At 33.6% G+C, this 72,089-nt stretch overlaps 3 protein-coding genes across 4 annotated transcripts; 2 read left to right on the top strand and 1 right to left on the bottom strand.

Annotated features, from left to right (window-relative positions):
* Positions 1–13,406: 13,406 nt before the first annotated feature.
* On the bottom strand, positions 13,407–16,575 carry LOC124941169. Its single transcript, XM_047481455.1, has 9 exons — positions 16,415–16,575; positions 16,270–16,331; positions 16,078–16,168; positions 15,759–15,845; positions 15,439–15,492; positions 14,784–14,968; positions 14,060–14,142; positions 13,853–13,953; positions 13,407–13,719 (listed from the first exon to the last, which is right to left on the bottom strand). Exons 1-9 carry the CDS (start codon positions 16,460–16,462, stop codon positions 13,492–13,494), a joined length of 939 nt encoding a protein of 312 aa, XP_047337411.1. The 5' UTR covers positions 16,463–16,575; the 3' UTR covers positions 13,407–13,491.
* A 10,103-nt stretch (positions 16,576–26,678) lies between these two features.
* LOC124941161 (ubiquitin-conjugating enzyme E2 7-like) lies at positions 26,679–31,446 on the top strand. The gene is made up of 6 exons (XM_047481440.1): positions 26,679–26,845; positions 26,949–27,051; positions 28,112–28,209; positions 28,287–28,387; positions 29,780–29,857; positions 31,134–31,446. The coding sequence occupies exons 1-6, from the start codon at positions 26,800–26,802 to the stop codon at positions 31,209–31,211; spliced, it is 504 nt and encodes a 167-aa protein (XP_047337396.1). The 5' UTR covers positions 26,679–26,799; the 3' UTR covers positions 31,212–31,446.
* Positions 31,447–35,193: 3,747 nt separating this feature from the next.
* LOC124919898 (phosphatidylinositol/phosphatidylcholine transfer protein SFH4-like) lies at positions 35,194–40,476 on the top strand. 2 transcript variants are annotated; one of them, XM_047460265.1, is made up of 7 exons: positions 35,194–35,374; positions 35,701–36,077; positions 36,644–36,795; positions 37,416–37,508; positions 37,806–38,062; positions 39,629–39,849; positions 39,958–40,476. In XM_047460265.1, exons 2-7 carry the CDS (start codon positions 35,733–35,735, stop codon positions 40,324–40,326), a joined length of 1,437 nt encoding a protein of 478 aa, XP_047316221.1. In that variant the 5' UTR covers positions 35,194–35,374; positions 35,701–35,732; the 3' UTR covers positions 40,327–40,476. The 2 variants fall into 2 exon arrangements, with proteins under 2 accessions (XP_047316221.1, XP_047316220.1); XM_047460264.1 differs by having other exon boundaries at positions 35,697–36,077.
* Positions 40,477–72,089: the final 31,613 nt, after the last annotated feature.

Genomic DNA, 72,089 nt, shown 5'->3' with positions numbered 1-72,089 from the left:
ACAAGTGGTTTTAGGCACACTCGTTGCTTGATATTTTTGGGAATATCCTAAGAGTCTTCATGACAAACTGGATAACATGTCTCCGCATATAAATTCAACCACAGTTTAGTTGAGTAATACTTGAAAAAGATAACGATTAAACATATGAGTAATTAGTTAGATAGATTCAACAGGTGAGCAATTGTTACCTTGACCAGAAGTCATGGGGATCCAATTTTTTGGTATGGGCAGCAGATATGGCATGTGTATAATGAAGATCAGATACATCAAATACCCTATAATTACAATTCATTCATTTGAAGTCAACTTCAAAATCAGATTCACCGACATGCACATAAAACTCGAACTGGTTAAGTGGATTGATGTTATATAATCTGGCATTCTGGACTTGCTCACATATGAATTTTTCATAATATTGAGATAAACGTTCTGTGTGATTAGACAAATTTTCTCTTCTATTATGAAACCATTCTTGTATTGTGAATCTTAAATAGTCATTTAAGGTTGTTATGGGATACTTTCTAGCATTCCTACTCTGACTATTAAAGTTCTCGGTGTAATTTCTTATCATTTGATTGTATCATTTACTGGGGGAAATGTACAACTCCATCTCTCCATCCTAATATCTGTCAAATAGATAGCAATACGAGGTTCCTTAGTCCTGATCTTGTCAAAATGTCGATTAAGCATTGAGACGGTGTATGCGCGAGAAGCCAAATCAATTTCTACGTGGTAGTGATCAATTTTAAATTTAGTCATAATATTCATCATGATGTGGTATGTGCATGCACCATGATATGCTTCTAAAAAAAGTGTACACAAGACATTAGCAATATTTGGGTTTCTATCGAATAAAAAGACGAGATCCAGGACTGACCCAATAGCTTCTCTTAGTTTTTGAATGAAATATGTCTAGGAGTTATTATTCTCTAAATCAACGATGCCAAAACAACAGGATATAGTTATTCATTCGCATTCAATGCTATAGCTACCAATAGTTGACCTCCAACCTTGTGCTTAAAAAATGGCATCGATGCACAATACAGGACAGCAACAGCTTCTGAAATCCCTAATTGAGATGCCTATGGACATGAACATATATTTGAAATGGTCGAGCTCATCTGTCTAGATGTCTATTATGGTGCCCGAATTATTCATCTCCAACATCTTAGGTATGATGGCAATTTACCATAGGAATCATTTATAGTTCCTCGCACCACCATTAAGGCATTTTCCCTATACCTTCAAGCCTTATTATAACTCATCTTTATTCAATAACTTCTCTGCATGTCTTCCAATATTTTTGTAGGCATGGGGTCATGGTGATGGTCCATGTACTTACTCTTCATGCATTCCCCAATAACCCATGATGGTGTTTGCCTTTCATATTATTGCCTCATCACAATTGAACATGTGTGATCTTTTACAAATTTTCGAATCTCAAACATTTCCTAGGATTTTCCTTTCACAGCACGCAATCTCCACTTACGATTCTGATCCAAACATTTTACATACCAAAGTTATTTTCTTGACTTCTCCACTTTGAATTCAAAATGATTAGTCATCGCATATTTATGTAACCTCAGTTGAAGTTCTTTTTTATTCTCAAACAATATACTAACTTCCAACCAATTTCTCAAGTTAATTCCTCATGTATCGGATTTTCACTGTTTGGTATGTTACTAGCAACCCAATCACTACTTGATTTGGTACTAGCAACACAATAACTCATGCTTGGTTTGGTACTAGCAACCCAAGCACTACTTGGTTGGGTACTATCAACCCAATCACCAAATTCATCATTCATACGTAAACATGTGTTACTAGCAACCCAATCACCAACTCCCTCATTTAGACACAAACATGGGCTACTAGAAACCCAATCACCAACCCCCTCATTCAGACGCATACATGGATTTTCTTCTATGTCATTTTAAGTTTTAAAGACAACTTCCAACTACTGAATTTTTGGGAATACGTTAGGATCATCAATTTCTAGAACCATTACACTTTCTTGATTTGGGTTTCTAGGTAGTGACTTCTCTACTAAAGAGACACACAATACAATGCGATGGTGAATCGACATCGCTTCTTCTAAAAATAAATTCACTTTCATATCTTGTTTGATATCAGTTATAAAAGAAAATTTTATATCCATACTTGGAGTATTATACTTAGCTTGAAGCACTAAATCATATCTAGATTTGTCAACATTAGTAACAGAACAGATCATATCAACTAATTCGGCATATGTAGAATTTAGGGTAACTTTCAAACCTCTAGTTAACTTTGGAACAAAATGAGTAACTTCATCTGTAATTTTCCACTCTCCATCAAAGTAAACAATTACTTGAGCTGCAATTGAAAACAGCCTAACGATAATTATTTGAACTAGAAAGTTGAATGTATTAATAATACACTTGAGGAGCATTGCAATATGCATATTATAATGTTTCTCACTCGCGATTTTTACTTACTTATGTTGTTGTTCTTTGAAGATAGCGTCAACCATAGCTGATGAAGAGTTTCCTGCTAGGGTATCTTGGAAATGCAATGTAACAACTTTCCCAGAAGTTTGTTGCAATAGATCTAATAGATAAGAGCTCCCTATCCAATAGTTCTATTAAAGAAAACTTGTGGGAAATTTTTTCCACATTGTATTTCCATGAAACCTAGTAAGAAACTCATCATTAGTGAACAATACGCATGAGCAACTATAGTATTTACATATTCGCATTCAAATCAAGTCTTTTTTCATAACATAGTACGCATGAGCAATACCCGTTATCAATACGCGTGAGCAACAATACGCGTGAGCAATACACATGAGCAACAATACGCGTGAGCAATGCGTGTGAGCAACATTTGTCTTTGTTCATAACATAGTATTCGCATAATCGCATTCAGGAGTTATCAACTATAGTATATAAGTATATAACCTAGTTATATAACCTAGTGTTCATAATCACTAACTAAGAAATCATCAAAGAAAAATAACATAAAATGAACATACACATTTGAGAACGGAGAGTCGTAGGTCTTTAGCTGCTGATCTTGAACGAACTGAGAGTTGTGGCAAAGGGAGCGGGAGGGAGAGAAAGTCGTGAGTCGGAACTGTTAGATTAAGTTAAATAAAGAAAAGGGAAAATTAATTAAAAGAGAAATAATTAATTAAGGGAAAATGTCTTAATAAACTTAGGTGAATAAGTTTAAATCAATACAACATAGTTTTAATAATGTGGTCTGAACAAAACTAAGTTGTGTAAATTGTTTATGCATAGACAGCTCAAGACGCGCGAGCAGACGTCGTCTAACTTCTACAGACGTGTTAGTCTGAAGAAGTGTGCGAGCAGACGTCGTATAACTTTTACAGACGTGTTAGTCTGAAGAAGTGCGCGAGCACACGTCATCTAACTTCTACAGATGTGTTAGTCTGAACAAGTGTGCGAGATGACGTCATCTAACTTCTACAGACGTATTGGTCTGAAGAAGTGCGCGAGAAAACGTCGTCTAACTTCTACAGACGTGTTGGTCTAAAGAAGTGCGCGAGGAGACGTCGTCTAACTTTTACAGACGTGTTAGTCTGAAGAAGTGCGCGAGTAGACGACGTCTAACTTCTACAGACATATTAGTCTAAAGAAGTGCGCGAGCAGACGTCGTCTAACTTCTACAGACGTGTTAGTCTGAAGAAGTGCGCGAGCAGACGTCGTCTAACTTCTATAGACGTGTTAGTCTGAAGAAGTGCGCGAGCAGACGTCGTCTAACTTCTACAGACGTGTTAGTCTGAAGAAGTGCGCGAGCAGACGACGTCTAACTTCTACAGACATATTAGTCTGAAGAAGTGTGCGAGCAGACGTCGTCTAACTTCTATAGGCGTGATAGTCTGAAGAAGTGTGCGAGTAGACGTTCTATTAGTGCTGTCAAAATCGCGAGTCAACTCGTAAGCTCGTCCGAGTTTGCGTTTTTACCTAAAGAAATCGAGTCATGAGTCACAAAAAATCGCAAAAGTGTAAAATCGACGCTAACTCGCGTGTTGACTCGGTCAAACCGTTGAAAACGTTAAAAATGAAAAAATCGGTAAGTTTTATTATTTCTGCTTTTTCTCATTTTCAAATATCAAAATTTAAATCAATATTACCTCAACTACTTCGTATTAATGAAGACTCCTCGACTTCTTCAAAATAATTGCATCTTTTGTTTGAATCTAAGCTTGGCAAATCGTAAGCATATTTCTTTTTTTTTCATCAATGGAAGATAATGAAGAACTTAAAGGTTTCTCTCTCTAAAATACTACCACCGGACCGTGCTCTTCTTCCTTTCTTCTTCTAATACCAGGTAATATCTATCTTCTTTCATTCTTGATTGTATCTTTACTTTTTTGTTTATTTTACCGTTAGATGGTGATAAGTTCCAACTCACACTTATCACAATCAGAGTGTTATCTTTTCAACATTGTCCTAGACATTGTCCTATTATCTATATAGTATTATTTTATTAATAATAAATCCTAGTTTAGTTACTTTAACTATTCTTATCCTAATTTAGTTAGGCACTTTAGTTATAATTTCTTTAACTAAATAGTTATCCTAATTTATAAAAGTTAGTTATAAACTTATAATCTCCTTTATCATTTGAAAATGTCCACATAAACAACAATAAAAATAATATATGATTATTTACATTACATACATTCTATATAATTTATTAATTAATACTAGATCAAATATATTTGACATATCTAATTTATTACAATATTATTGTTTTATATTTTGCAAACTTAGTCTAACTTATAAAACAATGTCATTATCGGGTTATGTTACTCATAAGTTAAGTAAGAATAAATCGGGAAATAGATATGATATTGGTTGGGAATATGGAATTGATGTTGATAGCAATTCTAATAAAATTAAATGCAAATTTTGTTCTAAAATATTCTCATGTGGAATATATCGTTTCAAACACCATTTAGCTTGTACACACAAAGATGTTGAGCCTTGTATTAGTGTTCCTGATGATGTGAAATTAAAGGTTAGAGAGTTTTTATCGAAAAATGATGAGGCAAAACAAAGAAAAAGACAAAAAAATATTTTTGAGAATGAAGATGATGAAGGAGAGGATATGCAAATTGTTTCAAAACAATTTGACAAAGGTGCGAGACAATCTTTTATAAAGAGATCAAACGTACAAAAAACATTGAGTGAAATATTTAAGAAAGATTTAAGGGAAGATGCTTGTCAAATGATCTCTCGTTTTCTCTATACTAGTGTCATTCCTTTGTCAAATGTTAAGCCTGCAATGGGTTTTATTTATGAACAAATGGATGAAGCTAAAGAAAAGATTAGAATCAACTTCAAAAATATAAAGAGAAAGTAAGTAACATACTAACATTTGTATTTTTATTGATTGTTATTATATAAAATATTCATTTATCTATGTATTCATAATATATTGTTTGTCTTCATTTTAGTTATGAACTTATTTGGAAGATCATTGATGAACGATGGGAAATTCAACTCCACAAACCCTTGCATGTTGCTGGTTATTATCTAAATCCTCAATATCATTATAGTTGTGATTTTAAATCCAATTTTCAGATTAAAAAGGGTTTATATAGTTGTATTGAAAGGATGATAACCGATGAAAATATGATAAGTAAGATAGATAGCCAGCTTGAATTATTTAAAAATGCAAGAGGATTATTTGGTTCTAAATTTGCAAAAATGGCAATAAGCACAAAGTCTCCAACTGAATGGTGGGATTCTTATGGTGATGAATGTCCAGAGCTACAAATGTTTACTATTAGAATACTTAGTCTTACTTGCAGTTCATCTGGATGTGAATGGAATTGGAGTGCATTTGAAATGGTATATTTATGTTTTTACATATATTTAAATTTTTTTGTTTACCTAATTATTCAAAGTTTAAAATTATAACATTAATATTCTTCTTTGCCTATAGGTGCATACAAAGCGTAGAAATTGTCTATATCAACAAAAAAATGAATGACTTGGTATTTGTCATGTACAACATGAAGTTAAATGACAAGCAAGTATGAAGAAAATACGTTGAAGATGTTTGTTCTGATGATGAGTGGATAACTGCAGAAAAATATATGTATAATTCATCGTCATCTCAAACACTTTTATTTATAGAGAGTACTGAATGTAGAGAAAACGAAGAAGAAATATGCAAGGAAGATGGTGAAAAAGAAGGAGTATAAAGAGATGATGATGAAGTTGATGATGCTATGGATGATTTAGACAATTTTGATGTTAACAATGAGACAAATGTTGATGATTTAATTTCTTGATTTAAAAGTTGGTTATGAACAATTTATTAAGTATTTTGAATGATTTTTATTTATTAAGTTTAAAATATTTTGAATGATTTATAATTTAATAGTTAATATTATTTATAAGTAAACTCTTACGAGTTTACGATTTGAGTTTACAATACGAGTTTACAATGGTCTAACGATTTTATGTAAACACTCGATTTTGATAGTCTTGCGTCCTACCTCATCAAATGCTCTAATTTAAAGAAGCGTAAGTAGACGCTTTTCCTCAGTAATCGTTTGAAGAAGCATCCGCCTATCTGCTCAGCCCATTAGCAGTGTCTATTATTAGTCGTCTTCCCAGTTTGTTTATCAAGCTCTAACCGCTTAAGTGCCACGTACTCCAATAATCCACCAGCTCGTTTTGTACCTTCATGTACACCACATTCCAGTGAATATTCTACAGTACAATCTGGTACGCCACAATCCAACAAATATATTCTTATGTACGTTCCCGTATACCTGACGTACATCCAACGGATAGCTGACACGTATCCAAGAGGAAGATTTGACCGTTTCTATACTTCAGTATAAAAGGTGATCTAGAGCACAATGACGAATCTCTCTGTTCTCTCGCTTCCTTGAACATAATTGCACGAATTACGAATTGTTAAGTGTTGCATTAAGATCATTCTGTAATTCATCTACTGCTCTTTTTATGTGAAATTTCAGTGTTGTAAGTTGAATAAAGGTTGTCTATTCAACAGATTGTTAGCTAGAAGTTCAGAAACAGGCAGTTGTTAAGTCATGTGTGTCTAACCGAGTTTGTGTAGTGTCTATACGAATGAAAGTTTTTTTAGTGAAACACATTCTGGAAACAGAAGAATGGGTAACGTAGGAGTTTTATCTCCGAACATCCATAAAACTCCTTGTATTATTTCTTTTCTACACCTTGCAATCGTTTATCTACCGCTTCAAATCGAGAAAGCAGTTCCGCACTTGAATCTGTTCAAGAGCTTGCGAAGATTTGTGCATTATAGAAATAGATCTTAATCTCTAACATGATTAAAATCGAATTGAAAGTCAAGTTGATCACAACGATACTCTAACCCCCCCTGCTATTATTGTACCCGATCCTAATAGGAACGATTTAAAATGAGGATCAAAATGAGGTGAAGGTTATATATTACATATTTGCGTATTACATATTGCGCGTATTACACAATACGCATAATATGTAATACGCATATTACATAATACGCGCAATATGTAATGCACGTAATATATAATACGCATATTATATATTACGTGTATTTTGTAATATGCACAATATGTAATACGCTTATTACATATTACGCATATTACATAATATGTGTAATGTTGAATATGCGTATTACATATTACGTGTATTGCATATTGCCTATATTATATAATAAGCGGTAAGGGGTAGTCACGGGGGCAAGACGGACATTTCACATGCCGAAAGTGTCGTTTTTGTAAAGTTTATCAAGCGTTGGTCATTTTCGAATTTGACCTATTATCAGGGTCATTTCGTCAAATTTCCCAAAATAAAAAGGGAAGAGGGAGTAGAGAGAGAAAAAAAGCATTTTATTATTAAAAAAGTGAAGATTAAGAGTTATGGGGAAGATAAATTAAATGATGTTCGAGTGGAGTGTGGGTATGAGTAACAAATAATATATTTATTGTAAATTCGTAATGATTGTAAATGATGTGAAATTTGAAAATTCATTTTAAACTTTAATAAATAAATATATTAATATTTTGGGTGTCGGGTTTTTATTTTGCACACTCTCTATCCCTGACCTCGAACCCGATCGGGTAATCTTTTTCCCCCATCATCCCCGACCCCGAACCGAATTTAAAATAATTGAACCCGACAATTGGGTACCCATTGTCATCCCTATGTGAACTCTTGTACAAAAATATTTTCAGTTTTCATTAGAACGGGTTACTTATTGTCTAAAATTTATGAGAATATAGATTAGTAAACTATTTAGAAACAGGATATGAATTTAAGGCTAATAAAGATAAAGAATCAACCAAGAAAACACGTTAAATAACACAAGATTTATGTGGAAACTTAAGACAGGAAAAATCACGGGTAGAAGAGGAAAACTTCACTATAATTAAAGTAAAAGATTACAACTTAGAGAGAGAAGAATAATGATAAATATTATGTGTATGAATGTTGTGAATATAATCTAACTAAGATCATATATTTATAGATCACATAACTGGGTTTAGTGGTTCCAATATCAAACAGTTAGGATTTTATTTTATATTATTTTATTATATCACGAGTTTATGCTCATGCCCCAATCAAAACTCATTCGGGTCACCATAATCTAACAATCTCCACCTTGACACGGATCTAGTATGTCAAAAGAAAATTTTATCTTCAAAATATAGACAATAACCATAATCATCTTTATCTCTTCCAAAATCCCTATGGCTTCAACAATTAAGATCAACTAAGTTTGAGGAATGCTCAAACTTAGCAATGGAGAACTCCTTCGTTATCATATCAGTAGGATTATCAATAGTACTAATTTTTCTCACATCAATATCATCACGAGCAAACATCACGTACATAATGATACTGCACATTAATGTGCTTCGTCAAAAAATATCATTTTGACTATCATAAAAGACTGTCGTCATCTGTAAATCCTTCTTGAGTTCCCCGAATAGTCCTCTCAATCAAATAGCTCCTTTATAAGCTTTTTTAATGGTCATGTATTGTGCCTTTGTAGTAGACAATACGATTGTAGTTTATAGAGTAGTTATCCTACTAATCGTACTACCACCAATATAAAAAAATAAAACATGTAAGTAATCTTCTTCTCTCAAGATCGCCAGCATAATCAAAGTCGACATAACCGACAAGTCTATTTCTAATCCTCCCAAACTGTAGGTGAACGTCAATTGAACTTTTTAAATAACGTAAGATCCACCAAACTACTCTTCAATACTCTTTACCTGAATTTATTAGGTATCTGTTAGTGCTAACTGCATTTACTAAATATGTCAAATCTAATCGAGTACAAACTATTGCATACATAAGTGAACCAATTGCAATGTAATATGGAGCTCGTAACAAATACTTGATATCCTCATCAGACTGAGGTGACATAATTAAAGAGAGTTTAAAACGAGTTGATAATGGAGAACTCACATGACTATCATAAAAATTGTTGAACATATACAAATTTTTGAAGTAGATGCAACAATCAAAATTACTTCTCTTGAAGTCATGAGTGGTCATAAAAGAGTCGAAACTTTTATACTACCGCTTTGGCAATTGTTTTAAACCATAAAGGAATTTATTCAAATAATAAATACAGTCATCTTCTCTTAAGACTGTAAATCCTTTAGGTTGATGCATATAGATGTCTTCATCTAAAATTATGTGTAAAAACACGGTCTTCACATCTAACTACTCAAGCTCCAAAATATGCATCGCCACGATGCCAAGTAATACTCGAATTAAAATATATTTCACAACTGGAGAAAACACGTCATTAAAATCAATTCCTGTAATTTGATTGTAACATTTCGCAATTAGTCTCTCTTTAAACCTTGTATCTTTAATGTCATATGTACCTTCCTTTCTTTTATACACACTTACAATGAATAGCCTTCTTTCTAATGGGTAATTTTACGAGGTTCCACGTACAATTTTTATGAAGAGATTTTATCTCTTTTTGTAGGCAATCATCCCCTTATCAAAGTCATCACAAGTGACTGCATCAGAATATGAAAAAGGTTATTCATAAGAATAAATATATTATGCAGCACTCAATGCATGAATAATCAAATCAGCTTCATCGAGTCTTCGAGGAGGTATAATATCACGTCTTGGTCTGTTAGTAGAAATAGCATATTGTGGCGGTGCATGTAGTGGTGAAGTATCAGACAACTCTGTCTAGTATAGTTGACGGAAGTATTACAGGTTCAAATTATGATTTGTTCTCAAACTCCACATGTGTACTAGATTCTTGCTGAGTATTATTACCAGAAGTGCTAGATTCTTGTTGAACATTATCGTAAAAAGATATAAAGGATGTAGCATGTAACGTAGGTGTTTTATCGAATCTCGACTAATTATTATCTTTCTAGTTTCTGGACACCATATCTTGTACCCCTTTATACCAAATTTATAACCGATAAAAATACACTTCACAGATCGAGCTTCCAATTTTATTTGATCAATATGAGAATACGTCGAACAACCTAAAATTCTCAAATTAGAATAACTAGAAGAAATATCATGTCATACTTCTTGTAGAGTCTGTTTATTAATTATAGTTGTCGGAGAACGGTTGACGAGAAAGAATATTAAAGCTACATCTTCAACCCTAAAAGACTTTGATAAATCAACAATAAGAAGCATACAACACACCTTCTCCGTCAAATTTATATTCACCCTCTCTACCACATCATTCTATTGTGGATTCTTAAGCATTATGTGGTGCCTTACGATTCCTTCAGTTCTGCATAGAGCATTAAATTCTTCTAAAATACTCTAAATCATTATTGGTACGTAAACATTTTATTGGTTTCTTTGTCTATTTCTCAATCATAGTCTTCCACTCCTTAAACTTAGAGAACACGTCACTTTTTTGCTTCAAGAAGAAAACCCAAACTTTTTCTAAAGAAATCATCGATAATCGTCAGCATATAATAAGCATCTACCATAGAATGCACCCTAGATGGTCCCCATAGATCAAAGTAGATATAATCAAGTGTTCCTTCAATATTATGGATGCCTTTAGAGAATCCGACTCTTTTTTGCTTATCGAGAACACAGTGCTCACAAAACTTTAATTTGGTAATACTTTGTCCATCAAGAAGACCTCATTTTCTTAATTTGGTCATGTCATTTTCACTCATATGACCAAGTCGCATATGCCACAACTTTGTAACATCATCATCAAATAAGGAAGAGGTGGCGACAACATCGCCTAAAACGGTAGAGCCTTTCAAAACATATAACATGTTAGATTTTCTTTCACCCTTCATCACGACAAGAACACATTTACTAATATTCATCACTCCACCTATAGTAGTGTACTTGTACCCTTTTAAATCGAGAGTACTAAGAGAAATTAGATTTCTCTTCAAATTAGGAACATGTCTTACATTATCAAGTTTCCGTGTAGTTCCATCAAACATCTTAATTTTGATTGTTCCTATACCCATGACCTTACAAGATGAATTGTTTCTCATTAATACAACACCTTTTTGTATCATATGTTGAAACAAGTCACAATTTGGACACATATGACACGTACAACTAGAATCGAGTATCCATTCATCTTGCGATCTCGCGTTGTAAATAGAAGCCATGAGAAGTTCATTGTCTTCAGCTTCGGCAATACTAGATTCACCGAAATTTCTAGCCTGTTTTTCAGCCAAATTACTACCCTATTTCTTACCTTTACTTTGTAGCTTCCAACAAAAATATGGCCTCATTTCTTGTAGTAATTACAAGTCTTTCAAGATTTTCTTGACTTCGATCTATCTCTCTAATTACTTTTTGAACATTTTTCTTGGGTTCTTTCTTGAGTAGTAAGACCCTTAGTCGGACCATCGGAATGACTAACAAGTTTCATCTTCTCCTTAGAGAATAATGCATCATAAACATCAATAGTAGTGACTACATCACGATTAAATAGAATAGTATCCCGAAAAGTGATATATGATGGGGGCAACAAACACAAAAGAATCAAGGTTAAATCTTCATCGTCATGCTTGACTTCCAAGGCTTCCAAATCAACATCAGTTTCTTTAAATGTCGATATATGTTCTTATAGAAGTATATCTTCTGACATACAATGAAAATATAATCGTTGCTTCAGATGCAGCTTGCTAGTAAGACTTTTTGTCATACATAGTTGTTCTAGCTTCAACCATAATCTAGCAGCACTCGTCTCTTTCAGAACATCTTGTAGAATATATTGTTCAATAAATGTATATGTATATGAGACAATATTATGCCTTACGATCATTTCTCTTTTTCTCTTATGTTGTCTACGAATTGGGATCCTTATCAAACCCTAGTAGAGTTACGTTCAAATTCATCTGAGTGAGCAAACCTCACATCTTTATCTGCCATAAAGAAAATATGGTGTTGTGATCTAATCATGGAATGTTGTACTTCATATTTGACATCTCAAAAAATAGATAGTCTCATAATAAAAAAAAGCTCAAGGCTTTGATACCAATTATTTAAAAACAGGATATGAATCTGAGACTAATAAGATAAATAAAAGATGAATTCTCAACCAAAAAAACACGATAAATAACACAAGATTTACGTGTGTGTGAATGTTATGAATAAAACTCTAACTAAGACCATATATTTATAAGTCATATAATTGGGCCTAATAGGCCCAATATCAAACAGTTATGATTTTATTTAATTTTATATTATTTTATTATATCTAGAGTCTAGTCTCAAACCCGATCAAAACTCATCTAGAACATCATAATCTAAACAATTTGTAAAAAAGAAGTAGAATAAAATTTTAATTGAAAAAATAAATTTGCACAAGTGTAGTCTTAACTATGAAATCAGACTATTGTAGTGAGAATATTGCAACTTTAATGAATTATAATTAAATACAAAAATGCTTTGAGAATGAGTATATATATATATTGACTAATCAATTGATGAATATTATATATAAACAAAGTCAATCCTAGTAAATTTAAAATTAATCAAACACCAATAATACTATAAATATAAAAACAAACAAAAAGATAGAGCAACAAATTGGAAATCAATGTGACGTACACTATGACTGGTGAAGGAGGGAGAAATAAATAAATAAATAATTATAATAAAATAAATAATAATAAATTTAAAAAATGACAATTTTTTGGAAAATGGCCTCATAAAGATTGATGCTCTTGCAGTGTTTCTTGTAATCGAAAAAATCCTTAGGAAGCTTTTGCACTTAGTGGATTAGAGAAAAGAAAAGACAGAATAATTCTGTTTTTTCAAACCTAACAAATGATCATATTGAGATAGAAGAAATCCATGCCATCGAAAACTATGTTTTTCAAACCTAACAAAAAAGAATTGTGAACATAACTTTTTGTGGTTTAGAGAAAAGACAAGGATCATATTGAGATTGAATAAATTCATTTCTTCGAATTTTAATAGTTGTTTCAGAATACACTCGATATATCTATTCAGTTTTCAACCCCAAGCCACTGAAGCTAGTAACTTTCTTGAGAGCCTTTTCTTCCATCTCTACAAGTCGACTACAGAAGGTCTGCAAATCGTGGGCCTGCTCATCGAATGTAAACCGAAACTCTGACCACGTGTAGTCACGAGAACCGTCGTGTTTCATTGGACCTAAAATCTTCCCCAACACATTAAATCCTTTGTAATCCACTGAAAGCATGAAAGCATCCTACATCATCATAACAAGAACAGCATGAAATGATTATTCTTTTGTCAAATCTACTCAATAACAAAAATCTTCACAATTTCCATGATTTAAGAAATTTAAATGGTGGGTGGTGGTGATTCTGAAATTTGCTTACCTTGGCATTTGTATTCTGATGAGTAATACAGAAAAGTATTAGAGCTTTGCGCCTTGCTTCACTATTGTTAATCCCGTCAATTAAACTTGTGGAAAAATGTGCTACAGAAAGAGATAGAAAAACAATTCTTTAATGAAATTCTTGCATGAGAAATATGAATCACATTATTGCACAAAGAATGTGGAAGATCTTCTTTAACAGACTTACATAAGGGATCTATCTCAGCTGTTGCAATATCTTCTACGGCAACTTCATGATTGCCTCCATTGCTATCGATGTACGTGTATGAACTGCACAACGAGACAAGAAGAAAATTAGATCTTTCTACCTGTCTTGGATATTGTAAGAGCTTGTTTTGATGTAGGGTTATTTGGAAATAATCTGGGTAAAAAGTGGATAATTTGGGGTTATTCACTGAAATATCATTTGTATTTATTACTTTAAATTCTTATAAAACATAGAGTAAAGGTATTTTAGTAAAGGTATTTTAGTAGATGATTTGAATAATTTGATTGATGATTGGATGGGGTTATCTGGATTAACCCTTCATCAAACAAGGCCTAAGCTGTAAAAATGGTGGTTCCACATAATTGGGATTAAACGGGACAATAACTTAACAAAATGGGCGTTTATACTAGAGAATCAACCAAATAAAATCATAACCTACTCTCTTGACCTGAACTTTGTTCAATTATTTTGATGATAAACTTGCTTAGTGTTGATCGTCTTGTCAGGCTATATAATTTTTCAATCACACCGCTCAATTTTGTTTTGTAAACAAAGAAAGAAAGGTAAAAAGCCACATAAAAAATTGGACAGAAAACTGAATGGTTTGATTGAAGGAGACAAAGATAAACACATTGGGCAAGACAAATTTTAGGGACAGAATGAGCAATTAATAATAGCTCATGAGCAAAAATGGGACTCTCACCTTGGACTGAACTTATAAACCACATAGCTTTCGTTGCTATTAATAATTCCCATAAGGCTTTCACTTCGAGTTGTAGCTTTCATGTTTGAAGAAGACATTATGCCAGAAACCAAATGGTTGGCCTCTTTCATAGCTTTCCTTTCTGACGATATGATTCCTTCAAGAGCTTCAGATACTATTTTTGCCTGTAAATTTGGTAAAAAGAGAATGCCCAAATGTCATCATCAGGGGAATAAGAATTGAAGTATTGCAGCATGTCAACTATGCTCAAAAGCACGAGACAGTTTCTTCTTTTTTAAGAAACTGGCATAATGCAAAACCTAGGTAAGATAAGATTCAGATTTTATAGAATTGTAATTAATTTACAATCGAATTCTTAAGTTTAAAAAAAATGTTAAAATTGTAATTCTTGAAAAATTGAATTAAATTGTAATACCAATCAGTGAATAATGGAATGGAGTGGAAGAAAGTACATAGGGTTGAATTTTAATTCCAAATTCAATAAACTTTCAAACAAACATATTTCAATTCCAATTCTCGTCCTAAACAAACATTCAATTGGCTTAGACACAGCAACTTAAACGCATAATACTATTACATAAGATGGTAGAGAACTTCGCAAAATGAATAACTTTAGCAACAGAAACTGACTTACCTTCTCATTTCTAAGGGGAGCAACTTCTCCTAGCAGAGCAATCCGTGACGGAGGCTGTGAAATATACCATAATAAGATTTTAATAACTTTTGTAACATTTTCTAGGCAGACTCTATATCTTAAAATGTAAAATAGAAAAGCATAAATGATAGAAATCCTACAATATAATGGAGAACAATCTGGGCATCATTCATTTAAATCATAGATTATAAAGGTAGGCAACCAACATTATCTTTTAGTTTACCTGACCATTAACACTAGTTTTACAAACTAAGCCACCAAAAGAAGTAAACCAATTGGAAGTCAAAATTGTAACTAACCTTTTCTAAGGACCTTAGTAATTGTGTAAGTGCACCAGTCATGGGACTAGTAACGGATAAAGAACCGCGCTCATCAATAATTGTGTTCTGTCACAGAAAGAAATCAAAGAGAAGACCTTTAAACAAATGATAAGTCAGTGCATACTCTAATTAAAAACAACTACACAAAATAGAGTTTTCAATTAGATGATTTCAACACCATGTTCCCAGAATATCAAGCTCAATAGAATGACTGTTCAATATTAATCCATTTTTTTCTATGTAATCCCAACAGGTTTCAAAACACAGTCATTCAGCATTCAATGGATAATAAGCATACCATATTGTGTGCATCTTTCTCAGGTACCCAGATGTAGGGTTTCCCTTTCTTCACAATATACTTGACCTTCGAACTATAAATTTCTCCCTTGCTGAAAACAAATATGGGTCATATGGCATGAATCATGATAGACGATAAAACATCCATCTTGAGAGAAATAAGAAACGAACAAGGATGTAGAGATTCAATTACCTCCCTTTGGCGTCGACTTTTATTGTACAAAGCTTCCCTTGCCAGTTTGATTCCAAAATACTCTGCGAAATGTTCATTCTATTAACGAAATGAAAACTAACTTTAAGAAATGGAAGAAGAGACAACGAAACAAACGACATGGAACCTTGCATTTCTCGGCAAAGGATAAGATTGTAGCTTTGTTTCCCTTCATCCCCGTCGCAACAACGAGCACAGGAATGCTTAATTTGGAGAGAAGGAACTGAGAAAGAAAGAGAGTGGAGATGTGCGATTTGGAGTGAATATATATTAGGGGTTTGGCCGCCTGGTTACATGATCATGGGTTTAAGTCGGAAATTGGACGAAATGACCCTAAAAAATGTGCTAAATGCGCCGTGACCACTTGAAATTTTTTTGTACGAAAATACTCATTTCGCGTAATGCAAAGCGGAGGATCGTTACGCAAAAGGAAGGCATGTGGAAAGTCCAGAATGATCGTGTCCTTTGCGTGACGATCATGTCATTCGCGTAACGATCCTGCCCTTCGCGTGAGACGTGGTAATTTCGTTAAAATATTTTAAAGTGGTCATTTGCGTAATTTAATTTATGCGTTCGTCACCAACTTTTAAGGTTATTTCGTCAAATTTCTTGTTTAAGTATGGAATTACATATTATTTCAATATTTTTATTTTTTTATACATACATTAAAATTATGAGTGATATGAAAAGTTAATTTATATTACAAAATAATATCAATAATATCAAAGAGCTTAATAACAACTTAAACCTAACTATTTTAAAATATATTGTGTATGACTTTAAAGACGAACATTTTGAAATGAATAGAGTAAATCAAACAATCGAATCATGTCGGGAATTTTTGTTAAATAGTCTGAGCACCAATAAAAAATGGTTTGTTTTGTTCGTTGATATGCTCAAACATGTTAGGTCAAATGATAAACTAACTATCTATATATATATTGTCAAAATAATGATAAACTTGTATAAATGAATGAAGAAACTAATAAGAGGTATCCAAATTAAAAATCAATTATAATAACTTGTTATTAAATAAATGAGAAACAACTTCATATCTTGTAATTTTATTTTTATTTTTCGTTTGTACGGCCATGGATTTGAGAAAATATTATTAAAATAGGAGTGTGAACAATAAATAACCTCGCCAAAGGTTAAGAGTATTGTTCGAATAAAAAAATTGAAAACGACAAATTCAATTTAATTGAAGAAGATGTTGAACCAAATAAAATGTAACACCAACTCATATTTGATTAATGAAAAAAATAAGCAACACTCTCAAATTTTCTTGTGATCAATAAATCCTAGCAGACGATTAATTATTAAAAAAATAAAAAATAAATCTTAGAAATTATAATTAGTGAAATAAAAAAATAAAAAATGAACTTAAATGAGATTATATATAACTAAGTAGATACTCGTACGCTAGGCTAATAAATAGTAATATTGTATTTTAATCAAATTTTGTGTTAGAATTTAAAATATAATATTTTATTAATTTAGTTAATGGAAGGATTATACTTGTCTTTTTTATGTAGTGTTTTTGTTAGGTGGTATGGTTGAAACTTATATATACCATATTTAATTTAATATTTTTAATTTAATCGTTCAAATTTATGGACGGGTTAACCCGTTATCCGACTCAAGTATTCATTTACTCTCACATATATATATTCAAATCAATCATATATCTCCTCCGATAATTCGGATATTTTGAAATTAAACATTATTATTATATATATATATATATATATATATCTTATAAAAATTAGATAGCTAATATAAATTTATAATTAATTTTAAATGATTGGAATATATAAGTAATTTGATAGATAAAAAAAAAAAAATATTTACTTAAGTCCATCACATCTCTACATAGCTACATCGATGTAAGTTTCTTTAAATAAATTGATTTTCCTAATCATTCTCTCTAAAAACCGAAGAGAATTAGGTAGTTTATCAAATTAATTATTGAATAACTAATACAGTGCTATTTTTATTTTTTTATTTAGACACTTGCAAATTTGGTAGCTATTTTTAATTTAGACATTTTTGTTTGGTTAAACTTAATCCCACCCACCCATGTATACTTCCTTCCAAGTATCAAAGAATGAATGTAAATATGAGTTACTGTGATTTATATTAGTTGCATGAGGAGATTGAATTGGATGTGAGCATTGTGTCACGACCTACTTAAATTGGATGGAAAAATCAGCCCACAAAAGAGAATTATCTAGAAAGCTCTCTAGAATGTTCTAGAAGTTCCTAGATCTTTCCTTCCAATAAATTCTCTAGAATTCTCTAAGAAGTCCTTAATGTAAATAAGTTGAAAGATGTCTCTAGAATTCTCTAGGACTTGCTAAATGTAATTAAATATTAGAAGTCTCTAGAAAGACCTAGGATAAATGAGTATCTAGAATGATCTCCTCCCTTGTATATAAACAAGCCTTGGTCATTAAGCCAAGCACCAAGTAATTGAATGCAATCTTATTCTCCAAGCTCTCACTCTAAAGTTTCCTTTTTGCATTTTCAAACAGGTTGACTAGTTAGAATTGTGGCAGTACTAATTTAGGACCGCACGAGTCGAGTAAAATCAAGCGTTCGATATTTAGCCCGTGACAAGTGGTATCAGAGCAAGCGTTTCATACTTCCGCATTCACGTTGCAAGAAATGGATTCAAGATCAAACGTCACGAAGGTTCCGACCGGCGAACAAAAGGACAAGGCACCCAAGAGGGGAAGGTCCGTTGAGAGAAATGCTGTCATGGAAGCGCGGGTGACCCGGCTTGAGGAAAGCATGAGCGAGCATCAAGAAGCTCTCGAGGTGTTCAGCACGGTGGCCAACAAGGTGGCGACATTGGACGAGGCAAGTGAAAAATTGGAGAATGAAGTCATGGGCATCAATAACAACTCGAATCGTGGCATTCAGGATGAAGTGCTTGGAGTGGTTCGAGGTGATGTCAATGCTATTCAGAACAAGGTTCTCGCAACAGTCCGAGGTAAACTACAAACAGTTCGGGGTGAACTCCAAACGATGATCAACGCCTTCCGGAGGGAGATGATGGGAAGGTTAGAGGCGGTCGAAGCCCGGATTGGCTTGAATGGAGGGGAACTTCGAGGTGTGGCACCTCATCAGATGGATGTTCCCAAGCCGACTCCATTTAAGGGTTCGAGGAGTGCAAGGGAAGTTGAAGACTTCCTTTGGAACGTGGAAAGGTACTTTCGGGCGTCCAACATACTCGATGATCGAACTAAGTTGGATACAGCACCTTTCTTTCTAGTAGACATGGCGCTTCTATGGTGGAGGAGGCGTGAAACGGACATTGAACGTGGCTCATTACGAATGGAGACTTGGGAAGATTTCAAGGCCGAGTTCAAACGCCAATTTTTCCCAGAAAATGCGGATTTTGAAGCTCGGAAACGACTAAGCCAACTCGTGCACAACAAGTCCATCAAGGAGTACGTGAAGGAGTTCTAAGAACTGGTGCTCGAGTTGCCAAGTCTCACCGAACAATAGGCCCTGTTCACATTCGTCAACGGCCTTAAGACATGGGCACAACTAGAGCTCTAGAGGGCCAAAGTGCATAATGTTTCTGAAGCCATTGCGGTCGCGGAAAGACTGATCGAGCTGAAAGTGTCCACGGATAGGCCGAAGTCTAGCAAGGAGAATAAGGAGAAAGGTGGGGGAGACCGCCCATCCAAGAAGTGGCATCCAAACAGCAACTCGGGGAAGCAAGCCGAAGAATCGGGTAAGCCAAGAGCTTGTCATATTTGCGGTGCTACTAACCATTTGAAATTTATGTGCCCGTTCAAAGGAAAGAAGGTTGCAGTTGTGCAAGGGACCGAGCCAGCCGAAGAAGAAGAAGAAGGGACTCAAATGGGATCCCTAAAACTGCTTGATGCGGTCAAGACTAGTGTGGTGGAACCGGTCAAGGGAACAAAGAAGGGCTCAATGTTCGTGGAGGCCTTGATCGGAGGAAAGCGCGTCAAAGCACTAGTCGACACGGGTGCCACTCACAACTTCATGTGCGAGGGGGTGGCCAATGCGTTGGGTCTCAGCATCAACCCAACAAAGGGGACCATCAAGTCGGTCAATACAATAGCCAAACCGGTGGTCGGGGAGGCGAAGAGCGTACCAACTCAGATCGGAGACTGAAAGGGAGTGGTCTCTTTCACCGTAGTCCCTATGGATGATTACGACATAGTGTTGGGACTGCGATGGTTCGACCAGGTACGTGCTCGTATTATTCCTTACTCTGATTCTCTAATTATCTTGGACTACGAGAAGACTAGTGTCATACCAGCAAAGAGAGAATCAGAGGGGAAATGAATACTCTCGGCAATGCAATTCAGCCGAGGTCTGAAACGCTGTGAAGAGACGTTTGTGGCTTTTCCTATTGTGGATAATGAGGACGAGTCCAAAGGAAAAGGGGAGATACCCAAGGAGGTTCAAGCGGTGCTGGAGGAGTTCAAAGACGTGATGCCCAACGAACTCCCAAGGACACTACCACCAGAACGGGACGTGGACCACAAGATCGAGTTGGTGACCGATGTTATGCCACCATCGCGCACGCCCTATCGGATGGCACCGCCCGAGTTGAAGGAGTTGTAGAAGCAGTTGAAGGAGCTGCTAGACGCCGGCATGATCCAACCATCCAAATCGCCCTACGGTGCCCCGGTGCTATTTCAGAAGAAACACGATGGGTCGTTGAGGATGTGCGTGGACTATAGAGCGCTGAACAAACTCACTGTCCGGAACAAGTACCCGATACCTCTCATTGGTGAGTTGTTTGACCAACTTGGGGAAGCCAAGTGGTTCTCAAAGATAGACTTATGATCCGGTTATTGGCAAGTGCGAATAGCCAAGGGAGATGAGCCCAAGACCGCTATGGTAACCAGGTATGGATCGTATGAATTCCTTGTTATGCCTTTTGGCCTTACGAATGCACCGGTCACGTTTTTCACTCTAATGAACAAGGTTTTCCACCCTTACTTAGATAAGTTTGTGGTAGTCTATCTCGACGATATTGTTGTATACTCACCCACGTTGCATGAGCACATGGAACACTTGAGATTGGTTTTCCAGGCCTTGCGGGAGAACGAGTTATACGCAAAGCTAGAAAAGTGCTCATTCGCCCAGGATGAGGTGATGTTCCTGGGTCATCGTGTGAAGTCCAGGTGCATCATGATGGATGAGGCCAAGGTCAAGGCCATTCGAGAATGGGAGCCGCCCAAAAATGTGCCCCAACTTCGGTCTTTTCTTGGCTTGGTGAACTACTACCGGAAGTTCATAAAAGGGTACTCAAAGATTGCTGCACCCCTGACCGACCTATTGAAGAAGGACCGAGCATGGAGCTGGGACGAGCGGTACGTGGAGGCCTTCGAGGGGCTCAAGGCCGAAGTTACAAAACAACATGTGTTAGCACTGCCCGACCACACTAAGGAATACGAAGTCCAGACCAATGCATCTGACTTCGCCATTGGAGGTGTATTGATGCAAGAGGGGCACCCTATTGCATTTGAGAGCCGGAAGCTGAATGACACAGAACGTCGATACACTATTCATGAGAAAGAGATGACAGCGGTCGTGCATTACCTACGCACATGGAGGCATTACTTGCTCGGTAGTAAGTTCAAGGTCAGGACAGACAACATTGCCACTAGCTACTTCCAGGCGTAGAAGAAGCTCACACCAAAGCAAGCTAGGTGGCAAGAATTTTTAGCGGAGTTCAACTACACATTGGAGTACAGGCATGGGGTCACCAATCGTGTAGCTGATGCACTAAGCCGTAAGGCGGAGCTGGCCGCCATTAGCTAACCCGAGACCAACATAAGGGAACGCATACGAGAGGGTCTAGAGAAAGATCCCAACGCGCATGACATGATGGAATTTGCTCAAAGTGGCAAGACCCGAAGGTTTTGGGTCGAAGACGGGTTGCTCCTTACGAAAGGGAAACGGGTGTTCGTGCCCAAAAGGGGAAGCTTGCGACGTGATGTTCTAAAGGAGTGTCATGATTCAAAATGGGCTGGACACCTTGGAATGCATCGTACCATGGCCCTAATGGAGGATTCATATTACTGGCCCAGGATGCGGGAAGACGTGGAGGCCTATGTGCGAACATGTCTTGTGTGCCAACAAGACAAGGTTGAGCAGCAACAACCAGGTGGATTACTCCAACCCTTACCAGTGTCGGAATATCCATTCGAAAGTGTTTCAATGGATTATATCACAACATTGCCAAAGTCGGAGGGGTTCGGTTCAATCATAGTGGTGGTAGACCGATTCTCAAAGTATGGCACTTTCATTCCGGCACCACCTGATGTCACAGCCGTCGAAACAGCCAAGTTGTTCCTAAAGAATATCGTGAAATATTGGGGAGTCCCAAAGACGATCGTGAGCGACCGGGATCCCCGCTTCACCGGGAAGTTTTGGTCCGAGTTGTTTAAGTTATTGGGGACCAATCTAGCATTCTCGACCAGCTTCCACCCCCAAACTGATGGGTAGACCGAGAGAGTCAATGTCTTACTGGAGTTGTATTTGAGACACTACGTGAGCGCCAACCAAAGAGACTAGACAAAACTTTTGGACACGAAGCAATTCTCATACAACTTGCAGAAAAGTGAATCGACCGGAAGAAGTCCGTTCTAACTCGTGATGGGGAGACAACCATCCACTCCGCATAATTTGGCCACAAGATACGTGGGTCAAAGTCCGGCTGCCTTCACATTCGCTAAATCCTTCGAGGAGGAAGCGGATCTTACTCGGGCATCTTTAGATAAAGCAATAAAGAAGATGAAGAAATGGGTGGATCTAAAGAGGCGGGCAGTCGAGTTCAAGGAGGGAGACCGAGTAATGGTGAAATTTCTCCCGCAACAATTTAAGTCCCTCCGGTCTGTGCACAAGGGGCTAGTGAGAAGATACGAGGGACCGTTTGAAATTGTGCGGCGTGTAGGTAATGTCTCCTATCAGCTAGATCTGCCACCCAAACTAAAAATCCATCTGGTATTCCATGTGAGCAAACTCAAGCCGTTCCACAAAGATGAAGAGGATGTCAGACAAGGAGAATCAAATCGGGCAGCAACTGCCGTCACCATCTCCTTCGACAAAGACATCGAAGAAATCATATCCCATAGGGAGATAAGAAGGAGGGGCGTTCCACCTTACACCGAGTACTTCGTACGATGGAAAGGTCTACCAGATGCCGAGAGTAGCTGGGAAAGTGAAGATCACTTATGGCAATTCAGGCAGAAGATTGAAGAGTATCGGTCTAAGGTCGAGACGAGGACGTCCACGACTTAGGTGGGGGAGTATGTCACGGCCCACTTAAGTTGGATGGAAAAATCAGCCCACAAAAGGGAATTATCTAGAAAGCTCTCTAGAATGTTCTAGAATTTCCTATGTCTTTCCTTCCAAGGAATTCTCTAGAATTCTCTAGGAAGTCCTTAATGTAAATAAGTTGAAAGATGTCTTTAGAATTCTCTAGGACTTGCTAAATGTAATTAAATATTAGAAGTCTCTAGAAAGACCTAGGATAAAGGAGTATCTAGAATGATCCCATCCCTTGTATATAAATAAGCCTTGGTCATTAAGTCAAGCACCAAGTAATTGAATACAATCTTATTCTCCAAGCTCTCACTCTCACTCTAAAGTTTTCTTCTTGCATTTTCAAACAGGTTGACTAGTTAGCATTGTGGCAATACTAATCTAGGACCGCACGGGTCGAGAAAAATTAAGCGTTCGAGATTTAGCCCGTGAAAATTGGCTAACCAATTCATATTTTCTCTAATTTTCTTTAGAGCAAAGGGACATACCTAAATTCTTATGGTTTTTTTTTTCAATCTTTTTTCACCTATGAAATTCGATTTGTGAGTCTTTGTGACTATGATGAATTGTGGCCTTGGTTGGACGAAAAACATCCAATTTTGGATCAAAAACACGAAGACATTTGAAAACTCTTGAAAATTAAATGTCATTTGGGATTTCAAAACTAAGAATTAAATATTTATAGAATTAACTTTTGTCTAACAAATTTAGTTAAGATTGTATATCTATATAATATATATTTTTAAATATGTACATCTTAATCTTAATTTTAATTTTAATCTTAATGTTAATTTTAATCTTAATCTTAATTTTAATTTTAATTTTAATTTTAATTTTAATCTTAAGAAAAATGATATATATATAATAAAGTTGGGTGGACATTGGAAAAGAGCATGGACGGAACTAGAAATTCGTGTTGGGGTCGGCTTGAATTTAAATAGTATAAAAGTTGCTATAAAGTTGAGGTGATCGAGATTTTAAAATATAAAACTCATCTAAAATAAAATCTATATTTATAGAATTAGCTAAATCTCGTTAAATATAGAGAGTCAAGTAGTCGATAATAAAATCATCCTCTATTTTATTGTAAAGTTTCGTATTATCTTCTTTAGTGTTGAAATGTTCGTTCAATTGTAAGAGTAAAAACATGTTAAAAAATATTAATCAATTTAGTTAACCTTGATTGTCCACTTTTGATAAATTGTTTACGCAACTAAAAAAATTGAAAGACTTTTACTTAATTGATTTTGAATTTTAGAGCATTTGGACGGAGTTTTCACTAATTTGATGATTTTTTAAAATAAAGACATCAATGTTTTTTTTTCAAGTTGATGGTTTATTTTTTATATACTTATATATAATTTATTATAAAATATCTTTTAAATAAATAATTGAATGTTAAACTATCCAACTATGTTTGTATTAAATTTTAAGATAAACTCACTATTAAAATTAATTGAGTATTTTATTGAACAATTGATGTAAGAATTACCAAACTAAAGGAAAAAAATAAAGTAAATATTTTCATCAAATAATTAAAGGCGCCAATAATTAAAAAATATAATAAAAATTAATTAATGTTAACTTATAAATTTTCGAGCGTATACTTCAATATAAATTCAAATATACATAAAAATAATTATAAATATTATATACAATTAAATTAATGATAATACTAATTTAAAATATTAAACTAAGAGAAAATTAGAAAAAATGTTAAGAAAGGAATATATTTTACCTAAGTAAAAAATTAAAAAAATAAGTATTATTAATTTAGATGGAAATAATTAGTAGAATATGGAATTAGTGAAATAAAATAATATAGGTATGGTATTAGGTATAAATTAACTATAGAAGAATTAAGAATTAGGAAATATGAATTTGAATTGATAGGATGGCCTCTTTTTGACACTGTTTACATATTTTTGAATTTATTTGATTATATATATATATATATATATATATATATATAATCAAATAAATTTTAAAAAGCAGGGGTAGACTTAAAGCCCACCTGAAAAGAGTAGTTATTAAATATTGTGATTTTATTCTAGGTATATTAAATAATAATTAAAAAATATATATACATATATTTAAACTAAAATATTATTTCTAAAAGTGTTTGTATCTCATCCAACTACATTGACACTCACTTCATATCCAAATCCTGATCTAGAAGTTTCCACACATGTTTTTTCTTTTGAATTATAATGGGGATTAACTACTCCAATTATAATTGATTTTCAATTATGAATTTGTTTCAATTTAAGGGTGGTTAACCTGATCTCACAATTATTCTTCCCATTAAACTAGTTTAAAGTAGAAAGCTTCATAGAATTATTAAAATAATGTTCATTCCTTATCAAATTATCAAAGAAGGAGGTTTTAATTTACCTGCCTACACAATATATTTTTTAATTAGAGTAAGAATCAAACACACAAAAAAAAACTATTAAAACTTTTGAATAAGTTGGAAAAAAACCAAAATAAATAATTTATTTAAAAAAATATCAAACTAAATTATTTGACTATAATCATATTTATTATTCTTAAAAAAAACTAGATAAAAAAACAAGGTAAATAGACATAGATAGACACTTTCTATCTAGAAAGGAATCTCTATCACGGAATTTGTTTTCTCCAAAGAGTTAAATATGACTATTTTACCCCTCCCTTTAAAAAGAACAGATAATACCGTAACAAGAATTCCGTAACCTATCTGAAAATTCAGCTTTCTATATCTTTGTTACAAATTCTTTAATATAAATTTTTTTTAATCAAGTGGAAAAGTCCAATAACTCATGTCACAAAATTCATATATTTGATCCCTCTTTTAGTCTAGCGATAAAAAGTGGTGGATACCAACCCTAATTTTTGGGTTCGAGTCCGTCAGACGACAAGTTCTACGTGTGATTAAATGATTAAGTGTGTTTGCGGTTACAAACTTAATCCGTTGTCCATTTTTGTTTTAAAAAAAAAAATCATATATTTGAGTTTTCAACTATAAAAATTGGTAGCAAAAAGCATTTAAACCTTTTAGTCACCTAAGTTCATTCCTAACCTTCTATTCCTAACCCCTCTAAACAATAGAGACAATATACAAAGCCAAAATTCCAAGGGCTTTCTTCTTCTTCTTCCGTCCACCCTCTTTCGGCTCGTTTGCAGAATCTTGATTTTGCTGTCTATACTCCAATGGCCTCTCCCCAAGCAACTCTTCTTCTACAAAAACAACTCAAAGGTATCACCCTCTTTCGTCCTCTTTTCTTAAAAATCTCTTTCGTTCTACTTCTCTAGGGTTTGATGTTTGATTAATCGACATACCCTTAAACTTACATTCACAGATCTATGTAAACATCCCGTTGATGGATTTTCGGCCGGATTGGTCAATGAAAACAATTTGTTCGAATGGAGCGTCACCATTATTGGGCCTCCAGATACCTTATAGTAAGTCTTCTTTTTCTTTTTCTTTTTTCCTCTCTTTTCTCTAGTTATTTATTGAACAGGGTAAAAGATCAAATCCTTGTATTTCTTTTCAATTTGAAGAAAATCTTGATTGTCTTATTTAGGTGTGTTATATGAAATTTGTCTATCTTTTGATCTGTTTTCATGTGGGTGTGAGAGGAGTTTTGTAACCCCTCATTTTTTGGGAATCACATGTAAGGTTTTGAAGCAGATTAGTTTGTTCATTACTATCTAGAAAAGGGTATAGTTTTCATAATCCTGAGATAGAGATTTATGGACACTTAATGTTTGTCTCTGGATCTATTTTATACCTATATGAATTAGTTTTATTTCATTCTATCAGATTTGGGTATAATTCCATGTTTTTTGATTTGCAGTCTTGATGTGATTAAATACACATCTCCTATTGTTTTCTCTTCATACTGTTGTTTAATTTGAGACTTGTGAAGTTGGTGAGAAGAAACATCCTTTTGCGAAATGTTTTGATGTTATATACATAAGCTGTAGTGTCTTTGTTAATATCCATTGCCCGTGGTGTTATGTTTGTAATTGTGTTAGGATGGAATGGTAATTTTGGGATTTTCCTACTATGGGACGTGATTGGTAGTGCACCATCAAATTGTTGTATTTTATGTTGACCAATTCTAAAAAATACTCATTGTCTCAATTTATGGAACGTTTTATTTTTAAAATTAGGTCTCAATTTATAATCTATTGGGTCAATTCTTTCAACTGTCCATAAATTTTCATAATCTTCAAACTATCGTCATATACTTTTTAAATTTTTCTATAAATTTATTTTTTTCTCTTATCAACCCCAATATCAATCAACATCATTATAATAATTACTTTTTTTTATCACTTGTTGACCTTTTTAAGGACATTTTGGTCCAAAATAGTTTTATAGTATCTCTCCTTAAAACTCACACCAAAACCTTAAGGATCTCATCAAATCGGGAGTAGAGAGTATGTTTTTCTTGGAGAGTGACATTCATTTTAGTTTGTATTGTGAACTTACCCAAGTTTATTTGCACTCCTGCAGTGATGGTGGATTTTTTAATGCAATTATGTCTTTTCCACAAAATTATCCAAACAGCCCACCGACAGTGAAATTTACCTCAGAAGTATGGCATCCAAATGGTTTGTCATTTACTCCTATTTATTACTGTCTATCCTTTGTTTAGTTAAATGATTGACCTGACATAATGCATCTACAGTATATGCTGATGGAAAAGTATGCATCTCTATCCTTCATCCCCCTGGTGATGACCCAAGTGGCTACGAGCTTGCAAGTGAACGCTGGTCTCCAGTTCATACGGTATATTAATAGCTGCTTGTTATTTTATGTTATATTATATAGTCATACACATTCATTTAATAAAAAAAAACGTGGTCCTTCTTATTCTATCTTCTTGCTAAAGTCTTTTTTGCACTTTAGAAAACTCTTTTTGTATCACTTTATGACGGCGTGGTTTGATAGTTCAAAGAAATAATTTGGAAGATGTTATTCAAACCTAATTTCTGTTTCATTTGTTTAGATTTCTGTAGGACTGCTTGTGTTTTGTGTTGCAGATTTTTTCTCCTGGATCAGTATCACATTTAGTTTCTGAAAGAAAATGAAATACTTACCAATCAACTTGACTTAAGAGTTGTAAACACTATTTGTATTATTAGAAGTTGCCCTCATAACAAATTTATTAAACAAACTTTAACATTTAAATAAACTAATAATGATATGACTAGCCCAATTCCTATCTTTGACATTTACATCTAATTGGGATTGGAAATTGTTTATAGGTTTCATGGCCAAGTAAGGATATAAATTTGAGAATTTGTGTTGAGTAAAGCACACTACTACACCCTTTGGCTTCAGCATTCCAGGATTTCAGTTACTTGTTTCTCCCTAGTTTAACTCCAAGTTGTACGTTTGTGCTTGTATTTGACTGATTTGTTCAAAATTATTAACATGTATGGAAATATGAAAGTCAAAAGAAGATTTATAAGGAAAAGTCAAAGGAAGACTTGTCAGGAAAGATTTATAAGGAAGGAACCATTTGTAATTATCCTTGATTGACAAGATGATTCTCCCGCTGATTATTATATACCAGATTCAATGAATTCAAATTATATTCCTTTTTTTGTAAATATTCCCTACAAGTTGTATCACTATATATATTATACATTTTAGTGTAAATAAATTACACAAGCAGCATATTATATGTTGGCATTACCCTCTCGGCCAAGATATATTTATAATGATAGAAGTTGTATTACATATTTGCATAAAAGGAATGAATATAATTTGAATCTTGCATATAATCAATCAGCCAATCTCTTCTGTCAATCAAGGATAATTGTAAATGGTTTTTTCCTAATAAATCTTCATTGTAATATTCTTTTGGCTTCCATATTATCTATTACTATTAAATATCCAACCACGTGGGGCACATGTCTTTGTGTGGTTGACCCTTCAAAATCCTAAGTATCATATTCTTGTATCAAAATGACATGGAGAAATGTTTTTGATTGTTTTAAGGGATTTAGGCTGTTGAACTGATTTAACATGAATTTTGATTTATTATTGTTGCTACAATGTGCTAGCGGTATAGTGTGGGCAGTTTTAATGCTTATTCTGCTTATTAGTGTAATAGTCTACTATTTTCTTTTTATATATTTTATGTTTATCATAATTGACTTGTTGAACTTGCAGGTTGAGAGCATAGTTCTTAGTATCATATCAATGCTTTCAAGTCCTAATGATGAGTCCCCTGCAAATGTAGAAGCTGCTGTAAGTATTGGATTCTCTAATGTTGGTCCTACATTTTGATTGACAAATGACTTCTTACTCATATATGCGAACTAGTTTTCCACTTATTACAAAAGGGATTTTGCTTCTTCATGTAGTATATAGCCTCGTGCTGGCAGCTTGTGGTGCAATTGCCTTAATTCTTTCTTAGTTAGTTCTAATTCGTATCATCTCTCTCACACACCAAACAGTGTGAGTGAGAGAGGATATAAAGGTTGAAATGTCCTAAGGTGACTCAGCAGTTTTCTAGCATAAAGTGCAATTTGGCCATTTTTCTCTCCACCATTTTCTCGCATCTCCCTCTCTCCTGTTAATAGTATCTATGTGAATTGAGCGGGGGAGATGGAATGGAGGGGGAGCTAGGGGAATGGGGGAAAAGAATGGAATTTGGGAAAAGGGTAATTTCCACAATAAAGTTCAGATTGCCTAATTGACAAAAAAAATAACTGGGTTAAGAGTCTTAGTTAGATAAGGAAGAAAATCAAAATATTTTGCAAGTTGGGATCCAACAACATTGAGTTTGAGACGATAGAATAAAAAACTAAACAAACTTCAAAGGGGCAAACACCATTATCTCCAATAAAAGCCTATCCAAATTGATTCTCTTTGGGATCACTTTTTTGTCCCCCTGGTCCTTGGTGTTGTTTATAACTCTTCTTTTGATTGACTTCCCTTACCCAATGTTTGGATGTGTATAATTGAAATTTGAAATGGAACTAACATTATGATTCTAATTTTATATGAACTGAAATTGAATTACAATTCTCATGTTTAGAAAAATCATAGAATCACAATTCTGAAGTGGGAAGGATGTAATTGTAACTTAAAAAATGATATATATTTGATTCCATTAGAATTGTTAATTTCTTATTTTAAGTCATCAAACAAACAAAGGATTTTTGAATTGGAGTGGCAATTCCAAAACTAGCTCCAATTCCGCCTGAATCAAAAGTTCTGTCAGCTTTATGTTTGAGCTTGACCATAGCCTATGTTAATTTTAACATTATGATACAGTTATAGAACTCGCCTCATTTGCATCTTTTCACTACAAAGAATATGTCATCATTTTGTGGGACTTGAAACCCTACCTTCAATCTATCATAACTGAAACTCCCATAAAGAGTAATACTAAATCTATCATAACCAAAACTCCCATAAAAAATAATAGGAAAAGATATTATTAATAGTGCATGCTTCTGATTTTATCTTGTATGATCCTCATGTAGTTGGCTAATCTTGAGTTTTGTGCACTTTGCAGATAGAATGGAGAGATAGAAGGGACGATTTCAGGAAGAAAGTGAGTCAATGTGTGAGGAAGTCGCAAGAAATGTTGTGAAAATAGGTAGCTCACTTAAGCTCTTAAGCCCCAAGCTTTTTGTTTCCGTCTGCCTATGATGGTATTGTGGTCCACTTTCATTGTGTCAATTCATTGCAGTCATTTGTTGCCATCCATGTAAAATAAAGAATTCCATGAACTTTTCCCTTCAGCATTCTGTCTCTAATGTGGTAACATAACAAGGCTTCTTCATCTTCCACTCATGTCATTCAAGTGTTATATTACTAGTTTGCCAGGATTCTTTAAAAGTTTACTTTGTACTTTGTTAGTTAACATGACATAAGAAAGGGATATATGTATTATAGTATTTGATAAAATAGTTTATAGTTTTCTCCTTTTTTTAACATAGCGGCAAAAAAGGTCGATATTCTCGACCTCAAAAGGTCGATATTCTCAACCTCAATGAGGTTTTGAGTTTGAGCTCGTCTTGTTTAAGTTTTGTATGTTGATTAGTCTCACTTCGAAGGAAAAGTCGAACCAAACATTCTAAAAATAAAATAAATTGTTTATTGTTATTTAAACCAATATTTTATATTTAGTTATGAAGAAATAGGTTTCTACAGTGAGTTGTTTTATTTGAACTCCTTCAGAGATTTAGTCAAGGGTATGAAAAGCTTGTCTGGACACAATTTAAAAAAAAATATTATATATATATATATAATATTGATGGCCATTTAGCCCCAAAAAAGTTTTCTTTTAGTTTTATCCATCCAAGAATTGATGGACTCTGTCCAGGGAATTAACTTTGGTAGTTGTTTAGCCAATTATTATGATACATACCTAACTAGTACAAATCAATTTGATTAGTCCATTTGATTCCCAAAAAAATTAAATTTGATTAGTCCACTCAACATATTTAATGTCCTTGCAAGTTTGAATAAATTTCTTATTTTCGATAAAATCATATTCTTAAAGACAAAATAAAATATATCACGTAATTCAAGGGACAAGAATTCGTGTTTAATTGACCCAATGATACGAGTTTAATTTTTGTTAAGTAGAAGTGAAGTTATAATGACAACGTTTTGTTGCTATTATTTTAATTTACTTTTGCGCAAGACTCTATTATATTTTAACACTTTCAACGTAAGCTTTTTTACTATCGAGAACATATTCGACCATCATAAATTGAAGGGAGTTTTTTTGCGCATAATTTGGATCTTATTTTCCAAAATTGTTGAAACACAAAAGAATGATGAGTTTTCTATAAGTAGGCAAATTTGTGATCTTCTTAATTTCAAATATATTGTGTCCATTATTTTCTTCATGTTTTTTTTTTCTTATAAAAGTTCATAAAATTACTCTTTCAACAGTACAGTTATAATGAAAAAGATCTCATACTTTTTTAAAAATTACATATCAATTCATTTCAACAATAAACTATATTTTTATACATCTTGTACTCATTTTTAAATGATGCTATCATCACCTGATTTGGCTTAGAGGGGATCAAAGTTCACATGTATGCATGGTTTAAATTTTCAGCAATTGAATGGTTGTTTAGATAAATTTAAACAAGTGTTGTTTTCTTGTTTTAATTTAGTAAGACAAATAACTAACATAGATGTTACACTTGAGTTGAACTTCTCAATTATTTGAAAATATACTTTTCTAATATGTAAAGTCATGGAAACATAAACCATAGTGGCAATGATGGTTCGAGATTAGTCAGATATTTGATCTCATAAAATTTATTCGCTCTCAAGTCTCAACCCATGACCACTCAAAGCTTCCGCCATAACTTTCTGTAGTGTCTCCTTTTCAGGCCTCATTTAAAAAGGAATTTTAAAGTGACTCTATTTCATTATATTCAATCATGTTTTTGTATCTAGGGACGTATGAGCATAGGGTTGAGGTGGGTTTAAGCCCACCCCTAATTCATCCATATATATATATTAATTTTCAGGAAGGTGATAAGTATGTTATAAGATTTTTAAGTGTTGTTTTTGAGAGAAAAAGAGAGAAAGAAAGAAGAGAGGTTAGATATATATAAATGTTTGATTTGAAAGAATATTTGGATTTTAGTTATGTTATAAATTTTGTTTATATGATTTTTAGTATTTTTATAATTTATGAATATTTTTTATTTTTTAAATTTATTTATTTTTTTATATTCAAATTATATTTTATAATAAATAATTATTTTATTTAAATAATTAATATTAAAATAGTATATTCTAATTTTCAAAATATAATAATATTATTATTATTTACGTGCTAGGTACATTGACTTTTTTTTTTAAATAATATCTTATTAATTTTTTTTCAGTTATATATTATTATTTAATTATTAAAAAAATTGAAATTATTTTTAAATATTTTTTTTTCTATAAGTCCATACTAATAATATATATGAACCCTACATTCAATATAAATATATATATATATAAAAGAAAGTCTTTTAATAAAAATTAATTATTTGCTGTTAGCAAATGTTGGTAGTGATCACTCTTTGGTTAGACATTTTTTATTTATTTTATCGTTACGAATTTGAAATATTTTATTATATTTAATTGTGAAATTAAAATTTTATTTTACTAAATTTATTTCGATTTTATAACATATTTTTTTATAATATTTTATTATATAAGAATGATTCTCTTTCAGAGTGTATCTAGGTTACGACTGGGAAGAACATAGACGGAAAAAAATATATATTTTTCATGGTAGAAAAGGTGCATAGCACCTTAATTTTTTGTTTTAATTTTTATTCACTAGTTTTTTTTTATAAATCTAAAAAAATGGTTAAACTTATGTTCATCCACTCTTAAATCTATAATTTTTTCTTTCAATTATTCAACCCCATTCAAAAAAAATTTAAATTCATTTTAATATTTTTCAAACTCACCTTAACTATAATTAAGTACTGGTCCGTCTTTGTTTGTATCTCATACATTTCTTCGTGGTTAAACTCTTTTGCTCATACGAAAAATAGTTCGACACTAGGATGATAAAAATCTTAACACCTTTTGAACGTTTTAAGTTAAAGTAAAATCACGATGATAATGTCATATTAACTTCCCGTAAAAAAAAATAATTAGTCATTGAAGTATTTTTATAAAATGAATGGATAAATTAAATAAACAACTAAATACTAGTTAAAATAAATATTTTATAGAAAAACAAACATTTGTCCTATATTTTATAATATTTGGATCATGATGAACTTGCCTTGTGACTATAAGGAGTTTTTGTTCTTACTATACAACCTTATCCACACTTAACAAGTCCTTTTCAATTATTATTATTTTTAAATAATTTTGTGGATATGAGTTATTGTAACTTATTATTTATTTTACTGAGATATAATTATGTAAAAGTTATTTTTAATTGTTTTTTTAGTTAAAATTAATTTTTTTTTTTTTTTTTTTTTTTGTGTAAAACAAAATGAGGATTCAAGCTAGGGATGACAATGAGGCGTTTCAGGGCGATGAATGTATTTACCATCCTCGTCCCGTTTTTTACTTAAGGGATTTTTTACTACCATTCTCGTCCCGTTTTTTACTTAAGGAATTTTTTACTATCATCCCCGCCCCACCATCCCCGCCCCGTTCGATTTCGAGAATTCCCGCGTACGTTTATACCATATTTAAAAAAATAAATTATATAAATAAACGAATTTTTTAATATAATATATATTATAATATATAAAAAAATTATATTATTACAGAGAAATAAACTTAAAACTCTTATAAAATATAATAAATAAATAAATATATTAGTGTTTTATATATTTAATTGTGTTTATAGTGTTTGAGTTGAGATTGAGACGGATCGGATTGAGAGATACAAATATCATTCCCGATCAACTACCGATAAAACTGAAAAAAAACCGTTCTAAATAAGACAATTCGATTGGTTATCACGATAATTTCAAATTGTCCAAGCCATTTGTAGGGTATAAACTGAAAAAAATAATAAATGGTCAAAATGAATATATTTCTCAAGTTCTGGTCAAAATAAACTTTCTTCAAAACTAAAATTACAAGTCTCTTTCTCTCCTCTCTGGTGCAGTCTAAAGGGCCTGCTAGAGTATTCTCGCGGCAATCTTTGCCTCATCGTGATAAACGGCCTAAATCGGCCTATTTCCTCGTTACACCTTTCAAAGCTTAAAGCTTTCAATTTTATTCGATTATTCAGCCGTAACCCACGTCGTAATTCAGGTACCCAACATCTATTTTGATACTTTCGTCTCTTTCCTGGATTTGATTGAAACAAAAATGGATTCAAGGATATATTCTCAACTTGATCACTTCATCTTGTGATATCTCGTTACTCACATTTCATTAAGATTCTTAAAACTTTTATTTAGTTAAAGAACGGCTTGAAAGAAAATTTTGTCTTTTGGTCCTAAAGTTCTGATTTAGGGATGGTGATGATGAATGTTCTTTGCAGGGACTTGAAATAATTCTATTGTTTATTTGTACATTTTTTGTATACTGGGTTTTGATCCAGATTATATATGTTGATGTATAACTAATTTAGGAAGGATAAAGGAGCTTTAAGTCTGTAATTGGTCTAATGGGTGACAAAGTGCATATGATTCGTTCTAAAGAAATATCGGAATCCAAGGCTATTAGTAACAAACTGTCAAAGAATTGTTTAGTTGCTTCAAAGTTGAATGGGATAACACATAAAACAAAGCGAGTTGCTTTGAAGGGACAAGATATGCTTAGGTTCATTGCTGATGGTGATATTGGATTCTTTGTACTCAAAACTGTGTCTCTGGAGATTCTTAGAAGATTTTCACTTGAGAAATTTCCGTTTGTTTGGCATGGTCTTCAAGCAACACAAGTTCTTTGTTGTCTACCGTTAAACTGGATCCAAAAATGGAGGCCTTTTGAATCGTTGGTTGGATTCATGAAGGTTAGTTTACTTTCTGTTATTTATACTTATTTACTAGTTCTGATATTCATAGATATCCTTTTGTGTGCTTCAAGTTCTCATTTAGTCTTAACATCCATATGAAAATGTCTGTACGAACTCTTAAACATTCTTCTATCAATTTGAATCACATAATTCATAATTTGCTAAGATAAAATTAGTGCCAAAATTATATGATCAACATTCCCTTAAGTTCTTATTGAAAAAGTATTTTGAAGGACATTGTAATAAATTTGAGCTTCACCCGATCATATTTACTAGTTATTTTTGTCTCAAATATTTTTTCGTTATCTTCAAAATTGAACTATATGATTCATGAAGCTTAGTTTAGAAGAGGAAAAAAACTAGTAGAGTAAAGCAGCATGCAAATGATCAATCATGTTTTGAATAAAAGACATTGATTAAGAGGAGATGCAGAATCTGCATCCTTCATGTCTGATAATTCTGGTTAACTATCTTCGACTCTTCAAGTTATTTATTTTTCAAATTACTTGTTCTGAAACTAAACAATAAATGCTTCATGCAATTGTTTTTTGTTACCTTTATAGACTCTATCAAGGCCTCTACTGGTCCTCTCTATTGCAACATTATTCTCCAAGTCAGATTCTAAAAACCAAATACGGGGGAATTCTGGGGATGCTCAGTTGAGCTCTGAAACAGCTTTGGAGCCATCTTCCCCAGTGACAAATGAAGACATAAGGTGACCAGTTGTTCCTTTGCTTTTTCTATTTATTGAAGTACAAATTTTTGAGCCTATTTGGAAATTGGTATTTTGTCACAATCAAAATCTCATTGTAAAATCACCAAAATTAAAACCAATCAGTTCATGATATTGTGAATTTGTTTATGTTCCTTTTGAAACAATCTTGTGAACTGAATTCCTTTTGAAACAATGACAAAATTACTGATGAATTCGTTTTTTTTAAAAAGGAACCAATCTATTTTTCTCTTTCCTATCTTTTATGTTCCTCTTTTTATTTTTCTGCCAGATTGGAAGTCCTTCACTTGTCTTAATCTAGGTTTTGAATTTTTCTATTAACCTAAATTTTAAATATTCTTTGAATAGAATGCTTCACGCTGCTTCAGTTCCACTGTTATTTATTCATAGAGTTACAAAAGGATTTTTTTTACTTGTTTATCTTGTCATTGTTGCATATGTTCCTTGTTAAGATCATCATAGTTTCATGATGCTGTATTTTTTAGTTAAAACTTGCTTTAATCTGTGATTAAAGTCTGACTAGTCTCTTCTAAGTTCTAAATTTCCTATAGAACTTATAACTCCTACTTATGCTGAATTTTTATGGTTATACTTGCATTTAGGTCTGGAGCTGATATTCCCTTAATTGTTACTCCACCGTGGTTTCAAGAACTTCAAAACGAGTTGGAGAAACAGGGCATTTCCTTACCACATAGGTAAATTGTCACGTCCTTGCTTTCTTTTTCAATTTTAGCCTTCAATTGTTAGAGTTTGCATTCCAGTGCATTTGATAAGTAAAGAATTTCCTTGCAGTTGTTTAAGCTTTAATAATAAGGTGGTGTAAACAAACATATGGAGTTTATAGTTTGTTGTATATACTAGTGCAACAATATATTATGATGGTCTATAAAACGTTTACAAGGGCTTGGTTTGATTCATTTGTTGCTCTCTTTTGATATGAATTTTATGTGCAAATGTTGAAAAGCATAACACGGAGAATTGATTAACTCCAGGTTGAATGAAGATGAAATATCTAGATTTCATACTTCTGTAAATGGCGACTTCCCAAGGTTAGTAGCATCTATCAAGAAGACAATTCGGTGGAGACAGAACTTCACTTTTCTTTCAACGGAGGAGCTTGAGTCTTGGTCACATTTGGCCTTCTGGCATGGGTGTGATGTGCAGAGAAGACCTTCTCTTATCGTTCGACTTGGACTTGCTTGCTCCAAATTGAGATTTAGTGACATGGATAACTTTGCCAAGGCAGTTGGTATGTGTATTATTTCCTTATCACTCTAATAAAAAAACCTGACCTGTTTTTTTCCCTAATAGGGTAGTACATATGTGAACTTTTTTTTTATTCTTGTTAATTATAGACAAGGTCAGGTGTCCCATTCTTAACCATTTAAATTCTTCTCTATCTTAAAGAAACAAAACACACCTGATATGAATGAGATGATCAAATTATTTGAATTTCAAACATGAAGCTTAAGCCATTGTTTTTTCTTTTGAAATTGATTTTTTTTTACTAAAATCATAGTCAACGCCAAGGTCTCATTGACTATGATAGAAATAGAATCAAATAAGTACAATTCATGATATATGTAGTCACGAGTTCAAGAAAATCTTCTAAAATATAAGTAAACTCATAACATCTCGGAGAAAGGTGGTTCCATAGTAAAACATTTGTTTGATCCGAAGAAATGTGTTGTTGCTCTCTTTTGAGTTTCGATTTCTCATGTTGTTCATTCATGACATTTTCAATGTACTTATCTACTTCACCCACCTTCTGCATGTTCTCTGTACCGAAAGTTGTGACAAAACATTGGTACAAAACAGGTCACCTTTTAACGTGACCCTTTCCTCCCAAACTTAAGCCATTATAATTGTCACTGCTTTCCCCTTTCTTTCCTGAAACATAGATCTATGCAAAGATTATTTTAACAAGCTGGAAACTGAATCATTGAATCCCCATCCCAAAGATTATAAAAAAAATGCTAGAAGAATATGGTTCTTGTAGTATTTACGTTGCCTTGGGTCTGAACAAATCAAGCTTATTTTTGGATTATAGCATTTGATCTATGATAGTTTTTTCTTCTCACGAGGCTATCTTGATTGCTGATACCCTTAGATACAGGAATACTCTTAGAAATCTCCATGTTTAGTTGACTGGAAGTGCTCTATAACTGTAATATTAGGATATATTAGTAGTATAGGAGTAATATGGTAATTAGAAGTAGTATAGGGGACTGTAATTAGTACAATACGTTAGTAGGTTAGTGGTTTATAAATAGTAAGAGCATGTATTATTTTGGGGAAGGAATGAGATAGCTTAAATCTGGATTATTTCTCTCAAAGTCTTAGGCCTTCATCTCATAGATATTTTTTCTACAAATCCTAAATCTCTAGGCTGGTTTGTAACAGTTGGAACCTCTTTAGGGGTGATAAGAATGGGTCTACCCAAAAATTAGACCCATTCTATTATTGAACTGGATTTTTGTACCAAAACGAATTTGAACTGCAGTCTTCTGGATAAAAACAGATTAAAAAATTGGATATGGATTGTCTTATTGATTTTGAACTTATTGATGGAGAAATATGGATTGTCTTATTGGTTTTGAACTTATTGATGGAGAATAACTTTTATGCATTGTTTCACTTTATGAGCTGTTTTATAAAATCAATACAAATGACATCTTAAAATGGTCCTGAGGAAGTTATGAAAGTGGGATTTTTCCCCTAGATTAACTAAATGATTAGGACCTGATTTGCTAGGAAGTTGTTAAAACTGATGTTTTATGCTGAGAAATCTGAATAATATTATGCTCCTGATCAGTTTCCCAGATAGAATACGGGGTTTGTCATTTGGTCGATGCAGAAAATCCTCAAGTAACTGTTTTGATGGATTGCGAGGGATTATCTCCATTTGGGTTCCCCATGCAGATGATGAGATCTTTATCTATCCTTTTGCAAGACCACTACCCAAACCGTCTTGGCTATCTAATTGTCTCAAGGCTTCCTCCAGTTGCACGCGTCATCACACAAACCTTATTTCGGGTATAAAGTTACTTCATCACCTCTCATAAACAATCATAAACATATTTATTTTATTTTGAATCTCCTCGTACTTCCACGTTGATGATCTTTGTGTATGGGAATATGCAGGTTCTTCGTCCTAATACACAACAAAAACTAAGGATCATTGGAGAGAACTACCAAGAGGTTCTCTCGGAATACCTTCAGACTCTACCCTCTTTTCTGGGAGGGACATGTTCATGTATAAGGTGTTCGGATTCAACAGATACGGATGATTCAAGTGTAGACACCATACAGGAGGGTAGAACGGTTCAGATTATGAGTAAGGAAGATGTCAGTTCTCAACCGATGCGTATGGGCATTGGTGGACTGAAAACCCTCAGTGCTGAACAAATGTTGACATTTTCCATCATCGTCATCTTTATGGTTTGGATGTTTGTCAGTTTTCTATTGGCTAGGCAGCACTCGGATGCCTTTTTCCCCTTCATGTTTGGATGATGTGATAGTTCTTGAACAATTGAATATGGACTACTCAGATGTGAAGTTTTTATTGTTGAGTGTTTCTAGTTAGTTTGTGTGCATTTACTTTTGTTGTAACTTGTTAGTGTTCTGTTCTCTAATTAATTAAAGAAGGTTAGTAATTTTATATAGGGCTCACTTACTAATATTTTGTTGTTGTGAAATCATTATTTTAAGAAAAGAAAACAAAGAATTATTTAACCTATAACTATTTTATTTTCAATAAAAAAGTTGGGATGGTAACTGGGGGTTTTGTAAACTTTATTCTAGCCGTGGGCTTTAATAATCTTATTCAAGGAATAAACCCGAGTTCTCAAAAGAACTATATAAAACAAGAATGGTGGGATGTCACTGAGAAAGGTAGCACGTCGATTTAGTTGAAGAATTATGAATGTGTAATAAACTCTATTTATATTTATATATATATATATATATATATATATATATATAAAATATTATGACTTTTATAGTTGGAACATGATTAACCATCAATCAAGGCTCAAGTTAAAAAAGTTGTGAGTTAAACTAGTATGGATTTCAGTAGTTAGAACATGATAATTTATAAGAAAATTAAACTTTAGAAGATGCTCTTACACTAAAAAAAAATGCACAAACTAATTAAACAAGATATCAACATCAATTGAAGTAATTATGGATTAAACATCTCAAATGAAATATGGACAAACTGTATGCATACAACTCAAGACTTATAGCCAAGTTAGACTTGGTTGATAAGCCAAGCCAACTATAGCTCAAAATATATCTCAACTTATCTGCAATTACTTACCACATAATAGATGAAACTAAGAAAAGGAAGTTTATTTCAAACAAATTACATACTAAAAATTAACAAAAAGAACCCGAACCTAAATTATCAAGCAGCAATCAATTAACATCATACAAAAAGAACTCTGGTCCCCAAAACCAGCACCACCAGCCTCCCCAAGAATGGGGTTGCATACACTTTTCAATTCCTGAATCTTCTTCTCACACTCGTCCGCTTTCGCCAGTTCATTGTTCTTCAGCCAAGTACGAGAACTTGAACATTCTCATTTCCATCGCCAATCAAAAAGGCAGCTTCAACTGCAGCCTCATCAGGGTTGATACTCTGAAATTTCTTGCCATTAAAGAACTTCTTAAGAAGCTCCTACACTATTGGAATTCTAGTAGACCCACCAACTAGAACAATATCATTTACACTGCTCTTCTCCATTTTTGCATCATTCAAGCATGTTTCAACCGTTTTCATACACTTCCTGAATAAATCCATGTTCATCTCCTCGAACTTGGCTGGGGTTATTTTAAAATTAAAGTCAACACCATCTAAAAAAGAATCAATATTTATTGTCGTCTGGGAAGAATACAAAAGAATCATTTTGCATAATACAAAAGAATCATTTTCGCCCTCTCGCAAGCAGTCCTGAGTCTCCTTAAGGAACGGGTCCTTATTGTTCTTGCTCTTGAATTCCTGCACAAAATGATTCAGCATTCTGTTGTTAAATTCCTCTCCTCCCAAATGGGCATCACCAGCAGTGACCTTCACTTTAAAGACAAACCCATCAATGGTCAAGACTCAAGACAGAGACATCAAATGTTCCTCCAACAAGGTTGAAAATGACCAGAAATTGCACCTGCATCTTTGGTGGCTTGCTGTAAGGCCACTACTGCTAATACCCATTTGAGAGGAGATAACTTTGATAACAGAATGCGAATATTATGTGCAAGAATTCAAGCAGTTCAGATCTTCTGCTACCGATTGCCGTGTTCCCCTGTGGCGGACCAATCAGATTGCAGCATTAATAATTTAATAATAAATCAATCTGGGCAGGGGACGGAGGGAGGGAGAATCCGGAATCCGGGTTTAGGCCCGGGTTCACACCAGACGCCGTTAACGGAAGCGCCCGTTAACGCCAGGAAATAATATAATATTCAGATAATACCCAGATAAGATATCTTCGCTCTGATCTACACGCCCGTTGCCATGACCCTCATGTAATCCCCGCATACCCACCCATGAGAAGAACGCCTGCCGTTCGTGAAAATACACTTACACTTCCATGTAAAGACCGAATTGACAGTCAGATTTTCTTTACGTTTATTAAATATTAATTTAATTTATTAAATAACACAGGCAGCGATATAATATTCGCTTCAAGTAATTCAATCTTTTATTTTCTTTGATTTTTTATTTACTTTTTTTAGTTAATTTTTTTTTACCTCGAGACTCTCCGGAGCGAAGATATATTTGCTTCAATTAATTTTAATAAAAACCCCATGTAAAACCCCCCTACCCACACATGTAAAGACCGCTTGACTACCATGTAAAGACACTTACCCGTTTATGTGAAGACCAAAATGACATGGATTTTATATTTCCGTTTATTCAATATTAATTCAATTAATTGAAGATGACATGCAGAAACCGAACAAATCTTCGCCTCGATTACCGGGTATTTTTTTTTTCCTTTTTTTTTTTATTTCATTTTTTTTGCCTGGAGACTCTCTGGAGCGAATATATATTTGCTTCAATTCATTCTAATAAAAATCTCATGTAAAACCCCCCTACCCACCCATGTAAAGACCGCTTGACTACCATGTAAAGACACTTACCCGTTTATGTGAAGACCAAAATTACATGGATTTTATATTTCCGTTTATTAAATATTAATTCAATTAATTGAAGATGACATGCAGCAACCGAACAAATCTTCGCCTCAATTACTTTTTATTTATTTTTTCCTAATTTTTTTTATTTCATTTTTTTTGCCTCGAGACTCGCTGGAGCGAATATATATTTGCTTCAATTCATTCTAATAAAAACCTCATGTAAAACCCCCTACCCACCCATGTAAAGACCGCTTGACTACCATGTAAAGACACTTACCCGTTTATGTGAAGACCAAAATTACATGGATTTTATATTTCCGTTTATTAAATATTAATTCAATTAATTGAAGATGACATGCAGCAACCGAACAAATCTTCGCCTCAATTACTTTTTATTTTTTTTTTCCTATTTTTTTTTTTATTTCATTTTTTTTGCCTCGAGACTCGCTGGAGCGAATATATATTTGCTTCCATTCATTCTAATAAAAACCTCATGTAAAACCCCGCTACCCTCCCATGAGAAGACCGCTTGACTACCATGTAAAGACACTTACCCGTTTATGTGAAGACCAAAATTACATGGATTTTATATTGCCGTTTATTAAATATTAATTCAATTAATTGAAGATGACATGCAGCAACCGAACAAATCTTCGCCTCAATTACTTTTCTATTTATTTCCTTTTTTTTATTTCCTTTTTTTGTCCTCGAGACTCTCTGGAGCGAAGATATATGTGCTTCAATTCATTCTAATAAAAACCTCATGTAAAACCCCCCTACCCACCCATGAGAAGACCGCTTGACTACCATGTAAAGACACTTACCTGTTCATGTGAAGATCAAAATGACATGGATTTTATATTTCCGTTTATTAAATATTAATTCAATTAATTGAAGATGACATGCAGCAACCGAACAAATCTTCGCCTCAATTACCGGCTATTTTTTTTTTCCTAATTTTTTTTTATTTAATTTTTTTTGGCTGGAGACCTTCATGAGCGAAGGTATATTTGCTTCAATTAATTCATTACTTTTTTTTATTTATTTAAATTTTTTCGCTGGAAAAGAACATTTGTTCGCCTAGACCATGTTCCATATAAAATGGATTGAATAGTCGCTTCTCGAGAGAACACTTATTCACCCCTGGTCCCTGTGTCATGTTACATGGAATGAATAGTCGCTTTTCGAAAGAAGACATGTTCGTCCCGGTTACATGAATATATATACCCCCTAATATGATTATTTTATTATCATTTCCGCCCGATTCATCTCTCTCTCTTCCTGCCTCCTTTTCACGGCGATTCGTAACCGGCTCCCCGTCGACCGAACCTGAATCCACATCTTCACGACTCCACAATGGTACGTATTCCTGACTAGTAGCTTTTAATATTTAGGATTATGGAACTACTACACTAGATTCTGTTATGTGATGTTGTTGTCTCTTTAATCTTTAGGAAACCCTACTCTCAAAATGTTACCTTGACTGTAAATCAATGTTATTTAGGAAAACTTACCTAGTGTTGTGTTTTGTGATATTATTTCCCTGAAACCCTAGTACATACTCACAAAGACCGTTTTTTTTTTCATGCACGTGCAGGCTGCCTCAGCATCCGTCCAAAACTTTGGCAAAGATTGGATTTTATGCCCAAATCAATTAACAAGTGAAGAGATAGTACTCTTCGTTACATTTCTCCCTTTTTTTTCCATATTGTTTAAGTTTTCATCCTGTTTAACTGAAATATTTATGATTGTTCTTAAACAGCACTTGATGCAACAATATGCTAACACATGTGGTGCCACGGTGTCAATGAGGTGGCGAGACGATGTTACCCACGTCATAGCATCCACCGATTCTAATGGTGGATGCGGTCGCACTATCAAAGTATTGAAGGGCATATTGAACGGGAGTTGGATCCTTACCATTGATTGTGAGACTCTGTTATTCTTAACCCTTTACTGTTAACTCAATATTCATTTTCACATATATGAAACTAAAAACACCTATTGCTTTTATACAGGGATAAAATCATCAATCAGATTTAACTGTTACGTGGACGAGGAACCATACGAGGTGCAGCGAGATAATCATGGGACTGTGGGCGGTCCAAGAGCTGGCAGAATGCGGTATTTGAACAATGTAAGTTTTGTCTTATTCCCTCCTCCATATGATATTCAATTGTCCATCATTATTAATAATGTATTGTATTTTCTTTCAGCTGCCCAAACTCTTCGACAGTTACACCTTCATATTTGCAGGGGAATTCATCCCGGCTTACAAACTTGATCTTATGGGGTTTGTAATTGCTGGAGGAGGTACAACTAAAGAAATGGAGAATCCATTTGTCGAGCCCGAGGACGACAAAACTATAGTTGTATACGACAAGTCTAGGCACGATGTTAATGAACTTGTTTGGGTATTTGAGGCAGAGAATCCTCTGAAGACATATTTGGATGTGTTTGGTGTTCCTCACACAAGCTTGCTAGAATCCATTGCTGCTTGTGATTTGCAGCCTTTGTTTTTGTAATAGACATGTGTTGGTTTAATTTGTTACTTAATATTTGAATATTTTGCATTCTTGAAAATTCAATGTCATATTTGATTTCAGAATTATGTTTTTTGTTCTTCGAATTGTTTTTTTTTTAAACATCAGCCTTATATTTAACTAAATCTTGAAACATTAACAAATACTGTATAACTTGAAGTATAAATTTGATAAATAATTAATATTTTTTAAAACTACTGTCAAAATAAAATTTGTAAAACAATTGTCAAAACAATAATGTGAAGAAATCTTCGCTTACTGATTGATTGATTGATTTATTAATTTAATTTCATAATAATTTTTGTCATTTAATTATTAAAATGAAATAATTTTTTTAACAAGTCACCTCACCGCCACCTAACACCTGCCACCTTTTCATTAAATGCTGCATGCAGCAAGCCATGCTGCTAAGCTAGACAACTTTGTACTCTTCTCTCTCTCTACTGTACGACCATTTCTTCGCCGGAGTTATACTACATTGTCTACCATCAACCTCTCCTTCGCCGGGAACTTCATTATAATATCAATCCGTCTTCCTAAATTATAAAATGGTATGTTTTTGAATGTCATCTATACCTCCTTTACTTTTCTTCCCAACCTTTTCTATGTTTTTTGAATACTCGACATGAAATGTTCTGTTCTTTTTGATTATCAGGAAGGAATACGTATCAGCGAGAATGATATGGACGAGAATGATATTATTGATTTAAGGTAACATTGTTTAACTTCTCCCATTTTTGTAGTGCACATGTAAGCGAAGATCTCTTCACTACTATATTCTGAGATAATATCTTATGAAGCGAAACTATATTCGCCTAATATTACAATCTTCATAATGTTGAAGTGAAGCTTTCTTCGCTTATATTGTTTTCATTTTCCAATAATCTACAAACCTTTATTTTCCACTTGTTCAAACTGAACAGCGAATCTGCTACTTGTCGTCGGCAATTGAATTTCGATGGAAACGGCCAACCTTTGGAGGACATCGAATCCAACTTAATTCCACTTTTAGGTAGAGAATTTGAGAGTGAAGAAGAAGGCTACGTATTCTACTTAGCATACGCTAAACTAATAGGATTTGGTATAAGGCGCAGTTCAAAACATGTAGACAAGGAGGGTAAAATACTGGATAGAGTTTTTTGTTGTAGTGCACAGGGTGAACGGGGAAAGGACAAACGTGATGTCTATGTGAAACGTAGACGTTCTGTGACTCGGTTCTGTTGTGAAGCGAAATTGAGGATAAAGCGTGCAGACAATGGAAAGTTCCAAGTGGTAAATTTTATTAGTGATCATAGTCATCCTCTTGCAAGTCCAAAGAAAACTCACCTGTATAGATGCCATAGGAATATTTCTGCAGTTGCAGGCTTACATATCGAGATGGCCACTAACGTGGGAATTCCTCCTAAGTCATCACATGCTCTAATGTCTAAACAAATCGGTGGAAGGGAGAATCTAGGTTTTCTTCCTGAGGATTACAAAAATTACCTGTGCACGAAAAGAACCAGAGAGTGTAATTTTGGGGAAACAGGGGGTGTATTAGAGTATTTGCAGAACAAACAATCCAATGATCCTGGTTTTTATAATGCTTTTCAACTTGATGCAGACGATTTGATAACGAATATTTTTTGGTGTGATTCCAACATGCGGTCCGATTATTCATACTTCGGAGACGTGGTCAGTTTTGACACCACATACAAGAAGAATAATGAAGGTCGTCCAGTTGCACTTTTTGTAGGTGTCAATCATCACAAACAATCAATTCTTTTTGGAGCAGCTCTATTATACGATGAAACTGCGATGACTTTTGATTGGTTGTTTGAGACTTTCACCAAAGCTATGCATGGGAAAAAACCAAAAACCATTCTTACAGATCAAGACGCGGCCATGGCTAAGGCCTTGGCGTCTCAATGGCCCGAAACAAATCATCGTCTCTGTATTTGGCACATATTTCAAAATGCAGCCATACATCTTAGCTCGGTGTTCCATAATTTCAGAGATTTTTCTAAGGATTTTTCTTCGTGTATATATGATTTTGAAGAAGAGATAGAGTTTGTTGAAGCTTGGAATCAAATGTTGACAAACTACGGGCTTGAAAACAACGATTGGTTGAAACGCATGTTTAGCATCAGGCGAAAGTGGGCATTAGTGTATGGACGACAAATGTTTTGTGCTGATATGACGACAACACAGAGAAGTGAGAGTATGAACAGTATGTTGAAAAGGTACTGCTCCTACAAACACAAGTTTTTAGAATTTTTCAAACACTTTGAAAGACTACTCGATGAAAGAAGATATGATGTGTTGAAGGCTGATTTCAAATCAATTACCAGCCAACCAAGTCTTAACTATCCAGTTTTGATCTTAAAGGATGCCTGCAAAGTTTACACCCCAGAGGTCTTTAAGTGCTTTGAACAACAATGGTTTATGTCGCATGATTGTGGTGTTGAAATGTTAGAGGATGTCGACACACACAGAAAATACAAGGTAACACCCCACACTAGGAGATGCTCTCATACAGTTACAGTTCATAAGAATGACGATAAAAATATCGAGTGTAGCTGCTGTAAATTTGAATTTGGAGGGATTTTGTGTGCTCACATCCTAAAGATTTTCACAACGATTGACGTGTTGAAGATTCCTCCGGCGTTGATATTGAAGAGGTGGACAAGAACAGCCAAAGATGGAATATTTGGAACTGATCCAATCGTGGACAGTACTAATGTTGATCCGAGTGAGCTTCATAACATAAGATACAGAGATTTGTGTGGGTTGTCCATGCATTTATTTAACAAGGCAGCCGAAAGAGATGACACTTACAATCATGTCAAAGAAATCATGCTGAGCCAGTGCACGTTTGTGGATAAAAAATTGCAGGAGAGTATAAATATGCAAACTCCACCAACCGGTTTATCACGTTCTGCCGAGGGTGCCCCTGTTCAAGCAAAAGGAATGAAACATAAGAAGCCAACAAAGTCTGGTAAGAGAAGGAAAGGTGGACTGGAGAAGAACTCAAGAAAACGAAAATCAACAAGAATAACTAGTGAATCACATATTCTGGTATGAAATTGCTGACTTACCCTTCTTTACTAATAATTGTGTTATTAATATTCATATAATAACATACTTTTAAATAAATTTGATATACCTTTCCAGCCATCAAGTGCAATGCCAACGACAACTCCTCAGTTCTCAACTCCTCAACAATGGGACGAAAGTTTCAGCATGGACGCCAATACTCCGTTCACTGTTCTTTTGTCATCTCAACTATCGAATTCCAGTTTCATGTGAAATCTGATATGTATATAGTATTGTATGTACGTTGGATTTGAAACAAAGAATAAGGTCGAATGTATGCATGCGAAGTTTTATGAAATACCAAATGAATGACCACACTAATTCATTTCTAAAAAATTACAAACACCTAAATCAATCGAATATTTGTTCGCCCCAAGTCAACTAATATTAAGTATCCTTTTAGTTGCAAATTGAGAAAATGAAACATAATACTGAGGCGAATATGTGTTCGCTTGAACCTAACCATGTATCTCGGTCGAATATTTATTCTCCTCATATTTGTCTCATGAAATTGATCTTCATGTTGAAACTGGTATTTACATGTCGGGGTAAGTGCAGTGACATGACAAGTCATCCCGCTTCTCATGGATGAGATGGTGGCTTTACATTATCAATAATTTGAGGCGAATATGTATTCGCTTCATCGAAAGTATGGCTTAGAGGCGAATATTTATTCTCTTCATATTTATTTCATGAAATTCGATGCTTCACATATATATTTTATGAAGAGAAGGTCTTTGAAGCGAATATTTATGCGGATCATGTTTATTTCACTTAATTTATTCATTTAACACATAATTGAACAAGTATTTGAAAATCAAATTTCATAAAAAACACACTTCATGTATACACGTTCATTAGTGTGAGGATGTGAAGTAACAATTTTTGAGAATTGAAATTACACAACATATTCTTTATTGTAACAATAAATCATTACAATTATAGGAATAGTTTAATTACCCCATCTGTCTATGAGTACATTATTGTACTCATGTGAACTAAAATTCTTTGTAAAATTTAATTCCACAATATGTATACAGTTCCTAATTCATTGACTAATCCATTTACGGCAGGAATTGTAGACATCGCTCCTGGCCTTGTTTAGCTCCGAGCCAATGACACGCCAACAGTATTCCATCCTCAATGTCTTTATTTGGTTCCTTACATTTCTTTTAACTCCAAAGCCAGTTTTCCACCCCTTCACCTCACCTTCATACGTCTCCATGTGTCTCATGCAAAAAATGCCGCAGTCAGTGTAATTCTTTGAATCCTGCCATGGCAATTTCAGACATATCTTTTCCAAACCGACATACTTTTTAGCAAGAACGGGGTCTACGTCGTTCATATATTATTGAATGTAGTCATCCTGATACATCATTACAAACAACATTATGTAATGTATTTTAGTGCTACTAGAATTCCAAAATTGAACTGTTTTAAATTTTAATTGTAGTGTCATACCAAGATTTGTGCATTCTTATATCTTCTTTCGAAGGGCGATTGCATAGGTGACTCCCGGTTATCAATTACTTGAAATTGCCTTTGTATGAAGTTATAGCAAACAAGGTAGAAATGTCTGTCATCAATGATTGGGAAGAACAACTGTGGATAGAATTAGAAAAGATTAGATTTGAACTGAGTGGTAAATGATATTATAAGGTATGACAGCCAGAGATGTACTTACGAGGTCCACTTCCCAGAGGTCCATTTTTGAAATTTGGAAAGCACGACCTTCTAGACAGAACCTGTCATTGAATTTTTCTCGCGTAGTTATCCCACCTTCACGAAAAATCTGTTTACAGCAGTCTTTAGTCTCACAAGAATAACATAATTGATAAATAACAGTGCTAGTACAACTTACGGTGAGCACGGTTGTGTAGAAAATCTTCTTGTAACGAGATTTGACATTTTTCCTACAAAGGTTGTGCAAAATGTATGACCAAACATCAATAATCATACTGTCTACCCAGGTTTGATTAGCCATTGTAAGCATGTCCCCGCGCGTCACGTGTAGACATAGGTGTTCCGCAATAAATAACATTTCACTGCATGAAAACAGCAAAACATTTTTCAAGATGGTGTGCAATTCCTATTTTTTATGAATAATTAAGCATTTGCAGCAAACATTACCTTGGATCAAGTCCTCCAGCAAATACGAAACCCACAAAAATCTTCTGAAAGTTTGTTAGTTTCTTGTCATCCCTAAACATTTTATTGAATTGTGGTGTTTTCAAAGCTGTAGGCAAGTCCAATGCTTTAAGCCATTCTTTCGTTTGCATGTTTGGACGAGAAGAGCCAGTTTGAAGTGGCGGTAGTACACTGGAGATGCCTTCTTCCGGTTCATTCTTTACTATCTCCAAAGAATAGGCGGTGTGAAATGGCGTTAGTAGACTGGAGATGCCTTCTTCAGGTTCATTCTTTACTGTCTCCAATGACGAGGCGGTTTGAAGTGGCTGTGGTAGACTGGAGATGCATTCTTCAGGTTCCTTTTTAACTATCGCCAAAGAAGGGGAGTTTTTGTTGGTTTCTGTTTTGATGACATCGGTTAACCAATCAGTTTTCAAATTTCGTGGGGCTTTTCTTTGGACATTTAAGGCCTTTGAAGGTCCTGCTTCCTCTTTTTTTTGGATAATTAGGGTAGGAGGCAAGTCTGGGGTGGTTGTAGTGCTGGGGTTCGTGCTGGTTTCTGTTTTGGGAGTAATTGGGTTGGCTTTGGGTTTGGGTTGTGCCATTGGAGGGGGTGTGGTTTTGAGTGGAGGAATGGGGTTTGCTTTGGGCTTGTCTTGTGCCATTGGAGGGGGTGTGGTTTTGAGTGGAGGAATGGGGTTTGCTTTGGCTTGTGCCACTAGAGGGGGTGTGGTTATGATTGGAGGAATGGGGTTGGCTTTGGCTTGTGCCACTAGATGGGGTGTGGTTGTGATTGGAGGAAGGGGGTTGGCTTTGGCTTGTGCCATTGGAGGGGGTGTGGTTTTGAGTGGAGGAATGGGGTTTGCTTTGGCTTGTGCCACTGGAGGGGGTGTGGTTATGATTGGAGGAATGGGGTTGGCTTTGGCTTGTGCCACTGGAGGGGGTGTGGTTTTGATTGGAGGAAGGGGGTTGGCTTTGGCTTGTGCCATTGGAGGGGGTGTGGTTTTGAGTGGAGGAATGGGGTTGTCTTTGGCTTGTGCCATTGGAGGGGGTGTGGTTTTGAGTGGAGGAATGGGGTTGGCTTTGGCTTGTGCCACTGGAGGGGGTGTGGTTATGATTGGAGGAAGGGGGTTGGCTTTGGCTTGTGCCATTGGAGGGTGTGGGGCTGGGGTTTGGGTAACTGTTTTGAGTGGAAGGGGGTTCTTGTGGGATTGGGGTGTTGGTGTGAGGGTGGGTTGTGTGTGGTCTAGGGTGTTTAGAGGATGGGTGTTGGATTTGGCTTGGTTGTCTGCGTTGATATTTTTTTGGATGTTGGGAGAAAGTGTGCTCTTGTTGGATGGGGCCGTTGGTGGGTGGTTGGCTTTTGTCTTCGTTTCGGTGGAGGGGGTGAATGTGTTCTTGTTCGATGGGGCCGTTGGATTGGTGTTGGCAGGGTTGTTGGTAGGAAGGGTGTTGCCTTTCGCTTGGGTGGTGGCTTCCGTGTTGGGGTTAATGCCACTTCCTCTGGGCTGCTGCTTTTTGTTTTGGTCCAGACTCCGCTGTAAGCCTTCCCTCAGGATTGCATTGGAGTTTAGCACCGTGGCCAAGGGCTCAAACGCAGACTGTACAAGTTCCATTGCGTTTATCTGGTGCATCTCATTCAGATATTTAGCCCCTTGTGCCAATTCTTCGGCAGCGGCAGCAACCTTCCTCAAACATGACGCCAGGTTTTGTGTAATTGGAGCATGCTCAGTTGGATGGTCATCTCCAGTTTGTGGTGGTGTTGGCTGCACATTTTGTTGCATCGATGGTTGCTCATTCGGCATGGCTATGCGAGCAACCACCCTACCATGTCCAAACCCCCCCTGTGCAGCCTCATACTCAACCCTTTCGTACATCTTCTTCTCGTCCCAGCATCCTAGAATAGGAAAACTCCTTGAGATCTTACTGTTTACCTTGAACTCAACCACACGGTCCAAGTAGCACAACTGATACATTAGCATGAACAAATATATGTTACGTTCAAAGTCATCAAAAAATTATGAATGGACAACCTCCAGCAAATAGATTTCTACACTCACCAAAAGAAAGGTTAATGGTCCATGGAAATAGGATGTCTTCTTTGCTTTCCACTTATAAACACTGTCGACTAGCCCGTCTAACGTGAACTTGCACCAGTTGTAGTCTTTGATTTTAGATACATCCTGGAGGGATTTCAGTACTTTGAATCTGAAAATAAAAAAGTAGTGACTCAAGCCATGTAAAATGATATTGAAGTTCTAAATGAGATCACAGAATTAATGCTAGGTTCTTTGGGTTTACCTGCACTGTGGATTTTGGGATGTCCACAAAAAACTGGATACAACAAACACCACGAAGTCCATCTTGAAGTTACTGTCTCCTTCTGTGTTCTGTAGAATTTTGTCAGGCATTTGGTAGGTTGAAGGACCTCCACTGTTCTCGAATCCCCATCTCCTTCTCCACGCCGTGAGATGTTCCTTGTACACCTTGTCGTCCGTGTGATTTCCTAAACACTCTGCCACAACTAATTCACCTCTGGGTATGTTCAATACACATTGAACATCCTCTTCATCAATCTGCATCTCCTCTCCACTGTGTAGGACGATGCTCCTCCTTCTGGGATTGAATAGACTCACAATGCACCGTGAGAATTGAAGTGGGCATTTTGATATGCCAAGTGACAGAAGGGAACCAAATCCGATGTCCCTCACAGCCTGCTTCTGTTCTTCAGATAACCTGTTAATCAGGTGATGAAGGCCCGATGGAGAGGTTCTGCTCTTGAAATCGACATCAGGGTCACGAGTCCTTCTTCTTTTCTTCTGAACCTGGTTCTCACTAAGTGCTTCATTCGCCGCGTTGGCCAGAATATCCAGTGGTGTCGTGGGCGTGCCTGATGCATCGGGTTTTCGTTTCCTTTGTTGAACACTACATTATCATTAGCAAATTGGATTACTTACCTAATCCAAATAGAGTCAAATTTTAACAATTGTAACATTCGCGTAATTACCTTAGTGTGTTCACTTCAGTCGTGGATTCAGTATATGGAACTATTTGCATATCGGAATCCTGATTCTGAGATGTTAAAGTCACATTTAGATTCGAACGACCTAAACTAAGAAAACGAAATAGACACAAGCATGCAACCGTAAACACTTCTTACCATTTTCGCTGGAGCCGAAGATACTAACCGGAAGAGAAATGGGTTCGTAGTCGAAATGTCGGAGACGACAGCGCCAGGTCAGATGGTAGAATAACCTGGGTGTATTACGGCCGGATTCGGGCTTCAGATGTTTTACAGTTTTACTTTGCCAAGTGCACTCTTAGTGTGAATGTATTTTCATGAGGCCGTATCGGTTTTCACAAACATGAATAAGGAGTTTCTCATGAACTTCGTACGAGTCGAAGCGATATTCGCTTTTGTAGTGTGAAAGGTAATTATGCATTATGAAAAGTAACATACGACAATAGACGAGGATGTATTCGTGCAGAACTCCGCAATGTACGAATATATCTTCGCTTAGTACATGTATTTCATGTTTCATATTTTATGAAAAAAAATTCACACAAAATAAACAACTATTTGATTCTCAATGCTGAATAAGCGAACAAATCTTCGATCTGCCAATCTAACAGATCGTATCCAATCTAAAGGAATGACGTTTGATTCGATGGTAGCGATTCACTGGCCGTCGTCACAAAGTCTGAGACTTTGTGACAGTTGACTTGACATGTGGAAATTTTTTTGGCGCTTCATTGTACTAATTTCCTTTTTAATTGAGCTGTCAATTAAATTTAATTAATTTTTTTTGGAATATAAATGACATTGTATATATTTTACTTTGACACTCATGTAATATTTATTAAGGTTTGTTATGTATGAATAATTTAATATTTCATATAATGTTAATTATAGTAAATGTAATATTTTAACTTATGACCGTAGTATTCAGCATTTTTTAATATAAATTTTTGATTCCTATAATGAGTGTAACAAGATAAGATCAAACATCACCTAAACTTTTTAATTAACAATATATAAATTATGATTGATGTTCCCTATCTAAAATAATGAAGACTGGTCCGATTCGATGTATAATGATTACTTTAAGATATGATGTAACGTACAAAAATATGTCGGCAATGAATTATAAATAAAAATGAAATGTGATCCAGGGGATAGAAATTGAAAAACGGTTTGTAGCGAAGATTTATTCGCGGCGTGTGTTTTCCACCCACATTCATTCATAATTTTGGTATTCACATACAAGCGTTGGTGTATTTACATCAGGTGCAAAGGGTATTCTCATGTAGGGGTTGTGTGTTTCACATGTAAGTCAACCTACAATTCATTGAAGCGAATATTTATTCGCTTCATATTTGTTTCTCATAATTTGCAAGTTTCACTGAACACGGATATATGTTCGCTTCTTTTCAAATATAATTAGATGATTGCATGTGTTTAAAAATAGAAAAATGTTGTGCAATTGGAAACTGTATTAAAATATACTATTTTTTACTTTTTGTGATGTGACAACAGTACTGCACACTGTTCCGATTTGACATGTCATGACATGCTTAATACTTTTACTGAATCCATAGATATGAAATGATTTCTTTATAGGGTTTTATACAAAAACACACTTCTTTTTCAATGATGACATCTAATTTCTGCATGATGTGACAAAACAAAGGATTAATGTTAATATTAAAAGAATAAGATTAAAAAATATTAAAAATAATTAAACTTAAATTAAAAATAATAAAAGCTTAATGATTAAACTTTAATTAAAACTTAATAAAAAGAATTAATGTTAATATTAAAAGAATAAGATTAAAAAATATTACAAATAAATTTAAATAATTACTATACATATAAAACCAGTTCAACCAAACACCCTTATAATTTTACTATTGGGATAAATATACTTTTATAATTATATTGAAATAATTATAACAGTGTTGTCTACCAAACACAGCCTACGTATTATATTGAATATAATTTTATAATTATTCATGAAAATGTGTTTATTCATGTTGAAATAATTTATTATCTAATATAATGTGAATGACAATATTGAATTATGTATTATATTTAATATTATTAAGTGTTATTACATTTTCGTGAATGAAATTACTTTTTCATGATGTGACAAAGTGACTACACACTGTTCGGATTTGATATTTCATCACGGGAAATTTACTTTTTCTAAATCAATAGATCTAAATAATTTATGAAGAAAACAGATTTTCTTTCTGCTATAAATGTAGGGATTACATGAACAATCTTCGTCGGCAGCATGAAATATCTATTGAGCGTTTTTGTTCAGAGTGTGTGTTTTTTTCATATAGTTTGTTGGGATGTATCATTTGGGAGATTCTCTGTGATGGAAAACTTGTACAATCAAGATCAAGTGGTGGAAAACATCTTCAGTGTACACGAATGCTTGGTAACTCAAGTAGAAACTACCGATCAAATGAAGATCATTCGTGTACACTGCTGTGGTTGCTTCCCTGGGATGTATCATTTGGGAGATTCCCTGGGATGGAAAACATCTCAAGAGATAACTCAACAGGTGTATGACCCCAGTTATGCGTGAGAGATCCGCTGTGGTTGCTTCAATGGAGATGCCTTGAAGCTGGAGATGCAGCTTAATATTGTTAAAATGTACAAATGTTTATGAAACGGGGAAATGTTTATGAAACTTGTAATGAAAATTTGTACGCCGAATTATAATAATTATTTGTTATTTATATTTTCATGCAAATGTCATTAAACATTAATAAAATAACGAATTTGTTAAAAATAATAAAGTATTATCATATCTACTATTCTGGCTAAGTATACGTTGCCCATAAGTCATATCATTGCCATAATTTTAAATGTAAGTTTTGGTCCGATTCGATGTGTAATGATTATAAATAAAAATTAAATGTGAGTAACGGATAGAAATTGAAAAATTGTTTGTAGCGAAGATTTATTCGCGGCGTGTATTTTCCTCCCACATTCATTCATCATTTTGGTCTTCACATACAAGCGTTGGTGTACTTACATCAGGTGTAAAGGGTATTCTCATGTAGGGGTTGTGCGTTTCACATGTAAGTCAACCTAGAATTCATTCAAGCGAATATTTATTCGCTTCAAATTAGTTCTGCACACGAATATATGTTCGCTTCTTTTCAAATATAATTAGATGAAGTCATGTGCTTAAAAATTGAAAAAAAAACATAATTTGCAACTTCATTAAAATACAATATTTATTAATTTTTTTGATGTGACAACAATACTGCACACTGTTCCGATTTGATATGTCATTACAGGCTACATACAGTAATCCATAGATATGAAATGATTTCTTTATAGGGTTTTATACGAAAACACACTTCTTTTCTTTTTTGAATGATGAAAGATATTTTCAATACATTTCCGTTGAATGTGGTCGACCTGAAATATGAAGATCAAGCGAATATTATGTCGTTTCGTAACAATGTTTTGTTTCATATAGAAACTTACAGGCGAATGATTCTTCGTTTTCCAATTCATTACAGTATGACATGAAAGTGTCAACAATAATATGTAACTTCAAAGATTGGATGCGACATCATCTTCGTTTTTAAGGGTTTTACAGGCGAAGAACCAATCGATTGATCAATCGAAGGGGTTTACATGAACGGATCAGTTGTTTTACATTATACTTTGAATTGATCATGACATCCAAATTGCAATCAAAGAATGAATCAAAGCTAACGACAATGAGTCGATTTATATCACTACAGAATAAACGAACTACATAATGTAAAATATAACTTCAGACTATAATCAAACATAACTTCATAATATTGATGAATACACAAAAACATTCCATAATCCGTTTACATAAGTACTGCACAGATTAACCAAAAATATAGATGTTCAACAATACAAATGAAGCTCTAGTCTGATTCATGAGATGATGACTCGTCTATCGGTCCTGTCAGCGACACGACCTCATGTTCGATGACGGGTGGAATGTATAGCTGAATGGCTTCGTTCACAGCATTGATCCATCGGTTGGGGATGAAAACCGTCAAAGAATTTTCAATTATTGATGCGTACTCTAAGTAAAGATGTTGAGGAGTAAACATGAAGTCCTCCGGAGGATTGTCTCCATTTGAAGGTAGGGGATTCCGTAGGCCAAATTGTCTGTATATGACACTTGTGCAGTAGGAGGTAGTTCCCTGAAGGCCCAACAAAATGATGAATGGAGAACCCCTCATCTCGTACATCATTTCAGCAAACAGATACCACGGAACAATGAACCTAATTGGGTGAATATCCGAAATAAAATTCGGAGGCACGAGTCCATTGACCCTTTGCACTTGTAGATTGGCAAAGGAAGTGTAGGGAATTGAAGGACGGGGCAACCAATGCAACTTGTCTAACAACCAGAGGTATAGAACCAAAGGTGATCCACGGCGAGAATAGTTGTTTTCCTCGGGAACAAATTCGTTAAGACCAAGTAATGTCTCAGCAAGTACCAGGCTAGCCAGGTTTGGGGCGTTTCCCATCAGTGCAGGAACTACCCGCAAGAGCCTTTCCGAAGGCCGGCGTCCTGCAGCCGGACATAAAAAAAAATGAGCCAGAACCACAAGCATGATCAGTTTGCTTTGTGTGTGGTTGATGGTCCTCTCAGCTCCCTGGACACGCCAAATGTACTCGTCTATGTTTGTCATATTCAGAAATCCATGTTGGAGGGTAAACAAGAGAGCATCAAACATTGTACATCCATAGAAGCTGTCGCAAATGTGGACGGCCATATGAGGATCTTGATGGACAGGCAAGATCATGAGTGCATTTGTACCACACCTAAGGATTGAAGCAAAGTCCTCTAGCGTCGGGCATATGTGCATTTCCCCAATAACAAAAGAACGAGAGTCCGTATCCCATCTGCTTTGCATGTGGGCCATCAGTCCGTCGTTATGTTTATTCGTAATAGAGGAAGAATCTCATCTACATGATAGACACTAAAAGGGACAGGGTCATCGTTGATCAGACTTAAGTATCGCTCCAGTTGTTGCTGCGATAAAACCAGCATGTCTGGGTCCATCTCTACATCCATCTTATGAGTTTTACGCTTAATGAATGAAGGAAAGACAACGGTAGATAGAGATTCGGGAAGGAGTGAGAGTGTAATGTGAGAGTGAGAGTGAGAGTGAGGGTATGAGAGTGATGATCTTGATACAGCAGTAGTTGAAGTTAATAAATGAGTTTTCATTCTTGAATTGACATCAATACATACCACAGGTAGGTGCATTACATGTTGCGAGGATATCTTCGTTTATGAATTGGCAAACATATAGTGAAGAAGATATCTTCGTCTCGGATATTAAAAATATGGATTGCACCAAAAATTAACATAAGAAGATATCTTCGTTTATGATTTACAAAATGTATAGTTGCGAGGATATCTTCGTTTATGAATTTAAAAACATATAGTGAAGAAGATATCTTCGTCTCGGATTTCCAAAATATGGATTTCACCAAAAATTAACATAAGAAGATATCTTCGTTTATGAATTTCAAAATTTTCAGTGAAGAAGATATTACGGTTGCAAGTTTTTCAGTTTCATGATGTTGACAATATATCTTCGTTTAAGAATATTAAAACACACAGTTAAGAAAATATCCTCGTTTATGATTTTAAAAAAATCGGTACAAGAAGACACATCAAACATCAATACATTATAACTCCATACATTAACATCTGAATTGCAGTCCATACATTAAGATCTGAATTGCATTATAAGTTATAATTCACTATCAAACATCCATACATTAAAAAATGTGAATTGACCTGTGTAAACATAAGAATTACTGTACAAGTATAATTCCGTATAAAACATACAAATCCCTAATATCTTGATCTAATTGCAGTCTTTAACTTGAACCTATTGACATTGTGCTCAGACATAAGAATTCTGTATAAATATTTAATCCTCAACGTACTCAAAGCTTCTTCGGCCTTCAAAAGAACAAGAGAAAGTATAAGAACATCTAAAATTGTTCAATGTCATCTACTAAAAATTAGATATGGTATAACACTTACATTATTTTCGTTGATGTCAATAGACCAATTCTTCGCCGTTCCTCTATATGTTTCCATATGTCTCATTAAGTATACACCACAGTCTGTCTTGTTTGTTCTGTCTTGCCAGTCCAGCTTTGGGGCCGTTATCCTGTATTTTTTAACCTTGGCAGCCATTCTTTCCATGCCTTGACTTAACAAGAATTTCACAAAACAATCGAGTTGTTTACTCAAAGTGACATACTTGTCCAAAATTTTCATTCCATGAGGACGGCCGGAGTTGTCAAGTACAACGATTTTGGAGTCCTTAATATTCACACAAACAAGGAAGAAATGTCTGGAAAAGACAACGGGTAGGAATATCTGCAAAAAGAACACAAACATTTATTACTTTATTGCATATTCTTTACTTGGAATTGAGGGATATGTACAGACCACGTCAGCGAAGATGAGGTCTTCTTTGGTGATTTGGTAGTTCCTCATGTCTTCTTCAATGGATTGGGAAAATAAGGTGGCATCATGCTCCATATTAACCTGCAAAATAAGGGCAGAGCATCAAAGTCATGAACATTGAAGGATACATAGCAAAAAAAAAGCAGTTCATGCACTTACATGTGAACATGATGAGAAACAAATTATTCTTGGTTCATGCCTTGGCAACCTACGGCATTTGAAGTGCACAATTATGGACCAAGCGTCAATCACTTCGCTCGAAATTTCGCGACCCATTTGCATTGAACGAAGTAATTGACGGGTAATATTACCAGGTGCACCTTCGTAAAGAACGTCACTGCAAAATACATTCATTTAGAAGACCATAACTAAATAATTTCATTTTTAAAAATTCTAAAAAAATGAGAACTAACTTACAATGGAGGCAGGTCTTCATCAAACACAAAATCGGCTAATCTCTGCTCCTTGTTGGTTATTTTGTGGTCCAACATATCCGCAACCTGTTGCATGTAAGGGGATCGAAGGTGCACAGGAATTTTTGAGATCTTCCTCTTAGGATATTCTTTAATGTTGATGCGTCCCCCCACATCACCTTCATCTTCATCTTCAGAAGATTCAACGGCCTTAGAAGCCTCAACCTGTTGCTGGCCTTCACCCTGATCAGTTGGTGCAACAGACTGACCTTGGGGTTCCTCAACATTTTCCTTCCCTGCACCATGATCATTTTGTTCAAAATGATGAGATTTGGGTACCTCAACCTGTTGCTTGCCTTCACCATGGTCACTTGGTGCAACAGACTGAGCTAGGGGTTCCTCAACATTTTCCTTCCCTGCCCCCTGATCACTTGGATTTTCAGGCGGAGATTTTGGTTCATCAACCTGTTCCTTCACTTCAACCTGATCATCGTCTTCAACAGTGGTTGTCTGCACTTTGTGTGCCCCATCCGGTTCCTTGCATTCACCCTCATGATCAGTTGGTTCAACAATGGGTGAGTCATCTTTGTTGGGCAGAAATGAATCCTCATGTTCGTCCTGCTGAGGAGGGGGTGACTTGGCTTGACTGTGCTGAAATACAGCCTCTACATCTTCCGGTTCAACAAGGACTGATTCATCTAAAATGTCCCCACGTACATCCTCAACAGATTGCGGTTGAAGAGGTGGTGACGGAGCATCATTGTGCACAACGGCAACATCGAGATCATTCTGTTCTTCGTGATCGGATGGATTTTCTTGATTTGACATCACTGAATCCTCAAAATCATTCAGTTCAGCCAGTGCTGGTTGATGGTCTGCATGGTCATCCACTGCATGGTCCTCCAATGCAGTCTCACATGTGTAATCAACCCGGGGACTAATGACTTTCAAGCCCGCACACGGTAAAGTGTCCACAAGTGCCTCCCTTGTAGGATCTTCCACACCTACATGAACCGGACCATCGATCACCACCTTCAAGTGTTTCATGAACCCTTCAGACTCTCTGAGGTTCAGGAAACCGGCCTCAAAAAAGGGCTTCGGATCGATGTTGCGTTTCTCCAACTCCCCGGATAGGTAATTCAGCTGTTGGGCTGTATCTTTAAAAGTTTGCAGGATTTTGGAGGTCAACAACTGTACATTATGAAAAACAGACTTCATTAATCTTGAAAACAGGATAATAATGAACAATGGGAGTCAATTTATTGTTTCCACATACCTCATTATCGTCTTCTTTTACTTCAACCGAGTCAACTGGATTCTCGGGTTGTCCAACTGCTAGGCGCGCCCTTGCCCTGCCCAGCCCAAAACCACCGGCACGACCTTCTAAGTTGGTAAACTCCAACACGCTGACGTCATCCCAACAGGAGATAATTGGAAATTTTCTCTCGTAGGGGATACGTTCACCTTCCACAAAAACACCATCTAGGTAGCAAATCTGGAGTAAAGGAGTGGGAAACATGTTAGAAAATATTACATATCTATAAATCATATATAAGAGAGGCAACAATACTTACCGATAAAAGGGTTATAGGTCCATCGAAATATGGATTTTTATCTTTACTTGCTTTTTCTTGCCAACTTCTTACACTGTCAACCAATCGTTGTAGTGTAAAGTGGCACCAGTTCAGTTCCTTTATGTTATCAACCTCCATTAAGGATTTGAGAATTTTGAACCTTAAATGAAAAAAATACATTTGTCAGTATTCAAAGATACAATTAGATATATAATAGGTTTGAATACATGTTTACCTGGCTCGTGAATTTTGAACAGGACATAAAAAACTAGAGACAACAAAGACAACGAAGTCTATTTTGAAATCGTTGTCTGCACTTGTGTTACTTAATATCTTGGGGATCATAGAAAGTGTTTCGGGAGCTTTTGAGTCTTCCCCGGTCCATCTGGTCTTCCAATCCCTCAAGAAATTAAAATAAGCAGGGTCCTTAGTCTTGTCCAACCCAACGGACTCGACTACGTTCATTGCCCCTCTAGGGAGGTTCATCACGAGCTGTACGAGATCTTCATCGATACGGATCTCATCACCGTTGGCCAATACCAGAGAACTCTTATCCGGGTCAAAACATTGGACTACGTGTCTGGAAAAATGAGCCAGGCACTTGGAGACGCCCATTGTAAGAAGAGAACCAAACCCGATTTCCATCACGGCTTCCCTCTGTTCTACGCTCAATTGAGGAATGAGTTGAGCGAGGCCATGAGGTGATGATCTGGTTAGAAATGTCAGTTTACGTTTCTTGCGGGTTTTGGTTTTTTGGGGAGATGGGGGAAACTCTTCATCGAATGGGGTAGTAGACGGAGAAATATTAGTGGTTTCTGGGGGTGGTTCTGGTAACTCTTCATCGACTGTTGGAGTGGAGGTAGGAATAACATTTGGTTTTTTTTTAGGGGGAAAAGGTGGTGGTAAAATCTCATCAGTACCTGCAGCAACATCAGTAGCTTCGACAGCAACTGTGGAAACTGATTCAGCAGTCATCGACGACTTAGTATTCGTCTTCGGATTTCTCTTCCTCTTCCTTTCATAGGTCCTCGAAGTCATTAATTTTGGTGGGATAGCATAAATCAGTATTATACGAAATAAATTTAATAAACATGTGAAAAATTAGTATAAACACAATAAGATGAACATACCTCTCTGGTTTAGTGCTGGGATTGACGTTGGATGCCGGAGTGGGTGCAGTTTCGTTTTCGGTTATGCTCCTACAAACTTGCAAGACGACCTCTCGGGAGTCGATGGGATGATCCACTTCCATGTTGTTGCCTTGGTTACCCGACATGTTCAGAAGAAATCCTTGTAGTATAAACGAAATATCTAGGGTTTCGACGTTCAGTGTTTGGATTATCGCCGGGAGATAGAGAGAGAAGAATATGAACAGTTGCTTATGAAAATGAAATTGAGGGATAGTCGGCTTGTAGCGGGAAATTGAAATTATATCAACTAGTCATGGAAGCGAATAAATATTCGTTCGATATCCTAACTTCATAAAAACATGATAAAAATAAATGTAAAATAAAAACTATTCATAGAAGCGAAGATTTATTCGTGGAATGTAAATGCACGGGTCAGTGAATTTACATGACAGGCAAGTTGGCTTCTAATGTGAGGGGAGGTTGTTTTACATGAACGTCAGGCTAAAATTATTTGAAAATAAGAAATCTTCGCTTTCAATCGTCTACTCGAAATACAAAATTCAAGCGAATATTTGGTCGTTTACTGATTTTCAATTAAAATTAATTACATTAACATTTATTAATTAACGGAAAAAAAAAAATATATAGCCAAGGAATTGAAGCGAAGATTTGTTCGGTTGCTGCATGTCATCTACAATTAATTGAATTAATATTTAATAATCGGAAATAGAAAATCCATGTCAGTTGGGTCTTTACATACACGGGTAAATGTATTTACATGGTAGGCAAGCGGTCTTCTCATGGGTGGGTAGGGGGGTTTTACATGAGTTTTTAATTAGAATTAATTGAAGCAAATATATCTTCGCTCATGAAGGTCTCCAGCCAAAAAAATGAAATAAAAAAAAGGAAATAAATAGAAAAGTAATTGAGGCGAAGATTTGTTCGGTTTCTGCATGTCATCTTCAATTAATTGAATTAATATTGAATAAACGGAAATATAAAATCCAGGTCATTTTGGTCTTCACATAAACGGGTAAGTGTCTTTACATGGTAGTCAAGGGGTCTTTACATGTGTGGGTAGGGGGTTTTACATGGGGTTTTCATAAAAATTAATTGAAGCAAATATATCTTCGCTCCAGAGAGTCTAGAGGTAAAAAAAAATTAAATAAAAAAAGTAAATAAAAAATCCAAGAAAATAAAAGATTGAATTACTTGAAGCGAATATTATATCGCTGCCTGTGTTATTTAATAAATTAAATTAATATTTAATAAACGTAAATATAATATGACTGTCAATTCGGTCTTTACATGGACGTGTAAGTGTATTTTCACGAACGGCAGGCGTTCTTCTCATGGGTGGGTAAGCCGGGTTTACATGAGGGTCATGGAAACGGGCGTGTAGATCAGAGCGAAGATATCTTATCTGGGTATTATCTGAATATTATATTATTTCCTGGCGTTAACGGGCGCTTCCGTTAACGGCGTCTTGTGTGAACCCGGGCCTAAACCCGGATTCCGGATTCTCCCTCCCTCCGTCTCCTGCCCAGATTGATTTATTATTAAATTAATAATGCTGCAATCTGATTGGTCCGCCACAGGGGAACACGGCAATCGGTAGCAGAAGATCTGAACTGGAATTCAAGAGCAAGAACAACAAGGATATTTCTTTAAAGAGAATTGATTCTATCTTTGTTCGTTTTCTTGTATATAACCTTAACATTTTTATTTTTTTATTTTTCCAAATAGATTTGATTTAATTAATTTATAGGAACATAATTTTGTAATTTTAACTCAAATCATTATTATTATATCAATTTATAAAAAATTTTTATAGAGATGCAGTTGCCATTAAAACTGTTATGAATCTTTTCTTGTCTTTATTTTAGTTTAACTTAAAATATATATTTATGTTTATTCATGTTAATTCTAATTTTTATAATTAAATTTAGTTTTTAACATTGATTAATTTTTAAAAATGTTAAATTCTTAAAATGAATATTTTATTTTATGATAAATGTTTTTAATTTTTAGTTTGATTTAACATTTTTTTAGTAATAATATTGAATTGTTTTTTTTTATAAATTAATATGATTTTTTAAATATCAACAATATAATATCCATATTATATCAAAATTATGGTATACCAAAATAAAAGAACGATATATTAATTTTCATATATCAAAACTTAAATAAAATATAAAATATGAATTAAAAATTAAGATATATCTTCCTGATCCATTCCTAATAAAAATAGACATAGGCTTAGAAATTTTATATAAAATTAAAAAAATAAAAAATTTAAGAATTAGTAGATAAATATATTAGGTCTTGTTTGATTATAAGTTTTTTAAATAACTCGAAAAAATTAACCATCAAATCAATTAATTCATTTATCAAAATACTAAAATAACTCTATTTTAAATAATTATTTTTTTATTTATATATATATTAATATCATTTTTACCAAAAAAAAAAATCATAACTTCCTCAAAATCATCCTAATTCATCTGTTTTTTTTCTCTCTGAATTATTTTAATAATCCCAACCAAACAAGACTTAGACTACTTTTATTATAAATTATTTTTATTAAAATATTATTTTGTCTTCGGTATAAACGTCCCTGCAAAAAGATTTCATGAATCTCAATATTTGTTGACAGAGAATTATGCTATTTTGGGTGAAGAAATCAAATTGAAGTCATCAATTTGATGCTAATTGTGGTCAGTTTTCTTTTTCTTAATTATAACATCTTATTCTTAAGAAGACCATATAATGATTTCTTTTAGTATGATTTTTTTCTGAAAAAAAAAAAAATTTGTGTTCATTTTTATATGTATGCTCATGTTCTTATTATTTTCTTAGATTAATTGAGATAACAGATTATGTAAAATTAATTTTCTTCCTTTATTTTCTTAGATTATGAAGTGATTGCAAATTAAATTAACATATTTCATAAATATTTGATAATTTGTAATCCTCTTATTTCAACGAGACAGAAAGCCAACAAAATCATATGCCAAATGTCTAGGTATAGGCTCATAAAATCATAAATGCTTAATTATTATAAATAATTAAATCATGCTCCAAACAATTAGCAATAATTATCACCAAATTAAAATTAAATAGTCAACTCATAATTATCATAAAATTGTCAAAGTATTTATTATTATTTTTTAAATTGTTAAAGTATTATTAAGCTTGAAAATCAAAATTAACTTATCCATATAGAAAGAAAAAATTTAGCAAAAACAATATAAAATAGAAACTAAGCTCACATAATAAATCAATTATTGGTGTTCTCAACTTCTCATCACTACTATAATTAACATTAGTACTATATATGTTAATGTTTGGTAACATCTCATTCGTGTAGACCTAGATTCAGACTCGTAACGATAACTTGACTGTTTGAAATGACTAATCTGATCATGAATAAGGTCGATGGTAGGATAGATAGTAGTTTGAAGAGTATTGAGGTTCATAGTAATCTGAAGGAGGGTACGAGTAATACTGAGACGAGACATATGGGTCCATAAAGTCACCATCTAATGACGAAGAAGGTTTATGAGAATGAACGTTGGTGTTGAGGTTTGATTTGGATTTGAACTTGGACGAAGACAAAATCACCACCTCAATATTCATATGCTTGTGCATGTATTTCTTCATTACTTCTGGTTTCATTTTGGTGGTTATAAATATGCAACCACCATTCCCCACAATTTCTACATCATGAACCTCTACCAAATCATCAAAAACAAAAACATTATTATTATTATTATTATAGAATGACAATATAATAATTTATGAATTAAAATCATAAATTAAAATGCAAAAAAACATTACATATGTATAGTTACCTTTAAGATTTAACAAAGTCTCTTGAAGTGATGCATTGCACTTTCTAGAGTCTAGTGTTAAAATAATCTTTTGTAACCATTAAAGAACACTTATTAATACAAAAATATTGCAAGTAAAATAAATATTTGACAAAAATCTAATTATTTAAATAAATTTATATAGTTGACGATGATCTTACCCGATATATAGAACGTTTGAACATTGTAGGAGATCAGAGATAAGATCCGACAAATATAATTTTTGATGATAAATAAAATATGATCAAAAGAAGAAAACATGATGTATTTATTTTGTCCAAAAAAGTTAATGTGCATAAGAATTTTTGGAAATATGATGACTCAATTATAGAAGTCATATAAATATTTTTTTGGTAATTTTTATTGTTATTTTCTTATAATAAGGTAGATTTGATATCTTTTTACAAGCTTTTCTAAATTATTTAGTTACATTCTATATAATAGACTAATAGTATTAATGATAGAAAATTGATTAAATTAGTATCCTAAAATATAACATACTATTCAATTTAAAAAAATATTTTTATTATCTACAATATAATTTAGCAATATAATATATATTTTACATATTATAATTTTAAGAATCAAATTCATTGTATTTTCAATTTCTTATTTTACTATAATTATTTTATTTAAGTTAAACTTCTGGTTCCAAACATATATTCAACTATTATAATCTTGTAATCTTGTGTAACCTATTATAATAAAAGCTTAATATAATAACCTAATATAATAAAAGATTAACTTTAATAAAATAACTATATGATATAAAATAATAATAATATTCAAATTAACATAATATAATTTTTAATAAAATCTCAATTAAGATTATTATAATATTCACTTATTTATTTCATGATTACAAATGTTTTTATAATATGGACCCTTCCTTAAATTCAGAACTAAAAAAACTAATATCTAAGCTTAACTATAAAATAACACTAAAATTGATAATAAAATTAAAAAAAACTATTGAATGACTTCCTAGCTTCAAATCAATCTTAATTTTATTTTTTTATTAAAATATTAATTTATAAATTAAGGAAGAATGATTTCAAATGAATAAACCTTCATTAGATTCATAAGACACATGCTTTTTACTCGTTACTATGATTAGGCAATGTGTTAAACCTTAAGGTATGTTTGGTAAGCCTGGAATTAACATTGAAATTAGAATTGAAGGTCCAATTCTTATGTTTGGTGTCCAAGATCCATTCGTTCTTTTTTCTATGACAGATTGTAGACACTTTAATATTAAAAATTGGAATTGGAATTGGAATTTCAATGGAATTCAATATAGTGTAATTTTATAGTTCTCAATTCTGATTTTTTTAGGTAGAAATTGTAATTTTAATTTTTTTTACTTATTCAACACGTTTTTAATTCATTTAACAAATATTTTATTCATTTAACATGTTTTGACTCGCTTAATACGTTTTTAGTTTTAATATGTATGTAATTCATTTGAGTTCATTTCACACGTTTTTGACACGTTTAATACCTTTTAACACGCTTAACACATTGATACACGTTTAACACGTTTTTGATATTTTAACACGTTTATGGCACATTTAACACGTTTTGACACGTTTAAATTGTTTTTCACATTTTTTTACACGTTTTTCACGTTTCTGACACGTTTAACACGTTTTTGGTACATTTTTGACACGTTTAACATGTTTTTTATGTTTTTGACATATTTAACACATTTTTGGTAGGTTTAACACGTTTTTCACATTTGACATGTTTAATACGTTTTTCATATTTTTGACATGTTTAATACATTTTCAGACACTAAACACGTATATCACGTTTAATATGTTTTTTAATACGTTTAACATATTTTTCACACGTTTAACATGTTTTCACGTTTTTGGTACGTTTAACATGTTTTTATATGTTTAACATGTTTAACACGTTTAACACATTTTTGACACGTTTAACACGTTTTTACATTTTTGACATGTTTAACACATTTTGATACGTTTTTTCACGTTTTTGACACGTTTAACACATTTTGACATTTTTTTTTCACATTTTGGCACGTTTTTCATATTTTAACACATTTTTGGCATATTTAACATATTTGACATATTTAACACGTTTCACGTTTAACATGTTTAACACACATTAAACGCGTTTATCATATTTTTGACACTCTTAACACGTTTATCATATTTTTGACACGTTTAACACGTTTTTCACACGTTTAACATTTTCACGTTTTTGACACATTTAATACATTTTTTTACATTTTTAACATGTTTTGACACATTTTTTTACGTTTTTGGCACGTTTGACACGTTTTGACATGTTTAACACGTTTTTGGCACATTTAACACACTTATGACACATTTAATATTTTCGGTCCGTTTAATGAATTAATTTATTTTTGAAAATTAACAGGGTTTACCATATTCAAGACTTTATTTAGTATGAATGATTTAAATATTATTTAAATAATTTATATTAATCTCACATATTATTTCTTCAACTAATTTAGTAATTAAAATATTAAAATAATATCAAAAAATCAAAATTATGTTAAACATATTAAAAATGTGTTAAACATGCCAAAAATGTGTAAACGTGTAAAAAACATGTTAAACATGCCAAAAACGTGTTAAACGTGTCAAAAACGTGAAAACATGTTAAACGTGTGAAAAACATGTTAAACATGTCAAAAATGTAAAAAACATGTTAAACGCGTTAAACGTGTTAAATATGTTAAAAACGTGTTAAACGTGCCAAAAACATGAAAAACGTGTTAAACGTGCCAAAAACGTGAAAAACGTGTTATACTTGTTGAAATGTGTGAAAAATATGTTAAACGTATTAAAAATGTCATAAACGTGTTAAACGTGCTGAAACGTGAAAAACGTGTTAAACGTGTGAAAATGTGTTAAATATGTCAAAAATGTGCCAAAAATGTGTAAAACATATTAAACGTGTTGAACATATTAAATATGTCAAAAACGTGTTAAATATGTCAAAAACGTGTTAATTTTCCTAGAATAAAAATTGAGATTGAATTACAATTCTCTAATTTTCCCAAACATAGTAATTAAATATCAATTCTCATGAAATTATAATTGAGATTCCAATGTCAATTTCAATTCAAATTCAAAATCAAATTCAAATTCCAATTCCAATTCCAATTCCAATTCCAATTCCAATTCCAATTCCAATTCCAATTCCAATTCCAATTCCAATTCCAATTCCAAATCCAAATCCAAATCCAAATCTAAATCCAAATCCAAATCCAATTCAAATTCCAATTCCAATTCCAATTCCAATTCCAATATCCAATATCCAATATCCAAACATATCCTAAATGTAATTACTTTGAGTTCTTTAATCTCTACCTTCAAATCATGAACCAAATTATATAGGATTTATTATATTCTTTACAACTTTTAAAATTATTAAATACTAATTTTATAATTTCAAAACAATATCAAATAATAAGCGTAATTTGTCATTTAAACAATACACGAAATGATCTTTCACGATGATACCGCTGTTAAAGGTCTTCTGTATATATTTTTCAAAGACCCTTTGACGTATGATTTTTTTTTTTCAACTGAGACACCTAATTAGCATGAAACCGTCGGAGAAAAAGAAGAACGAGAAGAATACATATTTCTGCTCATCCTAAAAGACGAGAAAACTTTTCAATAAAAAAGAAAGGGATAAAAAGAAGATTCATTGCTCTACGATTTGTATTATTTATATTTATATTTAAATTTAAATTATTTTTAAAAAATACATCCAATAAAAAATATTAACCATGTTAAAATTCAAATCAGTACAATACTAATATTATAATATTATGAGATTGTTATTAAAATTAAAAACATATTAAAACGATAACCAATTAAATGATAAAGAAATCATTAAAATAAAATAAAAATAATATATTTTTTCTCTGCCTTTTCTTTTTCAAAAGAGAATGGCAACTACTTTTCATTGAACAAAACTCTTTACCTGTCAGACTCTCATATTTATCTTTCTTTTTTTAATATATTTTTTAAAATCTAAATTATTTTAAAAAAAATTCATTCAAAGTTTGCAAACGAAATAGAGGCCTGCTCATAAACATAATTAGTTTATTAAAAAAAATAAAAAATACAAATCACATGGAAGAAAACAAATCATTTAATTAATCATAATAACCCACTATTAAATTAAATCTCATGTATTCTTTAAAATTCATATAATTAATTAAAATATTTTTAAATTTTATATAAAAAAGAATAAAAGAGAATTTAAAAAAGGAAATAATATGAATTTAGAAAATAATAAAATAATTTCTATTTTACACTCTCCTCATACTTTTTTTCCTTTTTCAAGTGATTATGTCATTCATTCCTATTTCCCCTCATTATATATATATATATATATATATATATATATATATATATATAAATAAATAAATAAATAAATAAATGAAATAGAGACTAGCTCATGAACTTAATTAGTTTATTAAGAAAAAAAATACAAATCACAGGAAGAAAACAAATCATTTAATTAATCATAATAACCTACTAATAAATTAAATCTCATGTATTCTTTAAAATTCACATAATTAATTAAAATATTTTATATGGAAAATGATAAAAAAAAATTTAAGAAAAGGAAATAACGTGAATTTAAAAAAAATTAAATAATTTCTATTTATTCTCTCTCCTCACACCTTTTTCATTTTAAGTAATTACATCATTCTTTCCTATTCCATCCTCATTTATTTATTTATAATTTTTTATTATATAATTATACTTTTTTAATATCTTATTATCAAAACAATTTAAATAATTTATTTTTATTAAATAAAAAGCAAACAAATTTATTTAAAAATAATCCATAACAAAAAAAGGCAAAAT

This window comes from Impatiens glandulifera, chromosome 1 (genome assembly GCF_907164915.1).
Source record: "Impatiens glandulifera chromosome 1, dImpGla2.1, whole genome shotgun sequence".
NCBI lineage: Eukaryota > Viridiplantae > Streptophyta > Magnoliopsida > Ericales > Balsaminaceae > Impatiens > Impatiens glandulifera.
Note: the sequence above shows the minus strand (reverse complement) of the source record. Positions and strands in the feature narration are given on the sequence as shown.

What these genes read in the sequence shown, in the direction of transcription:
- LOC124941161 (XM_047481440.1), top strand. Translation starts at nt 26,800, where the DNA reads ATGGCCTCTCCCCAAGCAACTCTTCTTCTACAAAAACAACTCAAAG. An exon ending in AGAAGTATGGCATCCAAATG is followed by an intron (nt 28,210 to 28,286) that starts GTTTGTCATTTA and finishes ATGCATCTACAG; the next exon opens with TATATGCTGATGGAAAAGTA. An exon ending in CTGCAAATGTAGAAGCTGCT is followed by an intron (nt 29,858 to 31,133) that starts GTAAGTATTGGA and finishes TGCACTTTGCAG; the next exon opens with ATAGAATGGAGAGATAGAAG.
- LOC124941169 (XM_047481455.1), bottom strand. Translation starts at nt 16,462, where the DNA reads ATGAAGGGAAACAAAGCTACAATCTTATCCTTTGCCGAGAAATGCAAG. An exon ending in CCTTTGCCGAGAAATGCAAG is followed by an intron (nt 16,332 to 16,414) that starts GTTCCATGTCGT and finishes AACATTTCGCAG; the next exon opens with AGTATTTTGGAATCAAACTG. An exon ending in CTCCCCTTAGAAATGAGAAG is followed by an intron (nt 14,969 to 15,438) that starts GTAAGTCAGTTT and finishes CCAAATTTACAG; the next exon opens with GCAAAAATAGTATCTGAAGC.
- LOC124919898 (XM_047460265.1), top strand. Translation starts at nt 35,733, where the DNA reads ATGGGTGACAAAGTGCATATGATTCGTTCTAAAGAAATATCGGAATCC. An exon ending in GTGACAAATGAAGACATAAG is followed by an intron (nt 36,796 to 37,415) that starts GTGACCAGTTGT and finishes ACTTGCATTTAG; the next exon opens with GTCTGGAGCTGATATTCCCT. An exon ending in TCACACAAACCTTATTTCGG is followed by an intron (nt 39,850 to 39,957) that starts GTATAAAGTTAC and finishes GGGAATATGCAG; the next exon opens with GTTCTTCGTCCTAATACACA.